Raw genomic sequence first — 62612 nt, 5'->3', positions numbered from 1 at the left:
GACTCTAGCTACTTAGACATTTTCTGCTATAATTACAACCTATGTGTATAGTGAAGACAGGCGATGGATGAGGCAATGAAGGATGCTGAGAAAGACAAGCATGGACAAGTGGGAAAGATAGCATAAGCCTTAAGCACAGATTTCTGTCTGCACCCCATATCGTGTGTGATGGGAGCCAGGTGGGCCTAATTAGGGGTGAAGTTTTCAAGAAAGCTCTATATGAGTTGGCACTGAGAAGTTTTATTCTGCTCAACTGTTTCAACATGATTCTTTATTCTAAGTCTCAGAGCCACTTGTCTCATTTAACTACTAAGAAAACTTAGGAGAAGGAAATGGCAACCCACTCCAGTATTCTTGCCAGGAGAATCTCAGGGACAGAGGAGCCTGATGGGCTGCTGTCTATGGGGTCGCACAGAGTCGGACAGGACTGAAGTGACTTAGCAGCAGCAGCAGCAGCAAGAAATCTTAAAACTTCTCATCACAAGAAGAAAATTGTAACTATTTCTAGTGATGGATGTTCACCAGACTTATTGCGGTGACCATTTTGCAATATATTTCAAATTTTAATTATACTGTATACCTGAAACCAAAATAACTTTATATGTCAATATTATCCATGTATAATGATATCTGAAACTAAAATAGCTTTATTTGTCAATGTGACCTATGTATAATGATCATATAATCATTATGTTATATACATAACACATATGCATACCTTCAGTTAAGTTCAGTCACTCGGTCATATCTGACTTTTTGAGACCCCGTGGACTGCAGCACATCAGGCTTTCCTGTCCTCCACCATCTATCTCATGGAGCTTGCTCAAACTCATGTCCATCATGTTGGTGATGCCATCCAACCATATCATCCTCCGCCATCTCCTTCTCCTCCTGCCATTCATCTTTCCAAGCATCAAGGTTTTTCCAATGAGTCAGTTCTTTGCATCAGGTGGAAAAATTAATGGAGCCTCAGCTTCAGTATTAGTCCTTTCAATGAATATTCAGGGCTGATTTCCTTTAGTATTGACCATTTTGATCTCCTTGCATTCCAGGGGAATCTCAAAAGTCTTCTTCAACACCACAGTTCAAAAGCGTCAATTCCTCGGTGCTCAGTTCCCTTATGGTCCAGCTCTCACATCCATACTGACTACTGGAAAAACTATAGCTTTGACTAGATTTATAAATTTTATTTATAAATGTTTATGCTTATGTTTATGCTGATAAAAGAAACAGAAACGTGTCTTAACCTTGTAACGTTAACTGCAGAACAGCTTATTTACAATAGCTAATTGAAATCACAAAATTTTGAAGCCTATAGGCCTGCCCAGTACTCTGCTATTGGTCATTTAACCAATTGATCATTGACTTAATTCCTTAACAATTCTTACAGGTGCTTAGTTTACATCAGTAAACAAAGCAGGCAGACACTTATCCTCATGGAACTTACATTCTAGCTGGGGGAAGGCAGATATTCTTCAATCAACATGAATCCAAGTACATTAAATGGTATGTTAACAGGTGATCTGTACTATGGAAAAAGGAATAGTAAAGCAGAGGATGGGCTTTAGGGAATAAAGGTGAAGAAAGGGAGGTGATTTAAAGAAAAACAACTTAGACCACACTGAGGGGAGCAAACATGATTTCTTGCATTCAAGATTCAAGTTTTCCCCTGTCCAGTGAGATCTCTTGGTCTTCTACCCAACTTCAAAACTGCTTCCATCTCTGAGGCCCTATGCAAATTCATGGAACATGGATGTTCTGAACATTCTGCCTCTCTTCAGGTAAACTGGCTTCATAGATGATTTTTGGTAAACTTCCCCAAATTAAGTAACCTTTCATGCAGCAAATTTTGATAACTTTCTGTTTCCTAAAGAACTAATCTATGAATTATTTTCCATTTTACAATACACTGTCAGTGACCTAATTATATTATGTAAAAATATTATATAAGCATTGCTGTTCTAATATATTATGACATTTAAAAAATACACACAAAATATAAACTAAATAACAGAGAGATAAAAATGAATAGAAATGAAAATGCTAACATTTTATTCCCCAGGGGATGTGGACACTCATTTTTATGGCCACTGGGCTAAAGGATTCTGAATGTACACACATAATTATACCAGTTATTTAACTATAATAATAAAGAAATTTCTTTTACACATAGCTACAATCAAAGTCCTCCGAACACCACAAGGGGACAAGAATAAAATCATATGTGAATAACTCTTCATGAGTTATTTCGTGAGCTCAATTAAGTAATCATCTTTAGTTCTTTTGTTATTCCATCAATTCATCTACTGGTAAATAATCTAAACTCTACAATAGATTTCTTTTTTTTCAAAGGTTTAAACCTCAAGTCTTAATAAAAGCAGGGCAATGGCCTAGAAGAATAAATAAAATGTCATATGGATATCATTATATATATGCATTTGTAAAGAAAATCAATGAAATAATACCAAACACTTTCAGTTTGCTGAAAAAGAAAGTGTATTCATTAAGGGCTGAGTATACACATTACCTAGAAAATATACTTTCTCATCTTCCCATGACTTCTAAAGAAAAGGACTGCATGACTTTCATCTCCAGCCAACTATGGACTCCTTTCTGCTTTCCTCCTCAACTTCCCTCCATGAAATCTTTTCCCTAGGTTGTAAAACACACCTTGGGCTTCTGGTTCAGGCAAGATGGCATTGATCTTATGCCCACTCCTCTGTTTGTACTGGAAATAAGAAGAAACCACTAAAGGAGACCTTTTATAGTTGACAAGAAGAAGGTGAACTAGATAGGGGCCTGAAGAATGGAAGAGAAATGGAGCAGCACATGACAGAAGACAACCAGGCCCAGCATCCCTGACCTCCAACCTGGCATCAGAAGGCAGCCTGAGTGGGGCTGTTCCTCCCAAGGAGTAAATGAGAAGGAACACCAGGTGGTGGTTTAGTTGCTAAGTTGTGTCTGATTCATTGGGACCCCATGGACTGTATGTAGCCCAACAGGTTCCTCTGCCCATGGAATTCTCCAGGCAAGAATATGGATTCCTACATCCTCCTCCAGGGTATCTTCCCAACCCAGGGATTGAGCCCAGGTCTTCACAAGGCAAGTGGATTCCTTACTGTCTGAGTCACCAGGAAAGCCCAAGAAACTCAATAATGGTATGGATATTTGGAAATTAAAATGATAAAAACATATGTTAATATTAGATAAAGTGTACTTTAGAGCAAAGAAAAATTTGAAAGACAAAGGAATACAAGGACATTACATACGGAAGAAACAGTCGGTCCAGCAGGAATACATAATAATCCTAAATATGTATACACCAACAACATAATCTCAAAATACCTGAAGCAAAAATAGATACATCATCTGAATACTCCTATAACATTTAATGAGATCGAAACTGTGACATAAAACTTTTGAAAAAGAAATCTTCAATCCAAGATAGTTTGACCAGAGAATTCTAACAAATATTTTAAAAATTAAGAATAATTTGACATACCTTTCAAGAAAATGAGAGTAGGAAACCATTCCTAACTAATTAGATGGGGCCAGTATTGCTCTATATCAAAATCAGACAAAGGCAGTACAAAAAGGAAATTTCAGACTAATGTCTCTCACAAATTTGAAATTAAAAGTTTTCACTCGCACACATACAAATCAACCAAATGAATTCAACAATGTATAAAAATATCTCTTGATAGTTTCTGGTCCCTTCCTAAGTCTGGTCACATTACCTGTCTCTTCAAAGGGTTTAAGTGAATCAAGTATACAGACACTTAGGGTCCTAGTAATAATATTATCATACCCGAAATACAGTGACAAATACTTGAATCTAGGTCAAGTCAGAAACTGACTTCTCCCATTTAAGTTAATCCTACCCAGTCATCCTAAATGTCTAGTAAAAAAAACCCCTACAACTAGATTCATAAGACAAAGAAAACATATCTACTACATAGAAATGGTGGTTCTGTTTTATATTCTTTATTTGCCCCTCAGGGACGCAGTTGATCATTTTCTATTATGTTATGAACCTATGGAGGCTGAGAAGACCAGACTTTATTCCCCTATCTCTCCTGGCCTCTGACTTCTATTTGAGTTTGGTCAGTGGTGGACAAAAGAGATTGGTGAACCAGTGGAGAAAGAGATTACTAGATTGATTCTTTCCTCTGACTCCTTTCTTGCTGGGAAGTGGCCAAATATCTCCACTGAAGCCCAGAGCTCTGGTCAGAAGCCCTACTTTTAGCTGCAGCCATGTACAACACTCTTTAGAGACTGCAATATCCATTCTCTTTTTTGCCCTGTTGGCCTAAAAGTGTTCTTATATCCCTGTTCTTGCCTGTCTCAAAGAGTTTGCTATTCCTTTTAAGCTATCCCTAGCTCTGATACAACTTCCAAATCCTTAAAGTTAATTGCGTTTAGTTGCTCAGGCATGTCTGACATTTTGTAATCCCCATGGACTATCGCCTACCAGGCGTCTCTGTCCAAAGGATTCTTCAGACAAGAATAGTTGAGTGGGCAACCAATCCCTTCTGCTTGGGTCTTCCCTGACCCAATGGTGCAACCCAGGTCTCCCACATTGCATGTAGATTCTCTACAATCTGACCCACCAGGGAAGCCAGTTTTCTTTATTTTCCTTATCTGTGTAAATCATCTTGATTTCCAACAATGATAGGGGTGGGTATGGAGCTGCTAGATAAAGATGGTCCCTCGAAGATCTACAGCTAAACTGCTCACAACAGGAGGGGGACATCTTTCTTCCAGACTCCAAAATCATAAATGCAACAACATGTCACAGGTTGTGTAAAAATAAGTGCTGAGAAATCAATGATTTAAGAATGAATTTGGTAAAAATGCACAAACTTTAAGCTGTAAGATGATGAATAAGATCTGAGGATCTAATGTGTAACATGATGACTATGGTTTGTAATGTGTTATTGACATTTGTGGGGTTTCTGAGGTGATGTTAGTGGTAAAGAACCCTCATGCCAGTGCATAATGCATAAGAGATGTGGGGTGAATCCCTGGGTCAGGAAGATCCCCTGGAGGAGGGCATGGCAACCCACTCTAGGATTCTTTCCTGGAGAATCCCCATGGACAGAGGACCCTGGCAGGCAATATAGTCCACGGGGTCACAAAGAGTTGGACATGACTGAAGTCACTTAGCACACATGTAAGAGAGGAAAACTTAAAAGTTCTCACCAAAAACATCTTTAAGGTAAATATGTGAGGTGATATCAATAGATATGTTAATTAAATCAATGAGGGAATCTGTTAATCATGTATACCTATTTAAATTGTCATGTATAATTTAAATATCTTGCCATTTTATCTCAAAATTATGTTTTTTAAAATCTGAAAAAAGAAAAAAACAAGAATTTCAATGCTTTTTATTTAATATTGTAAATATTTCAACCAATAATTTTGGTATGTAAAAGGGTGTTTTTTATTCCAGAAAATAACTAGTGGGGTTCATTGGTTATTCAGAAAAGAAAGAAACCTTCACAATTATCTAGACAAGCCTCGAATATTAAGGATATATAAATAAACCAAAAATAATTATGTCACTTATCTAAACTTATAGAACTTGGTACAAATGTAGTAATAGAAACCAGGTTTCCTAGGTTTAGGGGAATCTTTACCAAATTACCCGGCAAATGGAAATATGTCCTATGCTCTGCAAAATTTGATTCTTATCTCTTTCACAGAACTGATCATATTCCACTTTGAATTCATTGTCCAGTTTTACCAAGTAAATTAAGTTCCTTGAAGGGAGAGTCCTGGCATGTCTGTTTTTCTCACTCTATATTCTCAGTTAAGGCTAAAGCTCTTTATAAATGCCATTTCTTCTCCCTGGAACACCCTCTCTCTTTTACCTCATGACTTCCCAGACATCTTTCAGATCTCAGCAAAAACCACTTCCACAAAGCAGCCTTTCGTGATTCTGACACAGCTCAGGTCTCCTTGTTATGTGGACATATGGCATTCTGTGCTTTTCCCTCTTGACATGTGTCACAATAATGGTGCAATATTTAACTTTGAAATTTACCTCATTTCTGTTTTTCTATTAAAATTTAAGCCCTGATTTACAAAATCCACATGTGTGTTCTTCACTACTGTCCATTCTTTGCATCCAACAGGCCTTTGTTAGGTATTTGTTCAATGAAACACTTTTATTTGTGCAGAGTAAAATTTCAATGAATTTTTGATGCTGCTCTCAGAGCATACAGTGAACTAAAACCATTGAGGTCTTTTCTTCCCACCCAAGCCCTTATACCCTGATTATTTGGACATAATTACAGAACTAGAACTGTGGGGGCTTCCTTTGTGGCTCACCTGGCAAAAAATCTGCCTGCAGTGTGGGAGGCCTGGGTTTGATCCCTGGGTTGGGAAGATTCCCTAGAGAAGGGAAAGGCTACCCACTCCAGTATTCTGGCCTGGAGAATTCCATGAATTGTATAGTCCATGAGTCACAAGTCAGACACGACTGAGTGACTTTCTTTCACAGAACTGTGGATGCATTTGCTTTAATTGTTACCCTATTAGTAGGAAAGCACTGGATGTTCGGTCTTTATCCCACACACACTCGCCCTCACAGCTTCCTGTCCTCAGATAACGTGATAATCAAGTCACTGACTAAAAGGTGGATAGGACAGAACTAGAGACAGTGCTCTGAATTTGCCCCTTGAGTCTACTTTTTACCTTAGGATTCTTAAATTCGCTAGAGGAGTTCAGTTTCTTAGCTGTACTCTCTGATCATGACAGATAAAAATACTTTAAGGAGTGCCTACAAATCAAATATTCTTACATTGTACACAAACACCTAATCTCTCTTTGAAGGTACAAAAGAAATTCACCTCCTTGATGAATTGTTACCTACTTTTCCTAGATGAAAGTAGTATCTTCCTCCTTACACCTTCCTAATTTCATTCTCCCCATTTTTATCTCCCTGACCACATTCCGACTTATATTAATTATCTGAAGAACACCAATCCCCATTCCTTTAATTCGGTTCCCCTGGGGCTACAAGGTTATGCCAACTGCCCTGAAGTTACAATTGAATGAGTATCAACCATGGCAGAAACTGGCCAGTCATTTGTATTTGTGAGGGAAATATTATAATTCAAAGCAAATATCCAGCCTCTGGTATTTTCGATAAACTGACAACTGGACAAAATTTTAACTGCTATTCCAGATAAAAGTTCCCTTTGTGTTAATGTCTTTCTTTTAGAAAGAACTTGCATTCTAGACAGCGTTCAGGTAAATAGACACGCGACTTATATGTTAGCTAAAAAAAAACCCACTGTTGTAGGAAACAAAAGTAGACAAATCACTCACTTTCTGTATACTTCAAGATCCATTTTATTAGGGCCTGGTAGCTCAGACAGTAAAGAGTCTGCGCGCAGTACAGGAGACCTGGGCTCCATCCCTGGTCAGGACGATCCCTGGAAGAGGGCATGTCATACCACTCCAGTAATCTTGCTTAGAGGATCCCCATGGATAGAGGAGCCTGGCGGGCTGCAGTCCAAGGGGTCCTCAGTCCATGGGGTTGTAAAGTGTTGGACACAACGGAGTAACTACACACAGAAAACTTCTCAAGGTGACATACTGACATTTAGAAACAGTGTCTGTCAATGGTGTGCTTAACTACAACTCCTGCTTTTCAATGGAAGAGCAAAGTAAAAAAGTAATATTCTGTTACAATCAAGTAATTATTTCTATCAAGGATTTTTTCTTAAAGCTAAGCTAGAGAAATACATTGTGAGATAGAGCAGATAATGAGAAGTATAAGAGATCCAAACAGGGAAGCTGCTCAACCAATCGATAATTTTCTTTTCAGAAAAAAGAACAAACGTCAGTTTGGAATCATGTTTTATACAGAGATTTGCATAATCTTTGTAAATGTAAAGGATTTTCTACTCTAATTTTCCTTTTCCAGTTGAGAAAACCTAGTCCTAGAGAAATGAAGAGAAGTTTTCTAGGTCAAAGAGCAGTTATGCTAGGATTCTGATGAGACCTGAGTGACAGGCCTTAGGGTCCAGTTGCTTCATCTTTAGGCTGACAGACTGGAGATTGGGCTACCAGTAATGGTGCTGTCTTCAGGCTGAAATGCTTTTAGTTTGGGAAACCTCTATCTTTGCTCTTAATACTCTCAGCTGATCACATAAAATCCACAGCCAATGGTTTAAATATTAATTACCTCTAAGAAAATATGTTCCCAGGTGAGCATGTCAAAGAACTACAAGTTGAAAGAAATGTCTAATTCTATGGAGTATGTTACCATGTGCCACTTTATTTGGAATTGAATATCTATGCTGCCTGTTCCACATTCATGACCTTGTAAGGGAAAACAACATTGACAATTTTTCCCCCATATGATCATGTCCAGCGTTTTAGTGCATGCAGGCTTCTGTTACAAAATGCCAGAGGCTGGGTGGTTTATCAACCACGTTATTTATCACTGTTCTGGAGGCTGGAAGTCCAAGATCAGGGGGTCAGCATGGTAGAGTGAGTGAGGGCCTCTCCCAGGACATATCCCTAAATAGAAGGGATGAGTAAGTACTTTAGGCCTCTTTCACAAGAGCCCTAATCCCATTCATGTGGGCTCTGCCCTCATGACCTAATCATTTTCCAATGGTCCCACCTCCTAAAATCATCACTTTGGTGATTATGTTTTCTACATTTGAATTTTGGGAGAACACAGGCATTTAGACCACGGCACCCAACGAGGAGACTGACTTGTCCAAGGTAACCAATGCCTTATCCATACTAAATGCTCTGTGGTGTTGATAGGAATCCATGGACTAAGGAATTTGAATAAGAACCAGCAGCCCCAGGTTGTGGGTCTGATATGGCAAACTCCTTGATGGATTTCAAAACAATGTATGAGTCTCTCCAGTATCTTCCTTGAATATCAGTCATTGAGCAATCCCCCCTTCCTATACATGTTTCTATTTGAAATATGAATTAATTACTGAGTTCTTAGACAAATACCAGTTGACTAACATGAAAATATCACGTCTATGCATATGAGGAAAAGGGCCTTTGACAGATACAAATTTCAGAGTGGAAAGTCCTCAAGACTTTATTCACTTCAGAAAGCAATTACAAGTTTGGGGATCTCCCAAGACCATTCTTGGGTTCCATAATCACCTAGGACTCCAAGAGCTCACTGAAAGCTGTTATACATGTGCTTATGGTTTATTCCAGATCTTTTATTTACTTTTAATTCATTTTTAAATTTTTAGTGCAGCATAATTGATTTACAATGTTATAAATTTCAGGTTTTGTTGAACAGTGAATAAGTTATACATATACATATATCCATTCTTATTTAGATTCTTTTCTCATGGAGCAACAGAGGGGTTCCAAATAGGAAAAGGAGTATGTCAAGGTTGTATATTGTAATCCTCCTTATTTAACTTATATGCAGAGTACATGATGAGAAACGCTGGGCTGGATGAAGCACAAACTGGAAAGATTGCCGGGAGAAATATCAGTAAGCTCAGATATGCAGATGACACGACCCTTATGGCAGAAAGTGAAGAAGAGCTAAAGAGCCTCTTGATGAAAGTTAAAGAAGAGAGCGAAAAACTTGGCTTAAAGCTCAACATTCAGAAAACTAAGATCATGACATCACTTGATGACAAATAGATAGGGAAACTGGAAACACTGGCTGAATTTATTGTGTTGGGCTCCAAAATCACTGCAGATGGTGATTGCAGCCATGTAATTAAAAGACACTTACTCTTTGGAAGGAAAGTTATGACTAACCTAGACAGCATATTAAGAAGCAGAGGCATTATTTTGTCAACAAAGTTCTGTCTAGTCAAGGTTATGGTTTTTCCAGTAGTCATATGTGAAGAGTTTGACTATAAAGAAAGCTGAGTGCAGAAGAATTGATACTTTTGAACTCTGGTGTTGGAGAAGACTCTTGAGAGTCCCTTGGAATGCAAGGAAATCCAATCAGTCTATCCTAAAGGAGATCAGTCTTGGGTGTTCATTGGAAGGACTGATGCTGAAGCTGAAACTCCAATACTCTGGCCACCTGATGCAAAGAGCTGACTCATTTGAAAAGACCCTGATGTTGGTAAAGATTGAAGGCAGGAGAAGAAGGGGATGATAAAGGATGAGATGGTTAGGTGGTATCACTGACTCAATGGACATGAGTTTGCATAGACTCTGGGAGTTGGTGATGGACAGGGAGGCCTAGCATGCTGCGGTTCATGGAGTGGCAAAGAGTCAGACACAACTGAGTACTGAAATGAACTGAACTGAAGTAGGTCATCACAGAGAGTTGAGTAGACTTTCCTGTTCTATACAGTAAGTCCTTATTAGTTATCTATCTTATATATATTAGTGTGTACACATCAATCCCAATGTCACTATTCATCCCTCCCTTCTTCCCCCTGGAAGCATAAGATTTTCTACATTGTGACTCTCTTCTTGTTTGTAAATAAGTTCATTTGTACCATTTTTTAATATTCCACATATTAGTGATATCATATGCATTTGTCTTTGTCTGATTACTTCACTTGGTATGACAATATCCAGGTCCATCCATATTGCTTCTGATAGCATTATTTAGTTCCTTCTTATGGCTGAGTAACATTACATTGTATATCTGCACTACATATTCTTTGCCCATTTCTCTGTTGATGGGCATTTAGGTTGCTTCCATGTTCTGCCTATTGTAAACGGTGTCGCAATGAACATTGCTATGCTTAGTTGCTCAGTCTTGTCCGACTCATTGCAACCCCATGGGTTGTAACCTGCCTGGTTATTCTGTCCATGGTGATTGTCCCCATGGAGAAGAATAGGCAAGAATATTGGAGTGGGTTGCCATCACCTCCTCCAAGGTGATCTTCCCAACCCAGGGATAGAACCCAGGTCTCCCGCACTGCAGGCAGATTCTTTACCATCTGAGTCACCAGGGAAACCCTGATGAAGCAGTGAACACTGAGGATCATGTATCTTGACAAAGTATGAATTTCTCCTGTTATATACCCAGGGGATTGCAGCTTTTAAAAAGATACAGATAAAAAACTGCCTAGGTAAAAGGTGTATAGAGCAGAGTCAAAGAAAATGTGAAGCATGGAACTTTGGTTTCCTCTTTCCAGGGTGTCATGGGTAGCCATACAATAATAAGATTCTATAGAGTGAAAGGCATGCCTTTCTTTACCAAAGAGGGCCAGGGCAATTCTGAAATGGGAGGTGGGAAAGAAGACCAGTGTTTAAGCCTTCAGATACAAATGCTTTATCAGAGAGAGAAATTTAGAAAAGGATTCATATGAATGTTGAGAGTCTGATAATTTGTTCCCTTAAAATTCTCCCCATGAGCATATGACATGGAAAACTTGATGATTCCCAGAATACCCTGGTTTGTTAACACAATCTGACTGAACTGTACTTTAAAGATTTTCTTAATTTTGGGATTAGCTTTCATGAACTTCTTATGTGACCAATGGTGTTGATAATTGATAAATAATTGGAATGGGATTCCTAAAATGGAGTGGACAGATGAGAAATGTAATCTGAAGTCTAAGTGAAGGGAGTTCGATACACAGAGGGAGAAAGGAATTTTAACTTTTCTGAGGAATGGTGGTTGGTGAGATGTAGTCCTCAAGGTTCTATATGAAAGAGCCCACTCCCCTACATCAACTGAGGACAGGGGAAAGGATGGAGTCTAAGCTCTGGTGGCAAGACAGAAGTGTTTCAGCCCATAGCCTCTCATTATAGACAGAGTGAGCTCTCTGTAGGCAATGGTATCCAAAATAGGATACGAGCAACAGCAATACAAATGACCAAGTGATGGAGGAGCAACACAGATCTGTTCTAATCAACCCAAGGTGTTCTTAATGTGAAAATATTCATGGCTTCCCGACCCCTTACTTCTTGGTTCTACTTTTGTCTGAGAGAAAAGTTCCTCCAAGAAGGATAGGAGTTCCCACTCCTTCCAGGAAGCCAACTGGGGACTCTAAGCCATGGAATTACCATTTGCATCTAGAGTCAGTTATATAACAATACTGCGTCTCCCACCCCTCAAGTGGTTGGCCCTAGAAACCCCAGTTATAATCGTGATTTTAAAGAAATACTAAGTACAGATGTTCTTCTCTTGTACTGCCTGCAAATTCTAGAACAGGTGATTGTGAAATTGTTTTTAAAGATCAGACAGCTGCCTGTTTTTTAATTACCTTGATTATTCTAGAACATGCCCTGAGGTTCAAATGTCTTTTGCTGAGAAACGTGACTTTTTCCCTACCACACCCAATGTGTCACGTTCTTCACTAAATTTATTGTAGCAATGTAAGTTCTAATTTTTTATTTCTTAATACCCACAGTCCCCAGGAAGAGTCGCAGAGTTGGACATGACTAAGCGACTGAACTGAACTGAACAGAATACCCACTGTCCCCAGGAAGTAGAAGTTTTATGGACAAATGAGTACCCTGTCTTAATATAAAGTGTCCCCATATGGCTACTGTTTTTAAAGACTCAAATGGCCATTCTTTCCTACCACCCAGAAATTTATTCATTGCATATTTTTACATTTATTTGTGGTTCTCTTCTTTTTCTTCAATGTCAGCTTTAACCACCTAATTTTTGTTTTAATTTTGTTTCCCTATTGTGTCATTAGCCACAGGATTTCTTAATGAACATAGCAGATTCAGTGTAAATTTGAGTCATGCTCTATGATAAAGAATATAACTTTGAGATATAAATCAGAATCATTAAAGAAACACAGTAATTGGTTAAAAAAAGTCAAAATGTGGTTATCCTAAGGCTATATAATTCTTTAACCACATTTATCTTGATGAAACATTCAAGTTAGGTATTTGATTAGCCTCATATGTTTTATTTTCTTGGGTTCCATAATCAGTGCATGTGATGACTGCAGCCATGAAATTAAAAGATGCTTGCTCTTTGGAAGAAAAGCTATGAAAAAACTAGATGGCATATTAAAGAGCAAGAGACATCACTTTGTGAAAAGAATGACTGTATATTCAAAGGTATGGTTTTTCCAGTAGTCATGTACGGATATGAGTGAGTACCATAAAGAAGTCTGAGCACTGAAGAACTGATGGTTTTGCGCAGTGGTGCTGGAAATACTCTTGAGTGTCCCTTGGATTAAAGGAGATGAAGCCAGTCAATTCTAAAGGAAATCAGCCTTGAATATTCAAGGAAGTACTAATGCTGAAACCCAATACTTTGGCCTCCCGATTCCAAGAGATGATTCATTGTAAAAGACACTCACTCATGCTGGGAAAGATTAAGGGCAGGAGGAGAAGGGGATGACAGAGGAAGAGATGGTATCACGGATCCGATGGACATGAGTTTGAGCAATCTCCAGGAGATAGTGAAGGACAGGGAGGCCTGGTGTGCTGCAGTCCATGGGACTGCATGGATATGCAGTCCATATTACAAATGTCAGATATGACTTAGTGACTGAACAAGAAGAAGAACAAGGCCTCACATGTGGATATGAAGTTTAATATTTATGAAATATAAGCAGTCTTACAATACACATATAGAATAACTTCAGTAATGTGAGTTGTGATAAAGGCTAATCACAGCACAATTAAAAGGCCCAATGTAATCACAATTCTTTGATTTGTTGTTACACCCAGTTTCTAATTGTTGTTGCTGTTTAGTTGCTAAGTCCATGTCTGAAACTTTTGGGACCTCCTGGGCTGTAGCCCACCAGGCTCCTCTGTCTGTGTGATTTTCCAGAAAAAAAATATTGGATTAGGTTGCCATTTCCTTTTGCATGGGATCTTACCTATAGAACCCAGTGCTCTCTCCCAAGGTCATGTGAGGAGGCGTGTCTCCAGGACAGACAGGAGTGGAGGGTTCGCTCCTAGGCTCATGTATCCATGTGTCTGCCCAGGAGTCTACTCAATGGAAGGACACAACTGCAGGGAGCAAGTGAGATGTGTGAATCACAGGCTAGGGATCTTTTGCTGTTTCTGCCTGGCCCTACCAAAGATAGGAGAGAGTCGATAGAATTCATCATCTTTCCCCAAACCTGAAGTGCTCTTCAGATTTTTAGTCTTTCTTTTTTTTAGCTCTTCTCCAACCTGGAGTCCTATCCCCTTCTACTCCTGGGGAGCTCCTCCAGGTCCTATTTCACTTCATTTTTGAAAATTCTTGTGACTTTTCCAGACAAATCAGCTCTTCTCTCCTTTAGGTTACTATGTTGAGTTTTACTAACATTCACCAAATAAATGAATACAACTGAATTAATTATTTATTCACACATTTATTTCTTTCTCATGAAAAATCTGGGACCAGCAAGATTAAATTCAAACACTAACCCTTCATAATATTTAATAAATATATGTTGAACAAATGCTCAAAATATATTATTTATTTATAAATTGGTTATTTATGAATTGGTATGGCCATCTCTCAGGCCAAAATGTCTTAGGCTATGTTTCAGGATAGTATTAAATTTTTATTAATGTAAAGGAGTAAAGTAGTAAACTCAAAATCAGTTAAATATTTTGCAAATGTGAATAATTTCAAAACCTGATCCATAAATACAAATTCTTAATATAAAGGGTTCCTTGAAAATATTGAGTTTTTATACTTAACCTTCAACATAACCTTTGACTCTTGATCCCCAGTGTGGCAAAAGGCAGAGCGTTTTTATCAGGGAAGTCTGGGGAATCTTATTTTCTGTTATGCAGGGTCAAATGCCTGTTGAATAAGTATTACAGCCTAGACTCTCTTTCTTTCCCCTCCTATGTCAGGACAATTTCACAAGTCATCAAGTTATTCAGGGGTATATCCTCCTAGATCCTTTCATCAGTTAATAAAGGAGAAATAGGAATATGAAGGACCATAGAAAAACATATGGTCAAAATCTACCTCTACTTCTTTCCCCAAGATGTAGGTTATTTTTTAATTGGCATATAACACCATACACATTTTAGATATGCAGCATGATGGTTTGATATTTGTATATATTGCAAAATTATCACCACAGTTATTCTAGTGTTAATTTACTAGTGTGATCAATCATCACACACTGCTTCAAATTTTTCTTGTGGTGAATACTTCGAGATCTACTCTCTTAGAAACTTTCAGGTATACAACACACTATTATTAACTTTAGTCACCACGCTCTGTATTGTATCCCCGCGATTGTTTATAACGGGGAAATCTGTATCCACTTCACCCATTCTGGCTCTCGTACCCAAATGCTGCCTCTGGAAACCCCCAAACTGTTCTCTGTATTTATATTTTGTTCTTTGTGGTTATTGGTTTTTGATTCCTCATTTAAGAGAGCTCATAAAGCATTTGTCTTTATCTGACTTATTTTGCATAGCATAATGCCCTCAAGGTTCATTCATGCTATCACAGAGCGCAAGATTTCTTCATGGTAAGTCCATAACTAATACATTAAGAGTACTTGCATAATCCTGAGGATAATGTTGGTTAGTTCCACACCCTACTCACCCCTCATGGTGAACAAATTGTTGATAGTGGTATGATTCGTGTAATTCCTCTTTAATTGTTCCCTGTCTGTTTGCTTGACACCATTTTGCTACCTGCCCCCCTGGACCTGAGTCTCAATGTCCAGTGCAATAGCAAGCATCATTTGCACCTGGCCTGAGCGGTGGAAATGGAACAGTTGCTGTACTTTGGCAAAAACCATTACGATTATATAAAAATAAAACTGGAGTGAAGCAAATACAATTTTTACTAGAGAAACTGTATAATATATCGGTTTTTAAATAAAGAAAGCAATGCAGTGATTAAATTTTGTGAATTTTAATGCTTCACAATTGCTTACCATTTCCTTCCTTGGCCATTTCTGGTTATGTGAAAAAAATTATTTTAAGAAATGAATATATATCACTGCTTATAAAACTACAATGCAAATCTATCCAAGATGCTATCAAACATGAAAAATAAAAAGATGAGACACTAATCAAACTTAATTAAATCATTCATTTAAAATGAATTTCTAACTCTAGCTTATTTAATGGTTCCCTTTTATGTAGTTGAAGCCCTATTAAGAAGTCTATACATAAAGAAAATTCAAAAGTAAAATCAATCTATTTAATGTATTCTTCTCAATCAAAAATTCCATTTCCTTTATCCTTCCTAAATTTAAATAACCTCACAACACTATATCTCAATTTATATTTTGCTCATATCAGAAGACACATAATAAAATAGGGTTACAAATGCATCACTTGTAGAGTAATTGCATCTTTAAATATAACTCATTCATTTCACATGTTTCATTTCATTTCCCTAATAATGTATAATAATATTGTCCGATTTAGAATGAATGTCAAATATGTATTAGATGAGATAATGGATATTTACAAACTGCATTATTAACATCACTCACGACCAACTATATAGATATATATGTCTTCAATACCCTTCAGAAATTATTTCTTACACTGAGACATAGGAATTTTACTTTGTGTAAAAGACAGAATTAGAACATAATTATCTTCTTTGGTAAAAATACAAAATATTACCAAATTACTACATGGATTTGTACGCATCTAGACGGTAACCACATCTCTTATATTATACCACATATATTAAAATGCAAAAAAAATTTAATAACATAAGAAAGGAAACACATCACAGAATACACAAGCATATACCTGGGTAGCTTTATCCTGACTAAATATAGTGGAAAACTGAGCATTTCCTCATTTCTTGGCATATTCCCTTGTGGCTCAGCAGGTAAAGAATCTGCCAGCAATGTGAGGGACCTGGGTTCGATCCCTGGGTGGGGAAGATTCCCTGGAGATAGGAACAGCTTCCCACTCCAGTATTCTGGCCTGGAGAATACAGCCCATTGAGTCAATAAGAGTCAGATGACTGAGCGGCTTTCACTTTCATTTTCACCACTGGGACAAAGGACAGGGGGTTTATCAGTAAAATCTAGGGAGTCTTATTTTCTCCCTTCTAAAGTCAAATGCCTGTTGTATGAATATTAAAACTTAGATTCTCTTCCTTTTCTCTCTTCTTGTCAGTAAAATTTCTCAAGTCATCATATTATTCAGGGCTATATGGGTATAGATTCTTAGGTCAATTAATATAGGTGAAACAAGACCATAAGGAACAGAAATGCATATGATCAAAGTCTCTCTCCTTTTTTTTCATGGTGTATTTTTTAGAGTAAGATATTAATATAATTGATATATAGCATCATACAAGTTTTAGATGTACAGCACAATGATTTGGTATTTGTATGTACTGCAAATAGGGTCTTCATTGGTGGCTCAGATGGAAAATAATCACCACAGTAAATCTAGTTAACATCCATCATCACACATCGTTATGATTTCTTTCTAGTGGTGAGAACTTTTAAGATCTACTACTCTCTTTGCAACTTTCACGTGTGCGATACACTATTAGTAACTATAGTCACCACGCTCTGTGTTATATCCCCATGACTTATGTATAACTGTAAATTTGTAACTTTTAACCCACTTCACCCATGTTGGCTGCCCACCCAAACCCCGCGTCTGGAAACCACCGATCTGTTGTGTTTATGTTTTGTTCCTCGTGGTTGTTGTTTGATTCCACATTTAAGTGTGGTCATACAGCATTTGTCTTTTTCGGACTTATTTCATATAGCATAATGTGCACAAGAGTCATTCATGTTATCACAAATAGCAAGAATTCTTTATGGTTAGTCCAACACCAATACATTAAAAGTATCGGCATAATCCTGATGTATAAACTCGGGGTACCTCCACACCCTACACACCCTTACAGTGAATAAATAGTTGATAGTGGTATGTGTGTGTTAGTCCCTCAGTCGTGTGCGACACCCTGAGACTCCATGGCCTGTTGCTTTTCAGGCTCCTCCATCCTTGGAATTCTCCATGCAAGAATGCGGAAGTGAGTTGCCATGCCTTCCTGCAAGAGATCTTCCCAACCCAGGGATCGAACTCAGATCTCCATTCCAATGGATTTTTCAACATCTGTGCCACCAAGGAAGCCAATAGAAGATGATAAAAAAAAATAAAACAAAATATCCTTACTTTAAATTTTAACATAAAATTCAAGATGAAAATTAAAAGTAGTTAATGATAGATTCCACAAGAAGTTTCTAGGTTATATAACTTTCTGAAACATGTAGAAATATCACTAAGTAGGCATCTATAATTTTCAAAATACTCTTTTAAAGTATATGTTCTATTATCACAAAGACCTTAGAACCGTCCATTATATAAATCTGGATCCAAAATACTGTCCCAAGGGCAGAAAATAGGAAACAGTATAAATGAATCTTTCCAGTCACACCAGCCCTTCCCCAAGGTAGCATCAAATGGAGGAAAGCTGGACTCTCTTGATAAACACACGTGGGTTCTAATTCAGGTGTGGCCAGAGGTACAACTTGTAATACTCAGGGCAGGAGATTCAACCTCTCCAGTTTTCTGTTTTCTTAAAAATCTTTATGTATTTGACAATGGTTTACTAAATGCCATTAAAAAGAATACATTTGAATCAGTTCTAATGAGATGGATAAAACTGGAGTTCATTACACAGAGTGAAGTAAGCCAGAAAGATAAAAACCAATACAGTTTACGAACACATATATATGGAATTTAGAAAGATGGTAATGATAACCCTATATGCAAGACAGACAAAGAGATACAGCTGTATAGAACAGACTTTTGGACTCTATGGGAGAAGTTGAGGGCGGGGTGATCTGAGAGAATAGCATCGAAACATGTATATTATCAAGTGTGAAGCAGATCACCAGTCCAGGTTGGATGCATGAGACTAGTGCTCAGGACTGGTGCACTGGGATGACCCAGAGGGATGGGATGGGGAGGGAGGTGGGAGGGGGGCTCAGGATGAGGAACACATGTAAATCCATCGCTGATTCATGTCAATGTATGGCAAAAACCACTACAATATTGTAAAGTAATTAGCCCCCAAATAATAAAAATAAATGAAAAAAAAATCAACATTTAAGAATAATTTAAATCAGTTTATTGTCTAATTTAACTAGTAAATTACCTAACTCTTTTGCCATGTCATTTGAAACAGTAAAACATCATTGGCCTAATTAGTCATGCTTTTAATGAACTGGAATATTAAATGTGCAGAAAAGAGTAATGTAAGATTTCCCTCCTCTTTTCTCACTCATATGTGTACATTAACCCAAACAAATGTCAATGTCATATCATTCTAGACTTGTTTTCATTCTCATTTAATTTTAGAACTGAAAGACAAGTCCAAGATTATCTGTCATGCCAGATACCTTCTCTTTGCCCTTCAGGATATACTTTCTTCCTTCTCCACCATGTTTATGGCTTCTGTGGGATGGCCTAGGGACCACATCAACAGGCGCCCGCACTTTCTGTCTTCCTGTTGGGATCAACAATTGGGAAGCCCTGGCAGGAGATGGATGGAAGGAAGCAGAATGAGATTAGTGAACTAATTCCCCTGGCTCCCTCCTCTTAAATATTCCCCAGATACAATCACAGTTTCTTCAAGGTGTCCTCCTCTGCAAAAATCTTTTTAAGTTCCACATATGCCCCCTTCTCCCATTTCTTTGGATCTAGGCTGATAGCAACTCATTTAATAGCACCCAACTCCCATAACTTGATAATATTCCTGAACTATTGTCGTTTCTGTATACCATTTGTTTGATTTCTAAATGCTACAATTTAATTTTATACACGAAAACACTGAACCTGAGGAAACACGGCTGTTAAGTTCAAGGTAACACAACCACTAGCCAGCCAGTGAATGACAGTGGGAAGAAACCAGAACATTCCATTGCCAGGAACAGAAGCTTCTCTGAAGCAAATTAAACAGACAAAAAGATGGAGATGTTCTTTGGACCACAGAGCAGGGAAGTTCAGTGGGACTGAGTTGGAGAATGGGAGGAGGCAGATTCCAGCCTTTATTATCAGGAATGTGTCTTTTTTTGTCCATCCGTCTCATTAGCTCCAGAATGACAGGCAAGCTGTTCCCTCAGAGCAGAAAATGCAACTACTAGAAGCTGTTCTTTACTCATCCCAAAAGTTCTAGCAAAGTCCCAGAGGCAAGTATAGTTAAGTTAGCACTACTCACAAGCCCACCATGAACAAATGAGGTGAATCCTGAGTGCTCAGATCAAGAGTTAGCCATCCCTGGAGTGAGGAAATAGGGTCAGCCCTACCCCTAAAACATAGACTCAGTTGGGGAATAGATGATTTCTAAAAGAGACAGACAGAAAACAGAAGAAAGAAACATTCCCTAGAAATAGGAGTAAAAGGGGTGTAGAACCAACAGACAACTGGTATACCAAAGCAAGCACAGACTCAGTTATCTGAACCTAATTCAATTTATGTTTGACTATGACACATACAGAAACCAAATCATCTGACCTAACCTAAATCTTATTCCATGGAACCTAAGAAAATATTCAATCTGTAAATGCCAATGATCAACATTAGTGTTGTAGTTACAAGTCGCAGAGAATTATCACATACATTATCTCATTTAATTCAGTTATTCCAGATTTGGAATTCCATATACTTTGCCTGTGGCCTTTTTCAAGGTCAGACAAATGTTTGTGAACTTTGAGAATCCAAAGATGATTTATAAATGCTTCAATGGTGTTCACATGTGGTTAACTACATTTCAGAAGAACTCATGCTTGTCAGTCTTATTGTGCTAAGAATCACTGTGGAAATTCAGCCAGAGACCCATTAGGATATATTTCTGGGTCAAAGGCCAAAGTTCAGGGAATGGTCATGTCTTCTTTTCTGCAATCAGCATTTTGCCCAGGCCCCAGGGGTAACTCTAATACTAAAAATATAGCTTACCCACTCCCTGTGAAAACCACTGACCAAGGCTTTTGCCATAATATTGCAGAAAAGCATGGATATGTATCCTACTTACCTTGAAATGCGTGGTTAGTATAAAAATCTCAAACAAATGATCAAGAGACCAAGCCTGGCAGACTCTCAGGTTATTTATGAGGCAAACTGAGGATTTGTTCTTTTGAAATTTAGAGGTCAGAAAATACATGAATATGACCCCATGATGAAGTATTTAATAAACTTGGGGAGAAAACAAACTTGGTGTGGATTCCACTCAATTTAGTGAAAACTAGGACTTGATTCAGAAGGTTAAGAGGAAAGACCAAACAGAATAACATGAAAGATTGAATTTGTTTTGCCCTTTCTTGATAAAGGTAAAAAGTATTTATACAAATAAACTTTGCTCTCTCTCTCTCTCTCTCTCTCTCTCTATATATATATATATATATATATATATATATATATGTATGCATACTTAAGTTTATATGCATAAATTATATCTATATATAAACTATATAAAATTGCATGTATACAGTATCAGACATTTTCTATATTTCTCAGTTATGACAACAGATGGTTTGAAGATTCCCAAAATTTGCAACTGAAACTCACATCATGTGATATTTTCAAATGTACTAAATGGTGATGGCGACTATGGATCAACCCCAGCTGGCAGACATGAGGTCAGTAATCCCCATGTCAGAATTTATTTGGTGCTGCTGGTTAGAAAACCTGAAGTTGATATGTCTGTCAAGTCTCAAAACTATTTTCAGTGCATTTCATATCAGAGACAGGTGGAAATGCCCACTCTCCAGAAGAAGTGTCTGAGAAAACTGGTGACAGATGTGATATGAGGACAAGAAAGGAGAAGTGAGTGTACAAAAGGTGAGTCTAAAATCTTCAGCCTCTAACTGTGTATTCAGTCAACTATGCTTACAGAGCCCTTTTCTTTTCTACTGACTACAAAACAGTAGGAAGGAAAACAGCCCAAGCCAGCCTGCTTTCTTACACCACTCAGTCACTGAGCAATACAAGAAGTAGCCATTTTAGGGGATGCAATTTCATTCTGCAAAGTGTTGAGAGGTTCCCCTTAGTCTATAAACTGTGTCTAAGGGGATTAACTAAAAGTAAATTCAAAAGAACCTCATCAAAATCTCCAAAGCACTTTCAGAGTTTAAGTAGAAATGAAATGCAAGCTTGGTAACTAAGATTCAGTCACAGATGAGTCAGATCCAGAACCAATTTAGACAAATATCTGTGTATCATTTCTGCTCAATCTGGAGTCTCCCTGTTTTCCAAACTAATGACTGTGTTTAAGATCATTTAAGATCCACAATTCAGTTTTCATCTCAATCTACATATGAACTTTCACATGTTAGCACTCTATTGGAAAGAGGATACACAGAAGTAGATTTATCAGAGGTTGAGAAGCAAAATAAGAGCTACTGTTGTGGAAGGAAAAATATTGCCTTGCCTAACTGCTGACATAATGTCTAGTGGGTTAAAGCAAAGCTAAGGAACAGATCAGACCTCAAGATTCTGAGCCTCATGTTTTGAGCTTTACATTCTGAACATGGACTTCCACAATATTATAGTTCACATCATCATTTCAGGAAAGAATATGGGGAAAAAAAAGTTGTCCGGAGAGTTAATTTTCATCAAAATTTGGTTACTATTTAGTTTCTAGCAAATCAGATAATGTATGCAAGATACATATGTCAAGTGAGTACTAATATAATACACTAAAATATTTGCAGGCATAGATGCACACAGAAGACTTTTTCTAATGTTATCATAAAGTATGTTGAACTTGCAAATAAAAAAATAAACAGCCTTATCCCTAAAATGTTGTATAATCTAAAGATACAATTATACTCTACTTAGGAGAATGAAAGACACCCATAAAATGGTAACTCAACAAATACTATAACAACAACAGAAACAAATTCTATGAATACAACTGATTTCCTGGGACTAAAGGTATCTAAGGGGCTAATCTACATTATCTCTGTTTCTCATTTTATATTCTTCCCTAAAATGCTATTCCTTTAATAAAGTGTAACTAATTTGCATTCCTACCTACGCCCAAGTTACCCCATGCCCAAGGTCAGGAGCGGTGGAGGAGAAGACCTACCCCATGGCCAAGGAGCGGCAGCTGTGCGGGCACAGGAGGACCGAGAGGAGCTACTCCACATTCAAGGTCAGGAGGGGAAGCCATGAGGAGATACTCCTCTTCCAAGGTAAGGAGCAGTGGCGGCACTTTGCTGGAGCAGCCGTGAAGACATACCCCAAGCCCAAGGTAAGAGAAACTCAAGTAACACAGTAGGTGTTGCAAGAGGGAATCAAAGAGCAGACATACTGAAACCATAATCACAGAAAACTAGCTAATCTGATCACAGGACCACAGTCTTGTCTAACTCAATGAAACTAAGCCATGCCATATGGGGCCACCCAAGACGGATGGGACATGGTGGAGAGGTCTGACAGAATGTGGTCGACTGGAGAAGGGAATGACACACCACTTCAGTACTCTTGCCTTGAGAACCCTATGAACAGTATGAAAAGGCAAAATTATAGGATACTGAAAGAGGAACTTCCCAGGTCGGTAGGTACCCAATATGCTACTGGAAATCAGTGGAGAAATAACTCCAGAAAGAATGAAGGGATGGAGCCAAAGCAAAAACAACACCCAGTTGTGGATGTGATTGGTGACAGAAGCACGGTTCGATGCTGTAAAGAGCAACATTGCATAGGAACCTGGAATATTAGGTCCATGAATCAAGGCAAATTGGAAGCGGTCAAACAGGAGATGGCAAGAGTGAATGTTGACATTCTAGGAATCAGCAAACTAAAATGGACTGGAATGGGTGAATTTAACTCAGATGACCATTATATCTACTACTGTGGGCAGGAATCGTTTAGAAGAAATGGAGTAGCCATAATGGTTAACAAAAGAGTCCGAAATGCAGTACTTGGATGCAATCTCAAAAATGACAGAATGATCTCTGTTCATTTCCAAGTCAAACCATTCAATATCACGGTAATCCAAGCCTATGCCCCAACTAGTAACACTGAAGAAGCTGAAGTTGAAAGCTTCTATGAAGACCTACAAGACCTTTTAGAACTAACACCCAAAAGAGACGTCCTTTTCATTACAGGGGACTGAAATACAAAAGTAGGAAGTCAAGAATCACCTGGAGTAACAGGCAAATTTGGCCTTGGAGTATGGAGTGAAGCAGGGCAAAGGCTAATAGAGTTTTGCCAAGAGAACACACTGGTCATAGCAATCACCCTCTTCCAACAACACAAGAGAAGACTCTACACATGGACATCACCAGATGGTCAACACTAAAATCAGATTGATTATATTCTTTGCAGCCAAAGATGGAGAAGCTCTACACAGTCAGCAAAAACAAGGCTGGGAACTGACTGTGGCTCAGATCATGAACTCCTTACTGCCAAATTCAGACTTAAATTGAAGAAAGTAGGGAAAACCACTAAAACATTCAGGTTTGACATAAATCAAATCCCTTATGACTATACAGTGGAAGTGCAAAACAGATTTAAGGTACTAGATCTGATAGAAAGAGTGCCTGATGAACTATGGATGGAGGTTCGTGGCATTGTATAGGAGACAGGGATCAAGACCATCCCCATGGAAAAGAAATGGAAAAACGCAAAATGGTTGTTTGAGGAGGCCTTACAAATAGCTGTGAAAAGAAGAGAAGCAAAAAGCAAAGGATAAAAGGAGCGATATTTCCACTTGAATGCAGAGTTCCAAAGAATAGCAAGGAGAGATAAGAAAGCCTTCCTTGGCGATAAATGCAAAGAAATAGAGGAAAACAACAGAATGGGAAAGACTAGAGATCTCTTCAAGAAAATTACAAATACCAAGGCAATGTTTCATGCAGATGGGTTTGATAAAGGACAGAAATTGTATGGACCTAACAGAAGCAGAAGATATTAAGAAGAGGTGGCAAGAATACACAGAAGAACTGTACAAAAAAGATCTTCACGACCCAGATAATCACGATGGTGTGATCACTCACCTAGAGCCAGACATCCTGGAATGTAAAGTCGGGTGGGCCTTAGAAAAACATCACTATGAACAAAGCTGGTGGATGTGATGGAATTCCAGTTGAGCTAGTTCAAATCCTGAATGAGGGTGCTGTGAAAGTGCTGCACTCAATATGGCAGCACATTTGAAAACTCAGCAGTGGCCGCAGGACTGGAAAAGGTCAGTTTTCATTCCAATCCCAAAGAAAGGCAATCCGAAAGAATGCTCAAACTACTGCACTATTGCAATCATCTCACACGCTAGTAAAGTAATGGCCAAAAGTCTCCAAGCCAGGCTTCAGCAAAATGTGAACCATGAACTTCCAGATGTTCAAGCTGATTTTAGAAAAGGCAGAGGAACCAGAGATGAAATTGCCAACATCTGCTGCATCATTGAAAAAGCAAGAGTTCCAGAAACACATCTATTTCTGCTTTATTGACTATGCCAAAGCCTTTGACTGTGTGGGTCACAATAAACTGAAAAATTCTGAAAGAGATGGGGATACCAGGCCACCTGACCCACCTCTTGAGAAACCTGTATGCAGGTCAGGAGCAACCGTTAGAACTGGACATGGAAGAACAGACTGGTTCCAAATAGGAAAAGGAGTACGTCAAGGTTGTATATTGTCACCCTGTTTATTTAACTTATATGCAGAGTGCATCATGAGAAACGCTGGGCTGCAAGAAGGACAAGCTGGAATCAAGATTGCCAGGAGAGACATCAATAACTTCAGATATACAGATGACACCACCCTTATGGCAGAAAGTGAAGAGGAACTAAACATCCTCTTGATGAAAGTGAAAGAGGAGAGTGAAAAAGTTGACTTAAAGCTCAACATTCAGAAAACTAAGATCATGGCATCTGGTCCCATCACTTCATGTGAAAAAATGTGGAAACAGTGGAAGTGGTGTCAGACTTTACATTTTTGGGCTCCAAAATCACTGCAGATGGTGATTGCAGCCAAGAAATTAAAAGACGCTTACTCCTTGGAAGGAAAGTTATGACCAATCTAGAGAGCATATTAAAAAGCAAAGACATTATTATCCAACAAAGGTTCATCTAGTGAAGGCTATGGTTTTTCCAGTAGTGATGGATGTGAGAGTTGGACTGTGAAGAAAGCTTAGCGCTGAAAAATGGATGCTTTTGAACTGTGGTGTTGAAGACTCTTGAGAGTCCTTTGGACTGCAAGGAGACCAACCAGTGCATCCTAAAGGAGATCAGTCCTGGGTGTTCATTGGAAGGACTGATGCTGAAGCTGAAACTCCAATATTTTGACCACCTCATGCGAAGAGTTGACTCATTGGAAAAGACCCTGATGCTTGGAGGGATTGGGGGCAGGAGGAGAAGGGGACGACAGAGGATGAGATGGCTGGATGGCGTCACTGCCTTGATGGATATGAGTTTGAGTAAATTCTGGAGTTTGTGATGGAGAGGGAGGCCTGGCATGCTGTGATTCATGGGGTCACAAAGAGTCAGACATGACTGAGCGACTGAACTGAACTGAAATGAATTTGCATTCCAAAAGTATGAGGTGGACAAAATTATGCCACCCTTGTAAACAAAGTTACAAGATTATCACAGGTACAGGCAATTAATAAGCATATTGCCCTACACCCAGAGTTCCTGGGGACCCGTCACTAGCAGTAAAGGTATAGTTGAGATTTCATCTCAGTTAGAAATAGAATTAGGCAGAGAAAACTTATACACCCTGTTCTCACGTTCTCCATTTTCATTTGAAATTGAGTACACACTTGAGTCACTTTGAAGTGATATTATTGACTTGCCTAACATTTTTTATTTTTATTTTTTTGCTCTGCAATGTGAATGTGCATTTTTCAGATATGAAACCTTTGAACTGAGTTACTCCAGCAGAACACTCTATAGAGGCTGGATACCGTTTCTATATAAGGGTTTGCAATGCTGAGAGGAAGATTACTCTAGCTTGGAAGAGGTTGAACATATCCCATCTGAAAACTCTTTTCAGTCCTCCTCAGCCTAAACACTTTACTAACAGGGGTCAAAGGTTACATCTGCTAAAAAGAAACCCCAAATTACTTAGTACTTCCTTAAGAAAGCTAAGCTAAATGGAAACTCAGAGGTCATCAACTGGACTCCTGAATGCAGCAAGGGACAAACAGTAAAAATGCCCTTAAAAAGCAACAGATACATTTTCCTGAATCCTAATGATTTTTACAGGTTGTCCAATAAGTTTAAAAGACTAGCTTTTTAGGTATCAATGTAGAAACTAAATTGGACTATTCAAGAAGGAGGGAGTGGTAACAATAGTGGTGTGGTCAGTCCAAACTTTGAACTCTCACAGCAACCAGCCTGCAAACTACAAAGCACCAGATGGTTTTATAAACCTGAACGTCCATAAATCTTTCCTTAAAGCTTCCAAAAAAAAAAAAAAAAAAAAAAAAAAAAACCCCAAAAAACAGTTGTTTTCTTTGTGTGATTGGGGAACATTTTTGACATTGGGTATTTGAACCCCCCAAACCCTAACAGCTTTTTAAGTTTTCTTGCTCTGCATGCTGGAGACAAGCATCTGTCCTAGATGCCAAGAGAACAAGCTCAGAGCACAGCGTCATCTGGCAGCTGTCTTGCCTGGGAGAGAAGGCTGAGCTTCTATTTCTCAACCTTGACTGTCTCACTGTAGTCATCACAACTTAAAGAAGTTCTAAGATTTTAAACATTCATGGACTGAGTGTAGAGATTCCTCCTTCAATTGGAAAATTAGTATATATTTCTGATTTTCAATGACAACTCCAAATCTCCAGTTTAAATCTTATTCAGCAGTGGCCAGAAAGAGGGAATGATTGGGGAAAGACCTCCCTGATTTTGTTATTTAGTGACTAATTTGTGTCTGATTTGTTAGCAACCCCATGGACCATAACCAACAAGGCTACTCTGTCCACAGGGTTTCCCTGGCATGAATATTGGAATGAGTTGCCATTTCCTTGTCCAGGGGATCTTCACCACTCAGGAAATCAAACCAGGTCTCCTGCATTACCAGTTGGGTTCTTTATTGCTGAACCAGCAGTGTAACTTTAATTTGTAACGGAGTCAACTTTATCCCTTCTACTTTTAATGTGTGTGTTTGACCTACTCCTTTCCCACATCTTACCCAGTAGAACATGCAGGAAGTGTACAGAAAATTGGAGGGAACGAGGGGCAGACCAAAGAGCGATTGGTAGCATTAATGTAAATTGGCTCATTTCACTTGTCAAGGTCTGTGCACACACCTGTGTGTGGAGCATCTGTGTGCCAACTTTGTCAGGATGGGATTCAATCAGGCAAGAGTCTGCAAAAAATATGAGGCTTTGATTTTGATACAAAAATTAGTGAATCAGAAAGGAGCAACTGTTTTGGCAGACCCATCTATCTTACATAGTTTGGCCACTGAAATATGTAAGCATCCCATTTTTTCATGTTCTTACATCCATTTCCTACTCTATTCAACCCTTCATTATACATCACCTTAACTTCCTTCCTTCCTTTCCAGATTTCTTTCTTCCTGAAGTGCACCAAACCCTTGTCTCCTTGTTTATCACAATGAGACCGAGACCAGCATTGATATAAAAATTGCTCTGTAAATTATGAAGCTTTTAAACAATTTCAGTGATGATTATTTATTCATATGCCAAAATATACAAAAATAGAGTGCAAAAGAAGACATGAGAAATGCTAAATGGTTAAGATTGCTTACCTTTAAATAATTATGTTCAAGATCATTTAATAATCACATTAAAGTGTTTTAGGAATTATTAGACTAGAGAGATTTCAAAGTCTATGGAAAATCTAAAACAAAACATGGAATGACTTCAAGCTCCAAGGTTTGTATAATACGAAATTTCAACAATCTGGGTTGTTGAGTCCTGGGGTGGATCCTTAAAGGAGACTGTGGACTGACTCCCCAGGAATTGTATAAGGATCAGAATGGTCGCCATCTGATGTGGTTCCCACTCTGTAACCAAGCAAAAGGACTGACAGAAATCAGGTCACCCCAATCCTATTTTCTAATTCCAAAATTTGATGAAAGTACTCATTTTTTAAAAACTCTTAAGCAAAGTCCCTATAACTTTAATACAAACACTCACATTTTAAAATGTAAAATTTCCTACAAATGGAAAAGTAGTAAAAAATCCCAGCTATTATGGTAACAAATAATAAAAATATCTTCTCAAATGCAACACATGGACACTTTAACAGCAGCCATTTCAGAGATACTTCTGTTTATAGACACCCCCAGAGGTTCAAAACTCAGAGGTGATGACAGCAAAACAAGAGCAAGTTTTTCGCCTTTTGTGTGTGGCCCCACAAAGGCTTTATATTCTGAAATGTCCTGAAAAATATATATATCTCAGCCACATGAAAAATGTCAAAACTTCCAGTGACTGGTCATCATAATAATGTCACAGACCTTCCACACAAGAGTTAATGGCTTCCTTGTTAGAAGATCCTTCAGCTACCCTTTATGTATATATGTATAAATATATTGATATCTATGTATTTATAGTGTTGAATAATTTTAAGAAAATGAAGGAGGAATGTTAAAATTCTCTTCTGATTTGAAGGTTTTGTGTGTGATTTTCACTTTTTCATTCACATTTTGCTCTGAAAAGGAGAGAATTAGGGCAATAAGATAAGTCTAAATTTTTTATCTTCAGTCACTGGAAAATGGGAACCTGACTTTCCTTTGCATGCCAGTCGTGTATTATGTGGTGTGTGTGTGTGTGTGTGTGTGTGTGTGTGTGTGTGTGTGTGTGCGCGCGATGGGCATATGTATGAAAGCATAAGACAGCCATGGGTGCTCAAGCAGCCTGAAAAATTTAATACACCACCGATCTAGTCCTGACAAGAGGAGTTCCAGCTTGGAAAACAAAATCTCTCCTCAGTGCTACCCTCAGCCTTTTGGATCTCCTTAAAAACACCAATGAAACAGGGGGAGGTTTTTATTCCACACAAGCAGTTTCAAGTGATAACGGAATTTGTCACCTCTGGGGACTAAGCATCCAGTTATAACATTTGTATGGAAGCTGACTTGTTAAATTTGTCATCAAAGATAAGGAACCTACCAAAGCACTAGAAAGAGGAGAAGCAGGGTCCAGTTAAAAGTGAGGCCAGAGGGTGAGAGGCTATTCATCCACTGATAACTACTAATTATTAATCCTTTTGCTCAAGTGATATTTAAACATCAAAAAAGTCTCCACTTTGCCATTCTCAGCAGATACTGCAAAGTTTTTTTTTCCCTATGTAGACACCAAATTATATAAATCAAATGTCATGAATAGTGACTAGCAAGCAGAATATTTTTTGAGACAGAATTGACAAATAAAACTGTAAGATATTTAAAGTATATAACATGAGAATTTGATAGATGTATATATATATTTTTAAATTTACATTTAATTGGAGTATAGTTTCTTTAAAATGTGTGGTACAGCCATGTGAGTCAGCCAGAAGTGCACATATCCCCCCTCCCTCCTGAGTCCCCCACTCGCACCCCGCCCCGCGTCTCCAGGTGGTCACACAGACGGGGTGAGCTTCCTGTGTCACACAGCCACTGCCCGCCAGCTGTCTGTTATTATTTTATATATGGTAATGTACTATGGTTCAATACTACTCTCTCAATTCAACTTGCCCTCTCCTCCTCCCATGTTGGGCCCAAAAACATGTTCTCCGTCTGTGCCTCTCTTCCTGCCCTGAAAATAGGTTAATCAGTGCCATTTTTCTGGATTCCATATATACATTAACATACAATATTTGGTTTTCTCTTTGTGACTTACTTCACTCTATATAACAGGCTGTAGGTTCATCCACCTCAGCTTAAGTGACCCAAATTCACTTCTTTTTGAGGTTAATTAAAATTCCCTTGTATAGATGTACCACAACTTCTTTATTCACTCCTCTCTCAGTGCATGTCTAGGTTGCTTCCATGTCCTGGCTATTGTAAACACTGTTGCAATGAATTTTGGGGTACACGTGTCTTTTTGAATTATGGTTTTCTCAGGGTATATGCCCAATAGTAGAATTTCTAGGTCATATGGTAGTTTTGTTAGCACTTCCCTGATGGCTCAGCGGCTAAAGAATATGCCTGCAATGCAGGAGACACAGGAGATGGTTCAATCCCTGGGTTGGGGAGCTCCTCCGAAGGAGGAAATAGCAACCCACTCCACTCCACTCGCCATTTCCACCTACCCCTCTGCCATAGTGCTGACCCTCATTTACATATGTATTAGAAAGATTTTCCCTTTCTATTAACTTAAATAACATAGCTATCATCTGACATGTTTACCTTTTATTTTTTGAAGAGAACACAGGTAAGTTCCACTCTCATAGACAGCATCAATTATACAATACAATTTTATCAGTTATAGTCATCATGCTACACATTAGATCCTCAGACCTTATAATTTTTATATGTTGAAATGTATAACCTTTTACAACCCCAATCCTATTTCCCCCACTCTCCAAGCCTTGGCAGTCACTTTCCTATGCTTTTTCTGAGTTCCACTTTTCTTTTTCTTTTTTCATTCCTTACAATTGAGATCATACAGTAACTGTCTTTCTCTAACTTATTTCACTTATCATAAAGCCCTCCATTTTCATCCATGCTGCCACAAATGGAAGAATTTCTTTCTTTTTTAATGGCTAAATAAAATTCACATATATATATATCTCACATCACATTGTTTAATAAATCTCTTTACCTGCTGACAGGTACTTAGATTGTTCGTATAATAGGTTGTTTCTAGGCTACTGTGAATATTGATGCAATGAATATGTGAGTACAGATTTCTCTTTGAGATAATTATTTCATTTCCTTTTAATTTATATTCAGAAATGAATATATATCCAGAAGTGGGAATAATGGCTGCATAACAAAAGAAACTTCCAGAAGGTATTCCATGGGAGTTGCACCAATATACATTCCTACCAATAATCTATTAAGACCTCCATTTTCTACACACCCTCAGCCACACTTATTTCTTACTTTTTGGTAAAAGCCATTTAAAGAGGAATAAGTTGGTATGTGTTGTACTTTTGATTTGCACTTCACTGATAATGATGTTGGGTATCTTGTCATATACTTCTTGGGCATTCTGTATGTCTTATTTGGGGGGAAAATTGTCTATTCTGTAAAAAATAGCATGCATTTTGTATACTGTATTTGAATATATAAAATTCAGTTACCTATTCATACAACAAAAGAAATTATAGAAACACCAATAATCCCATTTTCAATTGCATCAAAAAAATAAAATACGTAGAAATAAACTTATGCAAGGTGTTGAAAGATCTATGTATGAAAACCTTCAAGACACTCATGAAAGAAATATTTAAAATAGACTAAAGGAAGCATATTTCATATTTATTGACTGGAAGAATTAATATTGTTAATACACCCATACTACCCAAAGCTATGTACATATTCACTGTACATATTCACCAAAGCTATGTACATATTCATTTCAAATTCCAAGGCACTTTTCACAAAACAGAAAAAATATTCTACAACTTGTATAAATCTGTTGTTGTTGTTCAGTTGCCAGGTCATGTCTGACCCTGTGACTCCACAGCCTGCAACACGCCAGACTTCTCTGACCCTTACCATCTCCTAAATTTGCCCAAGTTCACGCCCATTGAATTGGTGATGACATTCAGCCATCTCATCCTCTGTCACTCTCATCTTCTTCTGCCTTCAATCTTTCCCAGCATCAGGGTCTTTTCCATTGAGTCAGCTATTCACATTAGGTGGCCAAAGTATTGGAGCTTCAGCTTCAGCATCAGTCCTTCCCAAGAGTATTTGGGGTTGATTTCCTTTAAGGTTGACTGGTTTGATCTCCTTGCTTTCCAAGGGACTCTCAAGAGTCTTCTACAGCACCACAGTTTGAAAATATCAATTCTTCAGCCCTCTACCTTCTTTATTATCTGTCAAGCTCAAACACGCATACATGACTACTGGAAAGAGCATAGCCTTGACTGTACAGACCTCTGTCGGCAAAGTGATGTTTTTGTTTTTAACACACTGTCTAGTTTTGTCATAGCTTTCCTGCCAAGAAGCAATCGTCTTCTAATTTCATGGCTGCAGTCACCATCCACAGTGATTTTAGAGCCCAAGAAGAGGAAATCTGTCACTGCTTCCACCTTTTCCCCTTCTATTTGCCATGTAAGTGATGGGACTAGATGCCATGATCTTAGTTTTTTTGATATTGAGTTTTAGGCTGGCTTTTTCACTCTAGAGTGGTATCATTCACATATCTGAGGTTGCTGATATTTCTCCCAGCAATCTTTATTCCAGCTTTTAGGACTCATCCAGTCCAGCATTTCTCATTGCATGCTCTGCCTATAAGTTAAATCAGCAGGGTGACAATATTCAGCCTTGACGGACTCCTTCAGTAATTTTGAACCAGCTTATTGTTCCTTGTCTGCTTTTACTTGTTGCTTTTTGAACTGCGTACAGATTTCTCAGAAGGCAAGTAAGGTTGGTCTGGTGTGCCCATCTCCTTAAGAATTTTCCACTTTGTTGTGATCCACACAGTTTGGTGAGGTTAATGAAGCAGATGCTTTTCTGGAATTCCCTTGCTTTCTCTATGTTCCACAAATGTTGGCAATTTGATCTCTGGTTCCTCTGCCTTTGTTAAACGTAGCTCGAACATCTCGAAGTTCTGGGTTCACAGAATGCTGAAGCCTAGCCTGGAGGAATTGAGCATAACCTTACTAGCATGGGAGATAAGTGCAACTGTTCAGTGGCTTGAACATTCTTTAGTACTGCCCTTTTTGGTAATTGGGATGATGATTGACCTCGTCTTGTCCTCTGGCCACTGCTGGCTTTTCCAATTTTCTAACACATTGAGTGAAGCACTTTAATAGCATCATCTTTTAGGATTTTAAATAGGTTTGCTGGAATTCTATCACCTCTTCTAGCTTTATGGGAAGCAGTGCTTATTTAAGACCCACTTGACTTCACATTCTAGAATGTCTGGCTCTGAGTGAGAACGTACACCATTGTGATTATCTGGGTCATTAAGATTTTTTGTATAGTTCTTCTGTGTACTTTCTCCATGTCTTCTTGGTCTATTCTGCTGTATTAAATCACAAAATACCAAAGAGTCAAAGTAATCTTGAGAAAGAAGAACACAATTTGAGACTAGGTTTGCTGATTTCACATTGTATTAGAAAGCTATAGTAATCAAAACAGAATGATTTGCTTCTGGCACAAAAACATACACATTGATCAACAGAGCTGAACAGAGAAGCCAGAAAGAAACACACAACCATATGTTGTCGGTTAGCTTATGAAAAAGGAGCCAAGACAATCAAGTGGGGCGAGGCCAAGCTTTTCAAAAATGGCACTGGGAAAACTGGATAGTGCTATGAAAAAACAAAACTGTGCCCCTGTCTTTTAGCATACACAGAAATCAACTAAACAGGGATTAAAAAGTTGAACCTAAAACTTTAAGCAATTAAACCCCTAGAAGAAAACATTGAAGTAACCTTCCTGCCAATGGTCTTTGCAACGAGTTTTTGGGTTTCACACCAAAAGCCAAGGCAACAAGACAACACCTGCAAAAACAAACCAATGCCACCACATCAAACTCCAAAGAAAGGAACATCAACAAAATCAAATGGCAATTTATAGATTGACAGAAGATATTTCCAAATCATATATTTCATAAGGGCTTAATATCCAAAAATACATGAGACATACAACTCAAGGACAAAAAACCCCTAACAATTCAAATTTTTAGTGGAGCATAAAAGAAGTAAGAGTTTTAATAAATCTGAAGATTAGACTGTAGTTGAGAGACACAGCAATGTTTTCCTGCTAGAACAATAAAAGCCTGTGCATTCCTGACATTACTTTCTTCATCTCCACTCACTTGTTTGACAATTATAGTTCACAGTGTAAATTCTTCAGTCAATAGAAATCACCCCACAGTGAGCTAGAATATGTACTAAAAACAGCACTACTGGGGAAAAACAAAACTAATATTTGCATACTTACTAATGAGGCATATCAAAAAGAAGGTAATTTCCAGAGTTGATCACTCCATTGTTTTCTATATTTCATTTCAAAATTGAGCCACCTGGTAAGGAAAATGAGTTGAGAGACCTCAATAATATATGGATAGAAAGTCAGTTTTAAATTGTAGCATTAATGGATCATAATTTGGTGGTAATTTATTACTACTGTTGTAACTGTAGTCCTTTTGATTCTCTACTGCATCAGGTTAATAATATATTATAAATATTAATAGCAACATAGGGACACATGCTACTAAAGTTATTGTGAATAGAGAAAGACATAGAATGTAGTAGGCAAGAAGTGAAAGTATGGGAAGTCAGCAGTGGTAGTAAAGGGCAGGATTGCATTGAGAAGGAAGGAAGGTTCTCAAAGTTTCTTGAAACACCAAGAACAAGCCAGATGTGAGGAATTAGCTTAATTTGTAAACCAGAAACTCTACCAGAGGAAATTTAAGTTCATAAAAATATTATAATGCTAAAACCCACAATTTAGACAGAGAATAGGGTAGAGTAGGGTATACAGACATTCAAAATTCTCCATTGCTTAGTGCATCAGACACTCAAGGACCACTCTCACTGAAGTCTTTCTCTATTGCTCAACCTACAGGTACCACCATGGAGAAAGAGATAGCTCTACTCCACAGGCAGTTGAACCCTACATTTATGGCCTCGTGGCTTTCCTTGAGAAGCATTCAATGCAGCAGACTTCCTCCATCCATCCCATCCAGCTGACTGCCCACGGTCAACAGGAGTCCTCACCCTGGGATCATTCCGCAATCCCCATGGTTCCAGCTCCCAGCTTCCGTGGACACCAGTGGACTTACAACCCTGTCCGAGGTATGAAAGGCAGCATCATGGCTTGTCTATGTGGTTCTCACTCCTTTCAGACGGTCACAGGTTAGTTAGTTCACTCCCCAACAGCTTCAAATGACTCCCCCATTCCAGTGGACGGCCATGGACGCGGGGATCTCTCCCCTGTGCATCAGCTCCCTCAGCCCCAGGTGCAGGCTGGTCCCACTTGCTCTCCTCCTTCTTTCCCCTTCGTCCTCGTCCCTTCATTCCTTTGTCCTACGGAGTTATGTATGGATCCGGACATTCCTTATCAGTAGTCAGGTCGTCCTGCCAGTATTCACCTGGTCTTCTGTGAGAACTGCTGCGTCTTTAGACGTTCTTGATGCATTAGTGCAGAGAGGTGTACCCCACTTCCACGTACCCCTCCATCATCTTGTCCAACCCCTTTGTGCGTGTGTTAGAAACGAGTTTCCCTTTCTATTATGTAACATTGCCATCACCACACATGTTTAACTTTTGCTTTTTGAGGAGAACACAGGTAAGTTCCACTCTCTTCAGTTGAGTCAGTCATTTCAGTCGTATCAGAATCTTTGTGACCCCACGGACTGCCACACGCCAGGCTTCCCTGTCCATCACCAACTCCCAGAGCTTGTTCAATCACATGATTAGATCTCATGATTAGATCGTGAAGCTCAAAATTACATCCTCGGACCTTATTAATTTTTAATCAGAAAAATCTGCAACCTTTAAAAATCTCTCCCTATTTGTCCTACCCTCTAGTCTTTGGCAATCATTTTTCTACTCTGAGTACCATCTTTTGTGTGTGTGTGTGTGAAACTCCTTATAATTGAGATCATATGGTATTTGTCTTTCTCTGACTTAGTTTACCTAGTATAATGCCCTCCAGTTTCATCCAGATTGCCACAAATGGAAGGATTTCTTTCTTTTTCTAATGGCTAAAAATTATTTACCTATATATGTCACATCACATTGTTTTAATCCATTCACCTGTTGAAAGATTATTGTTTCTATACCAAGGCTACTGTGAATAATGCTGCAATGAACATGGGAACAGATCTCTCTTTGAGACAATGATTTCATTCCTTTGACTATATATCCAGAAGTGGGAAATTGGATCCCATAACAGTTCTCTTTTAAATCTCTTGAGGAACCTCCACAGGATTTTTCCATTGGAGTTGCACTGGTATACATCACTACCAACAGTGCATAATCACTCCTTTTCCCCCACATTCTCAATAACTTTTGTCATTTCTTACATTTTTGGTACTAGCCATTCAAACAGGTATGAGGTCATATCTCGTGCTTTTGATTTGCATTTCCTTTGATTATTAGCGATGCTGAGCATCTTGTCATATACCTTGTCATCTATATGTCTTATTTGTGGGAAATTGTCTATTCCTTAAAATATAGCATACATTATGTTTACTATATTCCAATATACGAAACTCAGTTGCCTACCTGTATATTAACAAAGAACTAGCAGAAAGTGGAATAAAGAAAACAAGCCCATTTACTATTGCATCACAAAAGGATAAAACACTTAGAAATAAACTTAAGCAAGATGTTGAAAGATTTTATACAAAACCTTTAAGACGCTGATAAGAGAAATTTAAAAAGAGTTAAAGATATGTAAAGTTAGGTTGTCTATTCAATGTATTTCTTGAGGTAGGATTTGTTATTACTATAAAAACTTCCCTCTTAGAACTGCATTTGTTGCATCCTATAGGTTTTAGATTATCATGCTTTTTTTTTTTTTTGGTAAGGGAATTACATGATTTTATTTTACCTTAATAACAACTCTATGAGGTTGATATTAGGAGGAAACTGATGACTAGGGAGATTAAATAATTGTTTCAAGGATGCAAATATACATTTTTGATAATAAATGGAGAGACAGTTTTCAATCCCAACTTTGTCTGACTTTAAAGTTCCCTTTGTGAACTATGTCTTACAGTGATTGAATATTTGCAGAAATGTCACTTTCTCCTCTCTGTTTGCTGCCCTTCCCATCCCTTACCTTTTGTTATCTACTGGACAGATCATCATGTTTTCATTGTTCTTTGTTTCGAGGTATGTTTTGATTTCCCTTATTTCTTCAGTAACCTGTTTATTATTTAGAAATGTGTTGTTCAATATCCATGTGTTTGTGTTCTTTAAAGTTTTTTTTTTCTCCTATAATCTATATCTAGTCTCAAAATGTTGTGGTCAAAGAAAGTGCTTGATATAATTTCAATTTACTTAAATTTACTGAGGTTTGATTTGTGACCCAAGATGAAGAAAATGTTCCATGTGCACTTGAGAAGAAAGTGTACTCTGCATTTGGTGGAATATGTTAAAGATATCTATTTGGTCTGTTTGCTCTAATATTTCCTTGGAGGATATGTTTCCTTATTAATTTTCTGTTTTGTTGATCTGCCCATTGGTATAGGTGCAGTGTTGACATGCCCTACTATTTCTGTGTTGCTGTCAATTTCCCCTTTTGTGTCAGTTAGTGTTTTCCTCATGTATTGAGATGCTCCTATGTTGGCTACATAGATATGTAAAATTGTTATGTCTTTTTCTTGGTAAAGAGACTTGGTAGTCTGATCAAAAGAGAATCAAATTAGAAAACCAAAATATAAAGACTTGTGCACATGATAGAAACAGAGAATGCTCAGGAGAGAAAGTTTCGGACCTAGTGTATCAGTGAACAGAAGCCTCCAGCATCAGGAACAAAAACCCTGGGCAGGACTCATGACTGTGGGCTTCTGGGAACAGCCTCAGTTTCAAAGTTTGGGCACTATACCACCTAAAAGCGAATGCAGACAAGGATTATAGCTTGCTATGATACTGAAACACAGACAATAGTGTTTTTTAGTTTACTTTTCTCATTCAACTATAAAGTTAATGAATCACTAACCAATGATAATTGACTCCATCAGTTTGCAGTCAGATCCTCTTTAGTCATAGAATGGACATCTGAACCTGTTATATGACCCCCAATAACAGTTTTAATAATTAAATTTATTAATGTTTAATCAAAGGGTAATTGCTTTACAATACTGTACTGCTTTCCGTCAAACATCAACATGAGTCAGCCATAGGTATAGTATACCTATGTCCCCTTGCTCTTACCTCCTTCTCACTTTCTTTCCCATTTCACATGTCGAAGTTGTTACAGAGAAATATGGAAGGTTCACAAAATTGTGTGTCATCCTTGGGCAGGGGCCATGCTAATCTTCTCAGTATTATTCCAGTTTTTTAATATATGTGCTACCAAAGCAAACACATGAATAACATTTTAACAGAAGAAAAATCATACAGTCAGTCATCTACCAATAAATGATCGATTACATTAGGAATTAGGGTATTATGCTATATTTACTGCCTCTTATAAAATCGATTTTTATAAGGTCCAAAGTTCCATGTAGGAATTAAGCATATGTTTATGCATAACACATATATACATGCACAGAAATATATGCACACAAATACGTCTATGTTATACAAGCTATTATTCTCCTTGGCTGTCATAATAAGCTCTTTAGTTGATGAGAGAGATAGTCCCAAATTTCTCCAACTTATATGTTTTCTTTTTGAGAATCACTTCTTTGATTTTCATCACCTAACTTTAAATAACCATTTTATTCTTAGATCCCATGCCCCTTTAAACTAAGAGCAGAGAAAAGCTAGTAAATGCTGCTATCTTATTGTTCATTAAATTACCACTCCTCTGGTAAACTGGAAAAAGAATCATGTTCAGATCTCATTCAGGAGGATAAAATCTCTATTTTATCAGTTCTCTTGTCCAAACTCAATTCTTGCTCACTTTAGTCTTAAATTCTACTTACTTACAAAGCATGGACAGGAAAAGTGATATTAAAATCACGCTTGCAACAGTCCATGATTTTATGCTTCTGTTGGCCAAAGGTGGGGCCAGGAATAATTTCTGAAATATTACAATACATCATGGAAGCTTGAAGGTCTAGTTCTCCTATCAAAGAGGAGATGTTTGGAGATGGTTCGAAAACTCAGCCCCATTGTTGTCAGCATGTGCTCCCGACCAAACAGATGGATTTTCTCCCTAAAACGTCACAGTCAGGTAAGGCCAGGCTGTGTCCGCAGAGCCAGTGACAGGGTCCTGGGTGCTGAGAGGTAAGATTCTTGGATGACCATCTGGAGATTTACCTGCCATTGTCTCGAAGAAACAAACCTAATGAGAAGACTAAGAATGCATAAAAGTAGAAGAGCTGTCAAGTTGCCTAGAAGAAAGGCTAGCCAGGAGAACCAGGCCCACACACTGATAACTGTCAAAGACTTTAACAGTGAGTGTTTTACAGACAGATCAGACCAAGTGGATAAAACCAATGTTCTAGGGTCACTGCTGCTTTGCAGTCAAAGACAAAATATTTTTGTCTTTAAGCAGAGTCATCACAGCTCCTGATATGGTCCTGGTTACACACATGCAGACCGAGAGCCCACAGGCATGTGTGATGTGACATCAGGAAGTGAACAGACGACTGCATTGGTGCCCAGTCACCTCCATCTGCTAATAATGGGACCAGGGAAAATTACTTGCCCTCTACAAGTCATTGCATCTTCATAAACATAACTTGATGATCACAGTGAAGATGAAGGCTATCTCACAGGGCTACTGTGAAACACAAATTTTAAGATGTTTTAAAGCTTTTGGGAAAGTATCAAAGACATGCATGGGGTTACAAAGGTGAGTTAGCAGTTCCAAGGTACAGTATCCTTTTTCTCTTAGTATTCTCTCTGTACTCAATAGTAGCGATCAGTCAGTCATGTGTTTACTCTTACCCCAGCATGATGGTAAACCACACAGATCAACTGTACACTTCTTGTCATTTCCGTGTCTAAATTCAAGCACTAGTCAATGTAGAGTGAAAAAATTACAAACTCCTAGAGGACCTCTCTGCTGAGAGTCTGCAGAGTCCCGACATTAAACTGTCTTAAAAGAATGGCCTAAAGACTCTGACTCAGAATTAAGTTCCAAATGTTTGCAGAGCACAGAGTAATTCTGTGAGCAATACAAAAATGCAGGGAGTAACCTACTTCTCCAACTATCCGTCTGTGCAAATATCATCATCCACCTAAATTCACACAGAAGGCGCTCCTTCTTCCCCACCCCAGCTACTACAGCACCAACTCCTGCTCAGAGCAACAGGGAAAGAGAAGGCTTCCCTCCACAGGATGGATTTGATACCCTCAGGTGACTAGATCATCTCAGAATGGCTCATGTTTTTATGTAAACAGGGTCCTGCCTGCTCCTGCTGCTGGTCCTGTCAAATCTGCTCCTGTGCCAAGGCAACGTATGCCAGTCCTGCTGTCCTGACGTGTTTGACATCCCCCTGAAGTCCCTTAGAGACCTGTTTTTCGATGCCGCCCTACTGTCCCACAACATCCTTAGCCATTCCACAATAATGTTCAATGAGTTTGTAAGTACTGTGGTGGTGGTAGTTTAGTTGCTAAGTTGTGTCCAACTCCTGCGACCCCATGGACTGTAGCCTGCCAGGCTCCCAGAAGGAACCTTCATGTTACTGGGCTATATTATTCTTTCAACAAGAGGGCTGCATCAGTCAAATTTCAAATAACACACTGTCTAGGTTAAAGATGCCATCAGCTCATAAGATGTGGAAATTGAAGAAAGGACCAGTTTTGTGTAATCTGAAAGATTCCTAAGAAGTGCAATAACCTTTTCAGTTTCCTTTCATTCATTTTCTTTTTTAAATTTCCAAAATAAATGATCTTGTATTTGTCAGCTAGGAATGCCATAAAAGAATACAATAGACTCAGTGGAATAAACACCAGAAATTTATTTCCTCACAGCTCTGGGGGCTAGAAGTCCCAGGTCAGGGCACCAGCAAGGTGAGGTTCTGGTAAGAACTCTTTCTTCACAAGATGGCTTCTCCGTGCGTCCTCACACAGGGTGGGGAGTGGGGCAGACAGACAGAGAAAAGGACACACAGACACAGAGACAGAAGAGAAAATTCTCTGGCATTTCGTTTCATGGAGACACTAAACCTATTGGATGAGTGTTGCACTTTAAGAGCTCCTTTAACCTTAAAGGGCTTTTCTGGTGGCTCAGATAGTAAAGAATCTGCCTGCAATGGGAGAGACCTGGGTTCTATCCCTGGTTCTGGAGATTCCCTGGAGAATGGAACAGCAAGCCACTCCTATATTCTTGCCTGAGAAATCCCATGAACAGAGGATTCTGGTGGGCTATAGACCATGGGGTCCCCAAAAGTCAGGACCCTTCTCAAAACACAGTACTTTGGCAGTTCGGGCTCTAACACATGAATCTGAAGAACACACATTCAGTCCATAATACTACTTGACTAAAGCACTTTTAGGTGGGACTGGGGAAAAGGAAGCATGGTGATTTTCTGGTCCTTCAGTGTCTCTCTGGGCTTTCTTCTCCAGGCTCAGAGTAAATAGTCAATAATTGAGAACTGCTCTGCAGTGAACTGGGTGGATGGAACATGTTAAACAAAGCTGAATCCAGGTCACAAAAATGCTTATTGTTCGTTTATTTAATGTTACAAATTATTGATTAAGATTTACAGTGAATAGGTTTACAGTTACAATTAAAGGGGTGTTTGCAGTTGGAAACAATTATTCTCTTTCTGATGAATGTATTTGAAAGTTGTGTGTTAATTCTTTTAGGTCAATCAAGGAGCACACAGCAGAGCAGACAGCTAATAAAAGGCGGTGCTAAAGGTTTCTATTAAATTCCCGTCGTTTTTTTTTTTTTTGCTCACTAGTTTTTGTTTCATCCTCCTTTTTTGACTGTCCATTTTTTCCCAACTCTTCCAAGTAATATGTTTAAGTGTTCATAACTTTCGCTAAATTTTAGTTTTTCTCTATCAAAGTGTTAGCTACAGTTTTCTACTCTTATTATTCTCAGTCCATTGCTTAGTATTTCCTATAACTTTATGCCATGTTTTTCTGACGTACCATTTTGTCACTATAAACAACATTGTATTCTGCATCTGGGATGAACACTAAGCTTTTTGGTGTGCGGATTCAAAGAAAAGTCTAAGTCATTACTGTTTAACTTCTTACAAAGGAATATATTGGTTTTAACCCACAGTAAACAAGAGATTAAATGGTTAAATATCGGTGCATGCATGCATTCTAAGTCACTTCAGTTGTGATCAACATTTCGCAACCCTACTCACTGTAGCCCAACAGGCTTCTCTGTTTATAGGATTCGCCAGGAAGAATACTGGAGTATGCTGCTGTACCCTCTTGCAAGGGATGGTCCTCACCTAGGGATCAAACCTGAGGCTTCTTTTATCTCCTGCATTGGCAGAAATGTTCTTTACCACTGCAGACACCTGGGAGGCACCAAGTATTGGTACAAAAGTACTATATTTGGTTCAAATACTAAAAACTAAAAAAATTAATAATAATAAATTAGAGAAGGGAAAAGGTTGAACTTAGGAAAGTTAGATGTAAAATCATTGTCATAGAGTCAATGTATAGAAAAGTAGGAAAAGAATGACTTTCAAAATTTGTGATGCCCTCCTGTTAAAAAAATTACATGTCTATGCAACCTGTTAATGTTCTGGTAATGGTTTTATCTACTGAATGCCTAACAACCCTAACTAATTGCCTTATCACTTTCAGTATGAAAGATATGCCCAGGGCAAACAGTACCATATCAATGCCACCAAGAGTTGCCACACCAACCCCCTCCATGCTCCTGAAGAAAGAGAAGAAGCCCAACAGATGAACGTGAGTCTTTCACCTGGGTTTTTCACTGGATCAAATGAGACAGTATGTAGCTTACCAGGCTTCAGATTATTAGAGGTAATGGTAACTGTACATGCAGAATGCGGTGGAGGAACCGTATGCAATTGAAGAGAAATTATATCATGCAGTTGATGAAGCATGAGAGAAATCAAGGGATGACTAAAGATATGTAGTAGCAAAATAAATAACAGATCTAATAAATTGTCCATGCAGACAAGTTTAGTTCAACCAATGCATTTGACACAGGATTGCAGCTGTTATACTGTACCAAAACAGGAGATGAATGGGAACTTCCACGTGTAAAATATATTGCAAAATTCATGAATATGTAAGAAACACATCCCAGTTTTGAGTACTCCCTGTTAATAGTGACTCGTACGTTGAATCCTATACTGTACCACTCGAGTCATTGCATCTGCCTTTCAAGGCTCTTCTGCTTCTACTTCTCTGGTACCTCCTTCATTCGCCATTCTCAATGACTCCTCTGTCAGCATTTATTCTTAATTTGTAAGTCTCCCCCACATTGGGCTATAAAACATTGCTTTGCTTCTCATGACCACAACAATTGCCTCTGTTCTGAGGACAACACACTTTATATATCAAGCCTCAATGAATAAAGGCAGCTCCAAATTTTCATCATTATAATCTCTCCTTTCTGATTTCCTGCATTATCCTTTGTCCTAACATTATTTAAAATACTTTCAAATGCATCCCCCCTTAAAATACTATCTTCTCTCTCTACAGCTTTCTTAACGATACCAGCATTCTTTTCCTCTGTTAAGCTCATTAATAATGAGAATGATCAAATAAAGGAAAAACGAAAAGAGGAGGAGGAGGAGGGATTTTTCAATAAGTTTGAATTTAAAGTTTACTGAGAGTTACTACATGGCCATACATTTTACTAAGCACTTTATGTGCATTAATATGTTTAATCCTATTCAGTTTTCTGTTCTTTTCCACTAAAATAAATAAATAAAATCAAGCATATTAACTAGAGATCTTCAGCCCCCAGGATTTTCATGCTCAATTCTACTAGTAGTAGTGAACTAGGGGGGAAAACCTTCCATTGTGAATCCCACGGATGCTGTTACTAAGACAACGCTGTGCCAGTTTCTGCCCGGACACATGTCAACAAGACAGACTCTTCTGATACCAGCATGGGGGCTGGTGTTGGGATCAACTGAGGAAAGAAAGCCTGTTTAGGAATGTCATGTCTTCTTCATTGTCTCTTTGTTGTAACATCATAAAACAAATTGCCGATTAAAAATCAACACTAATGACTCATCTGATTCATTAATATGATGAAAGAATCACTGGGTGACAATGATTTGGGCACAGGTAGAATGCCTCTTTCCTGGGTCAGGTACTGTAGGTACATACTGACTTGTCATAAAACACTTAGATTTCTCTCACACAAACAGACAAACATAAAAAAACTCACTGAGTGGGTGGTGGAATTTCAGAGGAAAAAAAAATTCTTCATGTTATAAATTAGAACTCATCAGAAGAATTAGTTCATAAATAACCCAGATTTTTAATAATTCTGTGAAGTCTGAACTAATAGCTTACATTTTATACTTTTGCAACTTTTACTACCATCAAAAATCTCTGTATACACTTGGAATAACCAAGAGTTTTTTAGGTTAGTGGCTCTGAGCAAAGATCACATGTTACCAAAAGCACTGAATTATTATTATTTTAAGGAGACTGTTTCTTATGGTTGCTTAGAATGAAGAACTTAGTAAGTGGATACTCATGTTACTGTACTCCTGGAAACCACCTCTGCATCATCTAGTCACGAACGTGCAACATTTGGTAGAAGTCTCAGATCCTATTCTATCAAGTGCCAGAGAGGATGTGAATAAAGTACAAGAACTTCAAGAACTCATAGAGAGGCAATTCAGCCAGGTGAGCATCCTGCAGAGGGCTTTCTTACTTTGTTCATGAATGAAAGAAGTGACCTCTGTAATGGGTAAGGAGTTTTGAAATATCTCATTTTGTAAGAAAAAGATTCATGACTTCTATATGCTAGACTGCTACTACATAAAGGATCCTAGTCATTCATAGTGATAGATTATTGTGTAAAGGAATCAGAATTTCACTGCAATTTTTGACATGTGCAGCCTTCCCTGCATTGCACACAATTACACCAAAAGCCTGGCTCTTCCTGGGTGAGGTGGTTGAAATAATTTCAAGAGTAAGAGAACTAGAGAACAGAATTTCCAAGCTCAGCATTTTCCTCAAAGTATTGCAGGACATCTGCTCTTGAAGTTCTACTTGTCTTCTTTCTCTGTTCCCCTCAAATCAAAGGATGAGAATGGGAAGGAAGAAAAGGGGAAATTAAAACTAAACTTGAGTTATGTTTCTACTTTCTAGATTGTTAATAGTGTTCTTATAGGCTGGCTCCAAAATCCATATTTAGAGAGTTTTATATTTGTATGTATTGCCCAAATCTTAATTTGATTATTATAAGGGACAAAGATAAGCAAATACTAATAAAATGCATAAGAAGTCATTATCTTTTGGGTATTCAGGTTATTTTTCCAGTCAGGAAGAAGATGTTGGATGCCCGCATTTACTGGACAGAACTTCAATCTCTGACGTCCAGAGATGAAAAAACACGCCATTATGCATTTTTTATCCTGTTCCAGTGCCTGCACAGGGACACACGTAAAATTGACATTTACACCAAGATCCTGGCATGCCGAATCCACAACACGTGCTAAATCCACATCCATCCCATCCAGCTCTGAGATGTTCCTAATGATCTATCCCATAGCAAGCTTCTTTGAAATTTACAGCTTTTTAATACATGCTCTGTGAAATGGTTCTTCTCTTAAAAAAATAAACACAGACTCTGTAGAGATGTCAAAATCTAAGAGGGCAATTTGTTAACATTTCTTATTTTCATTTAATATAAAATCAAAAGAAAATCCACCCTTAAAATGGAGAGAATGAAGCTCCTATTAAAATTAGTCACAAATAGCAGAAGCTGGCATTACAAAGAAGACCATTAAGAGATTACATAAGAATCACAGAAAATTGTTCTGGGTCAAGTTATTAGTATCAAAATATTAGACAATTGTTCATGGTTCTGGCCATGCTACCAGGAAGACTGAATCCTCAGGACTCTTTATGAAAGCCAGCCACAAACTGTCAGCCCACAGTCACAGTGTTACACCAGACAGGATCAGTGCTTCGCACCTTTGTACAAATAGCATGAGGTTTACTGAACTGTGTGAAGATTGTTACGATGCTGTCTTAGATCTTCTGGGTTGCTGTAACAAAATATCACAGACTTAAAAACAATGGAGATGGATTTCCACAGCGTGGTCATGCAGTGTCCTTTCTGGTCACACACTCCTTATTGTATCCTGAAAAGGGGGGAAGGGCTTGGGAGCTCTGTGTGTCTCTTATATAAAAGCACTCATCTCATTGAGGAGGCTCTATCCTTATAACTCCATCATCACCTCAGAAGGGCTCCCACCTGTGGATGCCATAACCATGGGAATCTGGATTTCATCATCTGAATATTCTGGGGGACACAAAGTTTGAGGTCATCACAGATACAAATGTGAACAGGCTCCATCCTCCTCCAGTGGCTGTCTTCACACACACTCCACTGCATCCTCAATTTCTGCACCACCTTGCAGCCATTCCATACATTCTATCACTCTGGGTTTCACAAGGCCAGGTCAGTCAAGTTTCAACTCCATCTCATATTCAGCCTATTCATTTTTTCCCTCTCCCCTGCTTAGGCCCAGGGGACCTGCCAAGAAGCATCGATGTGTCCATTTCTGCAAGGTTCCTCCTTTCTCCCTCTCTGGATCTTCATTCCTTGGGCCATGTTGGAACAGGGTAGATGGTAATGAGATGGGAAAGTTCTGACATCACTGACTTACATGGTGCTCTTGTAGCCTTCTCTTGGTCCAGACAGACTGATCTGAAATTCCCCCTGACTGACAAGTGTTTCTTGTTGGGAGTATCCTTGTGGTTATCCAGGACATTTACAAGTTGGGGATCCCCAATGTCATAGTTTCCTTTTTAATCAGGGGAAATTGTCTGGTACCCACAGCTCACCACCCGCAGTCATCACCACAGCCTCTCTGTCTCCCTCACTCTGCAAGCACCATCGAGAAAATTAAGTAGCTCACCGTCAGCTGCCTACTTGCTGACCACAGGAAACCCATGCATTGTAAACACCCTGAACAACTGAATGGCAGAAATGCTGGTGTGCATCTGTCCCCGCCTGGAACCTCAGGACAAATGTCCAACTTGTCACGCAGACACCAAGTAGATCAGAAAGCTGGATTTAAAAACACATTTATCTGAGAAATGTTAGAGTAACTATCCTTGTCATTAATTATTTGGCCTTACAAACATGCCCTAATAGGTCCCTGGATTATAAAATCCTCCAAATAGACTGAGTCTCTACGGAGACTGGAGCAGTGTGACTGGATTAGGGTTGCTCAGCTTGTTCAACAGCCTCCAGACAACCTGGGATGAGGGCCAATTTCTTGAGTGGCTCTCCTAAGAAGTCAGTGATGTTGCTGGGCTGGTTTTGCAGCATCTTTAGGGCTTTAGAAGTAATTCCTAGTAAACAGAATATGGGAAATGAAAAGGTAGAAGGGAAAGGCAGATGAGTAAGAGAGAAGGAAGAGAAAGACAGAAGGAAGGAAAAGCAGAAAAAGGAAAGTGAGTCAAGGGCTTGAGTAGTGAAGGATGAAAAATGTTGGAACACTTTATTTTTAAGGACCCATATATATATATATATATATGTATATGTATATATCCTAAGAGCAAATATCTCATATTCCCTTTTATTTCCATTTTCTCTTCTCTTTTTTTTTTCTTTCTAAAATTGTCCTTTATATTGAGTATACTTTTGTTGTTACTAAAGGTCATGGTTCTAGAGATGAACAAAGCTTGGCAACTCTTCAGGCTAGAATCCAGTCAAATTTTCTTCTTTTAGGGAAAGACACCTTTCATCCACATACAGGACACTGTCCAGCAAAACCAGCCTCTTCACTCATAGCCAGGGTTTTTCTTGCCTGAGTCCTGCCCCTGCCTCTACTTGGGATGACCCAAACCTTTCAGAACATGACAGAATATTCTGCCCCCAAGCAATCTATCAAACCCTCCTTTGGCGCCTTCATGCAAGTAAAGTGTCAGCTTTCTTGTATTTTCACTTTCTTCTTCCAAAATGTAAAAGACCATAAAAAAAACCCTACAAGCACCTTCTAAGTCATTTACTGCCCCAAACATCTAATTCTATTGTGTTACTTGCTTAACTTTCTTTCCTTCAATGTCTAGATATTTCCAGCAGAGAGGGTGGTATTTATTAGAGGGAAAATTTGGCAATAAGAGGGACAATGCAATTGAAGGAAACATACGCTCACCTATAGACCACACACGTCTTCATGTGTTTTTCTCCTATAAACTTTATTTCATGCTTAAATTTAGGACTTTACATCAAGAACAGAGGTGATGACATTGAGAATGCTCTCCTTGCTTGACAGTGACATATAACGTGAATCCTTTAGATTTCAGACAATATTGAACAGAGCCATAGATATTCTATAGAGTCAGTCAGGAATAGCCAAGGAGGGATATTTGGGCAGGATTTAACAATCACATCCTTGCCATTCAGAAAACATCGATTTCCCCCTCTTTTACAGATTTCCAGGTAAGATTGCCTTTGAAGAAATGGCCTTGCTATGTCAAGAATAGTGGCAGTGTTTACCGAATGGAAACAAACAAATGAAGAACCTTTGAAGTTCACTGACCTTATAGATTAGTAAGTCACGTGGTTTGGATACAATGAGGACTTAAACTGAGGTTTAAATAAGTCTCTATTTTCCAGAAGAAGGCCCTCAACTTGTGGAGAAGAAGAGTGTGATATAATCACACAAATTACTGTATTGCATAGTAGAGTGGAGAAGAATAAGATGTGATGCCAACACGGTGCTACAGTAGATTGAGGTAAAGCTAGGAGCCATCAAAGTGTGTCATAGGAGTGATGCAAATGGGATGGGTTTATGATGGAGTTTTGAAAGGTTGATGGGATATTGATATGCAAAAAAGGAAAACAGTATATCTATAAATTTATTTAGGATCATCTTATCAAGTAAGGATCTCTGACATCCTAGATCAAGGCAACTGAGATATTAATACATATAGCATTATAAGGTATCAGTGAATAACCAGTCTGATAAAAACACAAGAAATATTCATTTTTTACCATTCATGTTATATCTCTCATGATTATGCTCCCATGGTATACTGTATATATTAAAGTAGGGTTAGAATGGAAAATACTTGTGTGAATTTTTATGCATTAGGGACAATCATATATGCCAATTTGAAGAGATTGTCTTTTTTCTACAAAACAACAGGAAACCAAGAACATTAGTCCAAGAGAGCAGAATGTCCAGAATTAGAAAAGAGAAACTTTAATGTGCATTGAGGAGTTGTGGCTGTTGGGACTTGTAGATAAAAAGAAAGAGACCAGAAAGAGCTAGGAATATTGTGACACTCAAAATCAAAGAGGGCTCTGCCAATTGAAAAGAAGCAAAGGATATGAGAGATACAGGAAATGAAATAGACCTTGACCACATGCAAGGAATGAGGGAGACACAAGAGTCATAAAAGGCATCTGTCAATATGGGACTAGTTGAGTCAATACATGAAAGGTCAGAGAGAAGGGAAGAGATAAATTAAAGTTTTATCCAAAAGCACCTGAGCTCTATTTTCCTGTTTTTCATCAACTTAGTCCAGATATCACCAAAAAATGTTAAGGTTCTGCAGCAAATGATAGAAATAAGTACTCTACAGAGCCTCTGTAAGACCCTCTGGAATACCAGAAGCAAAGCACAACTACCCAGTGATAACAAGCAGTAAGTCACTAGTCACTTTCAACACTTAAATAAGACATACATTGTAAAGCATAGAGGATGAATGGAAATAAAATGGAAACAACCCATACCTTTACAGAGTCAGCCTAAACAAAACCTGAAACCTAACCAAAATAAAGATAATGGTCTCCTTAATCATGTGCCCACTTTCTCCAAGAGTTCCTCATTCCTTTCGCCTGAATCCTCCCTTATTTACTAACCCTTCATTGCCTTACTCTCAGTAGATTGTCAGCTAATCACTAATCAAATAAATAATTTAACAGTGTTCATTCCTGAAATATATTTGTATTGATGGACTCTTCAAACTGAAAAGCTTTCTAATCCCCTGAAAGTAAAACTCTAACGCTGGAAGGACTCCTTCCCAGCCTCTTTGCAAAATGCCCATTGGGCAGCAATTGCGAGTCTAGCTATTTACATGCCTTCTGCCTTAATTACAACCTGTTTGGATAGTGAAGACAGGAGATGGATGAAGCACTGAAATATGTCGAGAGAGAATTGCATGGACAAGTGGAAAAGATAGCAGAAGCCTTAAGCATCGATCTATGCCTGCACACCATACCATGTGTGATGGGAGCAAGGTGGGCCTAATCAGGGATGGATATTTCAAAGAAAGTTCTATATGAGTTGGCACTGAGAAGTTTGATTCAACTCAACTGTTTCAACATGATTCTTTATTCTAAGACTCAAAGCCACTTGTCTCATTTAACTGCACTAAGTTAAAACTGGAATATACTTATTGCCTATTTGAACACTGCTAAGAGATCTTAGAAGTTCTCATCGCAATAAGAAAATTGTAACTATTTCTAGTGACAGATGTTCACCAGACTTATTGCAGTGATCATTTTGCAATATATATCAAACAATTACACTGTATACCTGAAATCAAAATAACATTATATGTCAATATTATCTATGTATAATGATACCTGAAACTAAAATAATATTATTTGTCAATGTGACCTATGTATAATGATCATATAATCATTATGTTATATACGTAACACATATGCATACCTTCAGTTAAGCTCAGTCACTCAGTCATATCCAACTCTTTGAGACCCCATGGACTACAGCACATCAGGCTCCCCTGTCCTCCACCATCTCCTGGAGCTTGCTCAAACTCATGTCCATTGAGTCAGTGATGCCATCCAACCGTATCGTCCTCTGCCATCTCCTTCTCCTCCTGCCATCCATCTTTCCCAGAATCAGGGTCTTTTCCAATGAATCAGTTCTTTGCATCAGGTGGAAAAATTATTGGAGCCTCAGCTTCAGTATCAGTCCTTTCTATAAATATTCAAGACTGATTTCCTTTAGTATTGACCAATTTGATCTCCATGCAGTCCAGGGAACTCTCAAGAGTCTTCTCCAACACCGCAGTTCAAAAGCATCAATTCCTCAGTGCTCAGTTTCTTTATGGTCCAGCTCTCACATCCATCCTGACCACTGGAAAAACCATAGCTTTGACTAGATGGAATTGCATTTATATATATAAACATATATGGACACACACCTATGTAAGGAAAATTTTTGAAAAGGAATATAATTCTATTTTGGGTAAAGAAATCAAATCAACTAGTATATATATATTTTTTCAAATGTGCATTTTAGCTATCATGTTGGGTCTAAAACCTTATCTTCATATGTAGTTTATGTTTATGCTGATAAAAGAAACAGAAAGTGCAGAACAGCTTATTTACAATAGCTAATTGAAACCCCCAAATTTTGAAACCTATACGCCTGCCCAGTACTCTGCTATTGGTCATTTAACCAGCTGATCATTGACTTAATTCCTCCTTGATTCAGAAGCTCTTATAGGTTCTTAGTTTACATCAATAAACAAAGTAGGCAGACACTTACCCTCATGGAACAGATATTCCAGCTGGGGGAAGATAGATAATCTGCCATAAACATGAATCCAAGTCCATTATATGGTATGTTAACAGGTGATCTGTACTGTGGGAAAAGAAATAGTAAAGCAGAGGATGGGGTTTAGGGAATGAATGTGAAGAAAGGGAGGTGATTTAAAGAAAAACAACTTAGACCACACTGAGGGGAGCAAACACCCTTTCTCACATTCAAGATTCCAGTTTTCCCTGTCTAGTCAGGTCTCTTGGTCTTCTACCCAACTTCAAAATGTTTCAGTCTCTGAGGCTCTATGCAATGTCATGCAAACATGAATGTTCTGAATATTCTGCCTCTCTTCAGTTGAAGTAGTTTCATAAAAAAATTTTTGGTAAACTGCCCCAAATTAAGTAACATTTTATGCAACAAATTTTGATAGTTTTCTGTTTCCTGAAGATCTAATCTCCAGATTATTTTCCATTTTACAACACATGATCAGTGACCTAATTATATTATGTAAAAAATTATATATGCATTGCTATTCTAATATATTATGGCATTTAAATATATACACACAATGTAACTTAAATGACAGTGAGATAAAAATAAACAGAAATGGAAATGCTAACATTTTCTTCCCCAGGGGATGGGGACACTCATTTTCATGGCCACTGGGCTAAAGGATTCTGAATGTACACACATAACTATACCAGTTGTTTAACTATAATAATAAAGTGATTTCTTTTATATATAGCTTCAATCACAGTTCTCAAAATACCACAAGGGGCCAAGAATAAAATTATATGTGAGAAACTCTCATCATATGAATATATAAAATTTTGAGCTCAATTAAGAAATCATCTTTAGTTTGTTATCTCCTCAATTCATCTACTGGTTAGTAATCCAAACTCTACAATAGATTTCTTTTTGTCAGGGTTTAAATCTCAAATCATAATAAAAGCAGAACAATGACCTTGAAAAAAATGGCTTGGTGAAAAATTTGGCTTAAAGTTCAACATTCAGAAAACTAAAATCACGGCATCCGGTCCTATTACCTTATGGCAAATAGATGGGGAAACAGTGGAAACAGTGACTGACTTTATTTTTCTGGTCTCCAAAATCACTGCAAATGGTGATTGCAGCCAAAAATTAAAAGACGCTTACTCCTTGGAAGGAAAGTTATGACCAAATACAGCATATTAAAAAGCAGAGACATTACTTTGTCAAAAGGTCCGTCTAGTCAAGGCTATGGTTTTTCCAGTGGTTATGTATGGATGTGAGAGTTGGACTGTAAAGAAAGCTGAGCGCCGAAGAATTGATGCTTTTGAACTGTGGTGTTGGAGAAGGCTCTTGAGAGCTCCTTGGACTGCAAAAGATCCAACCAGCCCATCCTAAAGGAGATCCGTCCTTGGTGTTCATTGGAACGACTGATGTTGAAGCTGAAACTCAAATCCTTGGCCACGTGATGCGAAGAGCTGACTCATTTGAAAAGACCCTGATTATGGGAAAGATTGAGGGCAGGAGGAGTAGGGGATGACATACAATGGGATGGTTCGATGGCATCACCGACTCAATAGACATGGGTTTTGGTGCCCTCCGAGAGTTTGTGATGGATAGGGAGGCCTGGCGTGCTGCAGTTCATGGGGTCGCAAAGAGTCAGACACAACTGAGTGACTTAACCGAACTGAACTGAAATGGCCTAGAAGAATAAATAAAGTATCGGATGGATATCATCATCATATATATATATATATATATATATATATATGCATTTGTAAAGAAAATTAATGAAAAAATACAGAAACTTAACAGTTTGCTGAAACAGAAAGTGTACTCACTCAGAGCTGAATATACATATAATCTAGAAAAAAAATTTTTCTCAGCTTCTGATGACTTCTAAAGAAAGTGACTCCATGAGTTTCATCCTCAGCTTACTGTGGACTCCTTTCCACTTCCCTCCTCAACTTCCTTCCATGAAATCTCTTCCTGAGGTTATAAAACACACTTTGGGCTTCTGGTTCAGACCCGATGACCTTGATCTCTTTCTGCCCACTCTTCTATTTATTCTGGAAGTAAGAAGAGACCACTAAAGGAGACCTATTATAGTTGGCAAGAAGGGGACCTAGTTTAGGGCCTGAAGAATGGAAGAGAAACGCAGCAGCAGATGACAGAAGACAGCCAGGTCCAACATCCCTGACCTCCAACCTGGCATCAGAAGGCAGCCTGAGTGGGGCTGTTCCTCCCAAGGAGTAAATGTGAAGGAACACCAGGTGGTGGTGTGGTTGCTAAGTTGTGTCTGACTCTTTGTGACTCCATGGAGTGTAGACCACCAGGTTCCTCTGCCCACGGAATTCTCCAGGAAAGAATACAGATCCAAATGTCCTCCTCCAGGGGATCTTCCCAACCCAGGGATTGAACCCAGGTATTCACATGGCAAGTGGATTCCTTACTGTCTGAGCCACGAGTAAAGCCCAAGAAATTTAATAATGCCATGGATATTTGGAAATTAAAATGATAAAAACATATGTTAATATTAGATAAAGTAGACTTTAGAGCAAAGAAAATATCTAAGGACAAAGGAATACAAGGGCATCACATAAGGAAAAAGGAGTCAATTCACCAGGAAACAGAATAATCCTAAATATGTATACATCAAACAACATAATCTCAAAATATTTGAAGCAAAATAGATACATAATATGAATATTCCTACAAACTTTAATAAGATTAAGCTGTGACATAAAACTTTTTTTTTCCATTTAATTTTTTAGTTGGAAGCTAATTACTTTACAATATTGTAGTGGTTTTTTCCATACATTGACATGAATCAGCCATGGATTTACATGTATTCCCCATCCCGATCCCCCCCCCCCCACCTCCCTCCCCACCCCATCCTCTGGCCTTCCCAGTGCACCAGCCCCGAGCACTTGTCTCATGCATCCAACCTGGGCTGGAGATCTGTTTCACCCTTAATAATATACATCTTTTGATGCTGTTCTCTCAAAACTTCCCACCCTCGCCTTCTCCCATAGAGTCCAAGTCTGTTCTGTACATCTGTATCTCTTTTTCTGGTTTGCATAAAGGTTTAATGTTACCATATTTCTAAATTTCATATATATGCATTAGTATGCTGTATTGCTCTTTATCTTTCTGACTTACTTCACTCTGTATAATGGGCTCCAGTTTCATCCATCTCATTAGAACTGATTCAAATGAATTCTTTTTAATGGCTGAGTAATATTCCATGGTGTATTTGTACCACAGCTCCCTTATCCATTGGTCTGCTGATGGGCATCTAGGTTGCTTCCATGTCCTGGCTATTATAAACAGTGCTATGATGAACATGGGGGTGCGCGTGTCTCTTTCAGGTCTGGTTTCCTCGTTGTGTATGCCCAGAAGTGGGATTGCTGAATCAGATGGAAGTTCTATTCGCAGTTTTTCAAGAAAGCCCCACGCTGTTCTCCATAGTGGCTGTACTAGTTTGCATTCCCACCAACAGTGTAAGAGGGTTCCCTTTTCTCCACACCCTCTCCAGCATTTACTCTGCTTGTAGACTTTTGGAAAACAGCTGTCCTGACTGGTGTGTAATGGTACCTCATTGTGGTTTTGATTTGCATTTCTCTGATAATGAGTGATGTTGAGCATCTTTTCATGTGTTTGTTAGCCATCTGCATGTCTTCTTTGGAGAAATGTCTGTTTAGTCCTTTGGCCCATTTTTTTTTTTAATTTTTTTATTTTTTATTTATTTATTTTATTAGTTGGAGGCTAGTTACTTCACAACATTTCAGTGGGTTTTGTCATATATTGACATGAATCAGCCATGATTTTTTGATTGGGTCATTTATTTTTCTGGAATTGAGCTGCGGGAGTTGCTTATATATTTTTGAGTGTAATCCTTTGTCTGTTGCTTCATTTGCTATTATTTTCTCCCAATCTGAGGGCTGTCTTTTCACCTTACTTATAGTTTCTTTTGTTGTGCAAAAGCTTTTAAGTTTCATTAGGTCCCCTTTGTTTATTTTTGCTTTTATTTCCAATATTCTGGGTGGTGGGTCATAGAGGATCCTGCTGTGATTCATGTCGGAGAGTGTTTTGCCTATGTTCTCCTCTAGGAGTTTTATAGTTTCTGGTACTACATTTAGATCTTTAATCCATTTTGAGTTTATTTTTGTGTATGGTGTTAAAAAGTGTTCTAGTTTCATTCTTTTACAGACCAGTTTTGTTAAAGAGGTTGTCTTTTTTCCATTGTATATCCTTGCCTCTTTTGTCAAAGATAAGGTGTCCATAGGTTCGTGGATTTATCTCTGGGCTTTATATTCTGTTCCATTGATCTATATTTCTCTCTTTGTGCCAGTACCATACTGTCTTGGTGACTGTGGCTTTGTAGTATAGTCTGAAGTCAGGCAGGTTGATTCCTCCAGTTCCATTCTTCTTTCTCAAGATTATTTTGGCTATTCGAGGTTTTTTGTATTTCCATACAAATTGTGAAATTATTTGTTCTAGTTCAGTGAAAAATACCGTTGGTAGCTTGATAGGGAGTCCTTTGAATCTATAGATTCCTTTGGGTAGTATAGTCATTTTGACAATATTTATTCTTCCAATTCATGAATATGGTATATTTCTCCATGTGTTTGTGTCCTCTTTGATTGCTTTCATCAGTGTTTTATAGTTTTCTATGTATAGGTCTTTTGTTTCTTTAGGTAGATATACTCCTAAGTATTTTATTCTTTTTGTTGCAATGGTGAATGATATTGTTTCCTTAATTTCTCTCTGTTCTCTCATTGTTAGTGTATACGAATGCAAGGGATTTCTGTGTGTTAATTTTATATCCTGCAACTTTACTACATTCATTGATTAGCTCTAGTAATTTTCTGGTAGAGTCTTTAGGGTTTTCTTTGTAGAGGATCATGTCATCTGCAAACAGTGAGAGTTTCACTTCTTCTTTTCTATCTGGATTCCTTTTCCTTCTTTTTCTGCTCTGATTGCTGTGGCCAACACTTCCAAAACTATGTTGAATTATAGTGGTGAGAGTGGGCACCCTTGTCTTGTTCCTGATTTTAGGGGAAATGCTTTCAATTTTTCACCATTGTGGGTAATGCTTGCTGTGGGTTTTTCATATATAGCTTTTATTATGTTGAGGTATGTTCCTTCTATTCCTGCTTTCTGGAGAGTTTTAATCATAAATGGATGTTGTATTTTGTCAAAGGCTTTTTCTGCATCTATTGAGATAATCATATGGTTTTTATCTTTCAATTTGTTAATGTGGTGTATTACGTTGATTGATTTGCAGATATTAAAGAATCCTTACATTCCTGTGATAAAGCCCACTTGGTCATGATGTATGATCTTTTTGATATGTTGTTGGATTCTGTTTGCTAGAAGTTTGTTAAGGACTTTTGCATCTATGTTCATCAGTGATATTGGCCTGTAGTTTTCTTTTTTCGTGGCATCTTTGTCTGATTTTGGAATTAGGGTATTGGTGGCCTCATAGAATGAGTTTGAAAGTTTACCTTCTTCTGTAATTTTCTGGAAGAGTTTGAGTAAGATAGGTGTTAGCTCTTCTCTAAATTTTTGGTAGAATTCAGCTGTGAAGTCATCTGGGTTAGGGTTAGACTTAGGGCTAAGGACCTAGTTTACTGTATCCAGCAAGGATCTCATTCAGATATGAAGGAGAATTCAAAGGCTTTACAGACAAACAAAAGCTGAGAGAATTCAGCACCACCAAACCAGCTCTTCTACAAATGGTAAAGGATTTTCTCTAGACAGGAAACACAGAAAGGTTATATAAACGTGAACCGAAAACAACAAAGTAAATGCCAATGGGACCATACCTATCAATAATTACCTTAAATGTCAATGGGTTGAATTCCCCAAGCAAAAGACAAAGACTGGCTGAATGGATATAAAAACAAGACCCCTATATATGGTGTCTACAAGAGACCCACCTCAAAACAAGGGACACATACAGACTGAAAGTGAATGGCTGGAAAAAAATATTTCATGCAAACGGAGAGCAAAAGAAAGCAGGAGTCGCCATACTCACATTAGATAAAATAGACTTTAAAACAAAGGCTGTGAAAAGACGCAAAGAAGGACACTACATAGTGATCAAAGGATCAATCCAAGAATAAGATATAACCATTATAAATATATATGCACCCAACATAGGAGCACTGCAATATGTATGGCAAATGCTAACAAGTATGAAAGGGGAAATTAACAGTATAATAATAATACTGTTAATATTATAATAGTGGGAGCCTTTAATACCCCACCTATGGATAGACCAACTAAACAGAAAATTAACAAGGAAACACAAACTTTAAATGACACAGTGGGCCAGCTAGACCTAATTGATATCTATAGGCCGTTTCACCCCCAAAACAATCAGTTTCACCTTTTTCTCAAGTGCACAAGGAATCTTCTCCAGAATAGATCACATCCTGGGCCATAAATCTAGCCTTGGGAAATTAAAAAAAACTGAAATCATTCCAGTCATCTTTTCTGACCACAGTGCAGTAAGATTAGATCTCAATTACAGGAAAAAAAAAAAAAAAAAAACTATTAAAAATTCAAACATATGGAGGCTAAACAACACACTTCTGAATAACCAACAAATCATAGAAGAAATAAAAAAAGAAATCAAAATATGCATAGAAACGAATGAAAATGAAAACACAACAACCTAAAACCTTTCGGACACTGTAAAAGTAGTGCTAAGGGGAAGGTTCATAGCATTATAGGCTTCCCTCAAGAATCAAGATAGAAGTCAAATAAATAGCATAACTCTACACCTAAAGCAACCAGAGAAGGAATAAATGAAGAACCCCAGGGTTAGTAGAAGGAAAGAAATCTTAAAAATTAGGGCAGAAATAAATGCAAAACAAACTAAAGAGATCAACAAAGACTGGCTGAATCAACAAGCTAAAATCAAACAACAAAATCAACAAAGCTAAAAACTGGTTTTTTGAAAAAATAAACAAAATTGACAAAATCAGCAAAGCTAAAAGCTGGTTTTTTGAAAAAATAAACAAAAATCAACAGTGTTAAAAGCTGGTTTTTTGAAAAATAAACAAAATTGACAAACCGTTAGAAAGATTCATTAAGAAACAAAGGAGAAGAACCAAATTAACAAAATTAGAAATGAAAATGGAGAGATCACAACAGACAACACTGAAATACAAAGGATCATAAGAGACTACTACCAGCAACTCTATGTCAATAAAATGGACAACTTGGAAGAAATGGATAAATTCTTAGAAAAGTATAACTTTCCAAAACTGAACCAGTAAGAAATAGATCTTAACAGACCCATCACAAGCAAGGAAATCGAAACTGTAATGAGAAATCTTCCAGCAAACAAAAGCCCAGGACATAAAACTTTTGAAAAAGAAATCATCAATCCAAGATAGTTTGGCCAGAGAATTCTAACAAATATTTTAAAAATTAAGATAAAAAAAAAAAAATTAAAATCATTTTGACATAACCTCTTCAAGAAAATGAAAGTGTAGGAAACCATTCCAAGCTAATTAGATGGGGCCAGTATTGCTCTATATCAAATAAGACAAAGGCAGTACAAAAAGGAAATTTCAGACTAACGTCTCTCAGAAATTTGAAATTAAAAGTTTTCACTCTCTCACATACAAATCAACCAAATGAATTCAACAATGTATGAAAACCTCTCTTGATAGTTTCTGGTCCCTTCCTAAGTCTGGTCAAATTACCTATCTCTTCAAAGTGTTTAAGTGAATCAAGCATATATTTAGTTAAAGCCCAGTAATAATATTATAATACCAGAAATACAGTGACAAATACTTGAGTCTAGGTCAAATGAGAAACTTACTTCTCCCCTTCAAGTTAATCCCACAAAGTCATTTTAAATGTCTAGCAAAAATAACTGCAACTAGATTCATAAGATCAAGAAAGCATATCTACTACATAGAAATGGTGGGTGTGTTTGATGTTCTTTTTTTGCCCCTCAGGAACCCTGTCGATCATTTTCTATTATGTTATGAACTTTTGGAGGCTGAGAAGACAAGACTTTATCCGTCTAGCTCTCCTGGCCTCTGACTTTTGCTTGAGTTTGGCCAGTGGTGGACAAAAAAACATTGGTGAGTCAGTGGAGAAAGAGATTCGTGGATTGATTCTTTCCTCTGACTCCTTTCTTGCTGGGAAGTGGCCAAATCTCTCCACTGCAGCCCAGAGCTCTGGTCAGAGGCCCTCGCTTTTAGCTGCAGCTATGTACAAGACTCTTTAGAGACTGCAATATCCATTCTCTCTCCTTGCCCTGTTGGCCTAAAAGTGTTCATGCACTCCTGTTCTTACCTGTCTCAAAGAGTTTTGCTTTTCCTTTTAAGCTTTCCTGAGCTCTGATGCAACTTCCAAATCCTTAAAGCCCATTGTGTGTTAGTCTCTCAGGCACATCTGAAATTTTGTGATCCCCATGGACTGTAGCCTACAAGGCTTCCCTGTCCAAAGTATTCTTCAGACAAGAATAGTGGAGTGGGTAACCATTCCCTTCTGAATGGGTCTTCCCTGACTCAGGGGAGCAACCCAGGTCTCCCACATCGCAGGCAGATTCCCTGTCATCTGCGCCACCAGGGAAGCCAGTTTTCTTTATTTTCCTTATATGTGTAAATCATCTTGATTTCTGACAATGATAGGGGTGGGTACGGAGCTGCTAGATAAAGATGGTCCCTCAAAGATCTAATCCTAAGCTGCTAACAACAAGAGGGGGACATCTTTTTTCCTGACTCCAAAATAATAAATACAAGAACATGTCACAGGTTGTGTAAGAATAAGTGCTGAGAAATCAGTGATTTGGGGGAGGGAGGAGGGAGGGGGCATCAGGATGGGGAATACATGTAAATCAATGGCTGATTCATGTCAATGTATGAAAAAAACACTACAATATTGTAAAGTAATTAGCCTCCAACTAATAAAAATAAATGAAAAAAATCAGATACTATAGAGCACAGGGAACTCTAATCAATACTCTGTAATGATCAATGTGGGAAAACAATTTTAAAAAGAGTGAATATATGTATAACTGACTCACTTTGATGTACACCTAAAACTATTACAATATTTTAAATCAACCTAAAAAAATTAAAAAAAAAGAATGAATTTGGTAAAAGTGCACAAACTTTAAGCTGTAAGATGATGAATAAGGTCTGAGGATCTAATGTGTAACATGGTGGCTATGCTTTGTAATGTTTTCTTGACATATGTGGGGCTACCCAGGTGGTGTTAGTGGTAAAGAACCCTTCTGCCAGTGCAGGATGCATAAGAGATGTGGGGCAAATCCCTGGGTCAGGAAGATCACCTGGAGGAGGGCATGACCACCCACTCTAGTATTCTATCCTGGAGAATCTCCATGGACAGAGTAGCATGGCAGGCTATGTAGTCCATGAGAGCCACAAAGAGTTGGACATGAATGAAGTCAGTTAGCACACATCTAAGTGAGGAAAACTTAAAAGTTCTCACCTAAAAGATCTAAAAGGTAAATATGTGAGGTGATATTAATAGATATGTTAGCTAAATCAATGAAGGAATCCATTAATCATGTATACTTATTTAAATTGTCATGTATACTTTAAATATCTTACCATCTTATCTGGAAATTATGTTTAGAAAACTGAGAAAAGAGAAAAAAACAAAAATTTCAATGCTTTTTACATAATACTGTAGATATTTCAGCCATTACTCTTGGTACGTAAAAGGGTTTTTTTTTTTTTTTTTTTTTTTTTTTATTCTAGATAATAACCAGTGGGGTTCACTGGATATTCATAAAATGAAGAAACCTTGGAAATTATCTAGACAATCCTCTCATATTAAGGATATATAAGTAAATCCAAGAATGATTAAGTCACTTATCTAACCTTATAAAACTTGACGTAAAAATAGCAATAAAAACAAGGTTTCCTAGGTTTAGGGGAATTTATACCAAATTAACCGGTAAATGGAAATGTCTCCTATGCTCTGCAAAACTTGATTCTTGTCTCTTTCACAGAAGTGATCATATTCTGCCTTGTATTCATTGTCCAGTTAGCATAAGTTTTACCAAGTAATTTAAATTCCTTGGAGGTTCAATCCTGGCATGGCGGTTCTTCTCACTCTATATTCTCACTTACGGCTGAAGCTCTTTATCAGTGCCATTTCTTCTCCCTGGAAGACCCTTGCTCTCCTACCTCATGACTTCCCTGATATCTTTTAGATCTCAGTAAAAACCACTTCCACAAAGCAGCCTTTCATGATTCTGACATAGCTCAGGTCTCCTTGTTATGTGGACATGTGGCATTCTGTTCTTTTCCCTCTTGACACGTATCCCAATTATGGTGCAACGTTTAACTTTGAAATTTACCTCATTTCTGTTTTTTTATTAAAATTTAAGTCCT

The 62612-nt window shown here is 38.1% G+C and overlaps 1 non-coding gene and 1 pseudogene across 1 annotated transcript; one reads left to right on the top strand and one right to left on the bottom strand.

Annotated features, from left to right (window-relative positions):
• The first annotated feature begins 35554 nt into the window (after positions 1-35554).
• On the top strand, positions 35555-46188 carry LOC136151262 (placental prolactin-related protein 3-like; annotated as a pseudogene).
• Positions 38865-38974, bottom strand: LOC136151985 (U6 spliceosomal RNA). The gene has a single exon (XR_010660147.1). It is a non-coding gene; the product is annotated as a U6 spliceosomal RNA (small nuclear RNA).
• Positions 46189-62612: the final 16424 nt, after the last annotated feature.

This window comes from Muntiacus reevesi, chromosome 20 (assembly GCF_963930625.1).
Source record: "Muntiacus reevesi chromosome 20, mMunRee1.1, whole genome shotgun sequence".
NCBI classification, from domain to species: Eukaryota; Metazoa; Chordata; class Mammalia; order Artiodactyla; family Cervidae; genus Muntiacus; species Muntiacus reevesi.
This window is presented reverse-complemented; position numbering and strand designations above follow the sequence as displayed.